The sequence below is a fragment of the Cyprinus carpio genome, chromosome B11 (assembly GCF_018340385.1).
Source record: "Cyprinus carpio isolate SPL01 chromosome B11, ASM1834038v1, whole genome shotgun sequence".
NCBI classification, from domain to species: domain Eukaryota; kingdom Metazoa; phylum Chordata; class Actinopteri; order Cypriniformes; family Cyprinidae; genus Cyprinus; species Cyprinus carpio.
This window is the reverse complement of record NC_056607.1, coordinates 14,345,180-14,404,776: the sequence shown is the minus strand read 5'-3', so window position 1 is coordinate 14,404,776 and position 59,597 is coordinate 14,345,180. Positions and strand designations below refer to the sequence as shown.

Genomic DNA, 59,597 nt, shown 5'->3' with positions numbered 1-59,597 from the left:
GGAATAAATGACTTTTTAAAACATTAAAATAGAAAAGAAAAAAAAAGTTTTTTAACAAACTTTAGAAATGCAGTGTATATGGATGACGTGTGTTGCATAAAGTTTAAAAAATGCCCTTAAAAATCAATTCCAACCGGTTGACATCATTGCCACAAATAAACCCTAATAAAGTTCTGCAGTCAGATTTGGTAAACCTTTGATTACCTACAGTACACTGTCTTGGCACACAATGAAAATGATTCATGTCTACAACTCTGAGCTTTCTGAAGCTCATCCAGCTCCTTGATTTCATTTCCATTCTTTTCTCTGAAGCACCATATATTGACATTAACAAGAAGCCTTAATGGTTTGCCATCTAAAATGATTCAGAAAAGTTCCAGTGGAGTGTCAAGATTAGGAGGGGGAGAATGAAAGACAGAGCAACAGCCTCAAGCTATGTTTGCTCCCTCTGCCTCCCATATGGCCAGAGATCTGCTTGTTCCTTTCTTAGCATAACATAACTTCCCTTCTGTGTTTTAGATGAATACTGATCCCAAGCTTTTCCTGAGGCCTTTTATGGCTTTAGATGTGATTTCGATCACAAATACCTTTTTTAACTACTAGTTTCAGTGTGTTGCCCCATTTAAAGGTAACTTGAAGAAAACGGGAGGCTTTTGAATGTAGTTAATGGCAATATTAAAATGTCACACCGAAGTGTACTGTTGACTGTATTATTAAATATGAGAGACTTTTTGTTTATGCCTGCTATGATGCCGGTAATAGATAATATGTCGTGAGGGAGGAGACACTGACCTCTGGGTTCGACTTTTACTGACATTTGAAACTATTTGGAAAGTTCTCCTTTTATGTTCTTTGTTATTTAGCAGGCGCTTCCTTCGATCAGAATGATTATGTAGTTGGTACCATACGGCTAAAACAGCACAGCTATAGAAGAGAAACCTTGAACTTTTTATGGAAAATAATAATCATGACATTTAAAGGTCTTTCTGAACCATACCTTCTAAGCTATACCTCTCACAGCAGATTTTGGGAAATGGAAGGAACTTTTTGCACATGGATCTTTTCACTCACAGTTTAGACTGAAAGTATCCATGCGTGAGATATAGAGCAGCTGGAAAGAGAATTACCTTAGTGCAGAGTGAGTGGCCTATAGATGAAGCATCACAGCAGACAATGCATCGCTGTAAGAGATGAAAGCAGCTGTTGTCAAAGAGAGAAGAGTGACAAAAGGTAATCATATAGGTGATTTATAAAGCTTTACAATTCAACTATAAAAACCATATATGGAAGTATCCTTGTGCTTATATGTTGATTTTTTTTATTTTTAAATAGAATAGAATTTTAATATCTGTTAAAATGCATGTTGATCACATTACACTGGATTATTCTTTAACTCTGACAAAGTCAGGAAGGCATATTCTTTTTATATTTTGAATGAATTTAAAGTTCAAATTCAAGCAGTTAGGGTTTGCCAACCACTGGGAAGTGATGGCAGGTTATCCTGATAATGAATCTGCATTTTTCATTTTTTTATAACAATAGAGATAAGTGATTATGTAGCAAGTCGCAATGACAATTCAGCTGGATCACAGATCTGCATTAGAAAGTCAGTGGGATTGTTGGCTGTCACCAGCTAACTGACAACAAAATCGCATCGTCTTCTTTGACACTTCATGCATGCCAGAAGCTTCCTTTTGGGAGAGCTGGATGTCACTGGTTTCTATAATATATTTGAAGATTAGCTAAAACTAACTTATTCTCTTAAAGGGCACCTATTATGCAAAATTCACTTATATGTTGTTTGAACATAAATGTGTGTTGGCAATGTGTGTACACAACCACCCTATAATGATAAAAATCCACCAGCCCCTTTAAATCACCATAAACCATAAGCAGTGTATCAGAACAAGCCATTTGCAGAATCTGCACCGCACACAGTCCAGCATGTTTATCTCCACACTAGAGCATTTAAAAGCAGCATTCAAATAAGAAACATCTTCTAATTAGAGCTAAATCATTCATTCAAGAGCAGTGAGCGATTTTCTGTTTTTATTTTATTGTTTGGGTCATATATCAGCATAGACAGAAGTATAGATAACATTACTGTATATCACGCTGCTGTCACTTAATACACCAATCTAATATGTAATTTCTTTCCCAGCTGTTTAGCTTCACAGACATAACCAACTGTTTTTGTAACTTGTGTGTGTAACATAAACGTATGTGTATTTGAGCATTTAAGTGCAATCAGACATGAAAGAGAACTTTAGTGTAGTACTCACATGCCTTGTGACATCCGCTTTCTCTGTGCGTGTTTGTAAGTCGCTTTGGATAAAAGCGTCTGCTAAATGAATAAATGTAAATAATCGTGTTTCGTATTTGTGATCAGAAAACTGTCTATCAGAAGTTTAAACTAATATGGTTGAAAATGCATGATTTCAGCGCGATAGTGATGATAATCAAATACAAACCTACGTTTTTTAGTAGCGTATCTGAGGTAAGAACTGTAAAGGCACAGCTCTGTTTTGAAAAAGGGGGCAGGGAGCAGCAGCTCATTTGCTTTTTGAAAAAGACATGCATGTGTTTCTGCTTCCATTCAAAACAGGCAATTTTAAAATAGTATAATAAATGATCCGTTGGGTATTTTAAGCAGAAACTTCAAAGACACATTCTGGGGACACCTTAAGACTTAAATTGCATCTTGTAAAAAGGGGCATAATAGATACCCTTTAAAGCTGCATTTGTTCAATTAACATTTCTACTACTCTGATACACAAGGGTTTTATTCATGTCATGATCCTAAATCACAGCACTAATAAACAATATAACTCAGATTTAGCAGTAGCTAATAAGCCGGCACTACAGTTTTTAGAATACAAATCTAACACATCCAATAACATGCAATATTACAGCAAAATGTATTGCTGTAATATTGCATGTTCAACCACTTATGAATATGCCCATAAAACAATTTCACTCACTTTATAACTTTTATGACACTGCATTGATTCATAGACAACAGACATTCCAAAATGTCATCTGACATCATTGCCTACCTGTTCTGAAGCAAAAGAGCTGCTGATTTCAAGTCTTGCATGATTTATACATGCTATCTGCATCTCACACTGCATTCCGACACATATATCCAAAACAAAACAATTCGCATGCTGAGAGCCCACAGGTAGAACATGAATATTTCATGAAATCAGGAGTTGATTAAGTAGGGGCCACAACATTCCTACTCAACGAACCATCCCTCACAAGCACAATTGGAATCTCTCCACAGGCATTAGTCAAAACATGAACGCAAGACATGACATTTGCCTCAGGCCTTCAGCTTGATGATCCTTCTGTTGCTTGCTAGTGTTAAAAACTGCACTTATTTTAAATATGAGTCTTAAACCACCTCTGACTGTCATTGCGACATAACAAAAGAACGCGCTTCATAGATACTCACATTATGAAAGCTGCAGCGATAAGGTGATTTCATCAGGTAGAAATTAATGAGCTGTCATAGCCTAAATGCAACAAACATCAAGATTTGCTAAATCGTTTCAGAATCTGATCGTATCGATACCTTAGATCAATGTAGCTGCTTTTTGTCACTTAATTATTCAGCCTCGTTTGTCTTTAGTGCGTGAGTTGGGAAAAAACACACACCCATGCGCTAATGTTAAAAACAAAGGTAAAGTAGTTTCTTTGTCAGATAAAATAAGAAACTCTTGCTTGTTGCAGAATTTCACCTCAAACCGGCTGGAGGCAACAGTGTTTACGTTTTATATTTCAAGTACATTCCTGTCACTCGAGGTCAATGTTAGCGGGAACGTACTTATAAAGACGTCAAGACCCTGAAACACATTTTGTGCACTCTGCTGTTGCAGAAGAAACATCAGAAGCTTTTTTAAACATCTCTCCTGAGATTCTGACCTTCAGCTTGTAATGCCATTAACAAAGCAGAGTAGAACATATATTTTCATGAAGTTCCCATGGTGAGTTAGACATGCTAGCTAACTAATCTTACCCTTCATAATTATACACAGATGAGTTTCTAGACTCTTACATGAAATCAACATGAAATCAAAATTAGGGTCAAATTAGAATCTTAATATATGGGTTGTGTTATGCATAATTCATCATTTTGAGTCATTTCAAAGTTTGTAACAGAGGTCACATTTATCGGTCATACAGTGTATGTCATCAACGATGCCTCAGTTCAGAAAAGTAGTTATTATACAATTGACTGTTATTCCCCAAATTACTGTAATTTCTTTCTTAGTTTGAAATGTAATGGTTACTTTTCTGAACTGAGGCAGCCTCAATGCATATGTGGCCAATAAATACAACCTTTAGGGCACGGCCTTTGAAAAGAGACACAGCTTTTGTCTGCCTAAATGTTTTGGCTGATATTAAGTGCTCAAGGTTTGGCACCTTAGCACCTGTGAGTAGATTCTGTAACTAAACCATCTGGGATAAAAAAAAAAAAAAAAAAAAAAAAAATATATATATATATATATATATATATATATATATATATATATATATATATATATATATATATATATATATATATATATATATATAAAATAAATCCATTGATAACCAAAATTAGAAGTGTTTAAACATGCATTTCAAAAAATCATTAATATTTAATGGAAGATTTTAGTCTTTTTCTACTTCCAAAGGCTTTTGCTAGCTGAGCAACTGAGATTGAGAATGCTTATCTTTCTTCAGGTAATTTAGACTTCCTCAAGCCACAAAGCACAATTTAGCTAAAATGAAGTCCAACCCTACATTTTTTCTACTTATTGAATATGCTGTTTTCATACGGTACATCACATTATGGAGGTAAAATAGTATGTTTATGTAACTCTAAGGTCACTAAGATTTTGTAATATTTTGAGAAAAAAAAAATCTCTTATGCTTACCAAGGCTGTATTTATTTGATCAAAAAATACAGTAATATTGTGAAATATTATTCTGCATTTTAATGTATTTTTAAATGTAATTAATTTCTGTGATGGCAAAGCTGAATTGTTGAAAGACTTTACTGTCACTTTTTAACAATTTAATGCATATAAATAAAAGTATTCATTTAAAAAAAAAACGATGGTATACTGGCCCTAAAAGTTTGAATGATCCCCATCTTATTGTGTGGCTTTATGTATAGAAAAGTCTGATTTTTACAGATTTTTGTCCCATGCTTTCTGTGTTTCTGAAAGACATCCAAGCCTTAGTAGCTCATTTGTTCAAATCATCATAATTGGCAAATAGAAGTGAGAAGATCAGAGGTCTGGCTGGAGTCCACTGCACCCCATGAACATACTGTACACTCATTCTTCTTTCTTTAGGTCTCTTTCTCCCTCTTTCATCATGTTTTGTCAAGCTGTGCTGCCCACCCAGGTCTCCCTCACCACTGTGTTGACAGATGCCTAGCTGGAGCAAGAAACTGGCTTCAAACATCCTCAGAAGTAGGTTAATAATTTACTGCTTATTAGTCATGTGCTGCTTATGTGTGCAGCTATTCAATTCTGTGGTATTGTGTTCGAATCACTCAAAACCCTGAATCAGAAAACTTTCTATTTAACTTTTCTGGGAGGGGGGTTAGGGGGTAACACTTTATGTTATGGTTTCATTTGTTAACATTAGTTGAATACATTAGTTAACATGACCTAACAACAACACTTCTACAGCATTTATTAATAAAAGTTAATGTCAATTCCAATGTTGTATCTGTTAACATTAGTCAATAGTTTCCTTAAGTTAAATATAAATGACATACACCTGGATTGCAGTGCTATTGAATTTGTGTTGGAATATTTCATGAAATGGGAACTTTCCACACTTTCCACACTTGCTAATGTGTGGTTTCACAGGATGTCCCCAGAGCCTACGGAATATCTTCCACAGTTATAATCGGCAAAGCATGTGCATTAACAGAGTGGAAAAAAATGTAATGGTTATCTGAGAGGTTCCTGTCAATGTGTGCGCTTAAAACACAGAATATGTTTTTGTTATTTTTACCCTTCCTCCCTGCTGTTGCAGTACATTCGGTTGCTTTTGTCAGGATCATGGTTACCTTTCACATTGCTAAGAGAAGCACTCTAAAAAACACTGCTCTATACAGATGTAATGTGGTGCTAATGAAGATTCCAGAACCTTCTGCTACACCCACTTTCTTTCTCTCTCCCTTTCCATTTCTCTCTGGGCTTTCTTGGTTTTTCCCACAATTTACAAGTCCTTTAACACCACAAAGATAACCCACTTGTTGCTAGGCCACACCAACATGTTCATCGCTGCAATGGGTGGTCCCCCTGTATTATGGGACCTTTGGGTGTCACCGTGTTTTTCCTGTAAGTTTTCATTAGAAAGAGATAAAGGGGCCAATAAGAGATCAGATTTTTAAGGGAGGCAACAGAAAACAGATAATTTATCATACATGAACAATATTTCATCTCTCTGCATTGAGTACATGGATTATACACAAAGAGTTCATCAAATTCACCTTTATCCACTGGTTATATCCTTTTTAATATGCATATTGTATTAGAAATGCAGAGAGAATCTACATGAAAAAAAAAAATGATTTCACGAGAGTTTAATGATTTTGTTTAGGTTTATGCATCTTAAATACGTTTTCATAAATTATATGCTATTATTGGAATTTGCGGTGAAAGCATTTGTGTGAATTACTGTAGAAAAATGCAAAATATATATATTTTTTGTATTCCACAACTTGCAAATGCTAAGTGAGTAATAATGATCATATCGAAATTAGCTTTATTTCGATGCAGACATCTCTGAAAAAAATGACAACTTTAATTTTAGTCTGTGTATCAAATGTTGATCCAGTAACCACTTTGTCTTCTTGACTTGGGGTACATGGCTCATACAGTATGAGTTGACTTAATAAAGTCAATTATTTGTGAATTAAACTACACTATAGTCACACTTTTACCTTTTTTGATTTTCACTATAAATAAACTCAGATTCATTAGTTTGAGAGTCAGACTAAATTTGTTACCGTGTATGTATTTGATTACTAAAGAATCGGCTCATTCGTTCTTGATTCGGACTTCATTACTTTTTTTTTTTTCTTCCACGTTCAGTCTGTGAGGACAGCTCAAAAGACAGACATATATAGCTTATCATTATATTTTATTTTTGCATCACATTAAATATAGACAGCAAACTCATATTCACAAGATTCAGCAGCATGGGGACACCACTGTTAAAAAGCATGTGGGAAATGGATAACCCATGCCTTTATGGACTAGATTTCACAATCAATAAATTGAGGGTAATGTTGTTATACCAATACATGTTTTTCTTAACACGGTATATCAGACCGGTCATAGCAGAGACCTCGACCTTATTTAAACTTTTATTATAAACATACAGAAATTGATTTTTTATCACAGTGGCTGCAAAATTGATTTGAAAACACTTTTATTCATTCTCTTCTCTTCCAGAGTTTTATGATCTGTAGGATATTGCATAAGTGGATTAATCCAGCCTCAGCAGTAGAAGTTTACAGCAGCCCTAATAGCAGTCCCAGATGCTGTCCTCCATGCTGAACAATTGGCTTTTATGCACATAATACACACGGGAATGACCCGTCATTTTTTGAGCAGTTTGCGGTGCTGAAAGGAATTTTATTTTTAAAATCAACCTAAAAGTCAAGGAGACTGCATGATTCAGATACATCTCTTCTAGACCAACTTCAAATGAAAGTGCCATGTGCCTCAGATTTACAGAAGCTCTCCATTTTCCAGGGGAGCAAGTGTGGTACAGTATGTATTGTATTTATATAAATCCTTTTCAACCCCCCCACCATGCTATCGCTTCTTGTTGACTTTTTGAAACTGTGTCTGATAAATCTTTTTGAGATCACACAGGGAATCCACAATTCTCACTAGTATGCCTGTAAGGATGGCTGTCAGAATAACATGGTCAGTTCCCACAAACACCCTTTTGATTGTTGCCCAAGTCAGTATCACCATAACTGTCTCTATAGGCCTTCTTTGACGATTTTACAAATCAATTGTAAGTTCAGTTTTATTTGCCAACAAAGCAAACTTGCACAATTTCTTGGTAAATGTCATTGCACTGAATGCCCTGAATTAACTGGCACACATAGGCTTTGTAGATGTTCATTACAGCTTTGCATTTCAGCACATTTGCTTCAAGAATTAATCCTGCGTTAATGCGCATTTAACTGTGGACCTTTTTTGCTCCAGTTGAGCAAATCTAAACAGAGCATCTAAATGCATTTGAAAGTGTGCTGATTTCACTGTCTCATCCGCCTGCTGAAGGAGTGTAGACCTGGAACGAGAAGTATCAATTACAAGGATCAGAGCAAAACTCATTTATCTTTGCAGCAGACAGCCTGCACTGCTCTCCTAAAGCCTGGTCATTAGAGGGGCCTCATCGGAGCCCTGGGTCAGAATCCTGATCAGGTCAATGCCTGAGCAACATCATTTAGATCCCTTCAAAGTCAAAATTCCACCACTGAAATTCCTACCAAGTGACAAATTTATGATACCCTGCAGATAAAAGGCATGGCTGTTTGAGTAAAATGTTGAGGGAAATGCTTTGCTTGGCGTCGATGGTGGAAATAATTTAAAAAAGTGTTTCCCAGACTTCCTATGCTTTATGTACCCCTAGCCCCATCAGTAAAGCTCAAGTACACCTTCAAAAGTACACCTTTTCTTTTATTTATTTTTGTATTTTTTAAAATACATAAATTGCAACAACTTATATAAAAAATAATAAAACCAATTGGTTTGTATATTCTGTAAAAAAAGGGAGCTGGAAATAATGTGATATTTATCATGATTAGTTACTTAAATTTATAACATGCCTAATATATTATGTTTTATAGGTTTAACAAAACTGAAAAAAAAACAAAACAATAAACACTAGATGATTTGAAGTGTACCCCATGTTAGGTTTAAATTATTTAAATTATTTACTTTATCAATTTTGCTTGTTTGTTTTCGTTTGCATGTAAATCCATAATTTTGAAATGAAATGTATGCAGGTAAATATATAATTTTTTTAATATATATCAGACTTTTCCATATAGAAAAACAATACTCACTTTGTGTTAAATGATCTCATTGAAATGGTTTTTGGATGTCTTGAAATAGTCAGGAAATAAAGTTTGTATATAGTTTCCATGATGTCAAATGTTTCCCTGTACTGCATTGTGTACTGGCCTGTAAACACTTGAAATTGGAAATATGGAGTCATATGTGCTATATTTGCTTGGAACAGTTTCTTCTTTTTGAATTTCATGGCAAAGCTGAAAATTAAATTAGAATTTTGTTGGATTTCTAAGAGGACTTTGTCGAGACTCAAGAGAAACACACAAAGTTCTCCTGGGGAATTTTTAATCAATGTGAATAATTTCACATTATTCCTTTGATGATGTCATGCAGTCTGATTGTTTTGGACAGGTCTCATATGAGTGCAACACCATAATACTTCTGAAGCCAGTTGAGTGACCCAGTGAGGTGACGACTAATGGGCGTATGCTGGTATAGAATAAATCATTGGAGGTTGCCAGGTCTGTGTCGTTCACTTCTTCATAACTGTTTCATGTGGCAAATAACAGTCTTCACTTCCACTGGTTGTTTTCACACTGCATCACTGCTCATTTGCATAATATCTCCTTAACTGGTGCATTGCTGTCACTCTTATCATTGGAAATCCCAGTTCTCGTTGATAATGAATGAATTCAGATCGCTTTGTTGCTGCAATTAGCTGACAGCGTGAATGCTCATTAAAAGCTGTGCTGCTCACCACTGAACGCTGATCAAACACACTGAACTGAGAAGTAGGATGCATATAGTGAGGGAATAATGCATGGCGACATACACATGTGTGTTTTAAATGGAAATGAATCAAGTTATCCGTAAAGGCAGATAAACTTGAGTGCCAACGTAGGTGTAAGGTCTTTGTTTGAACAAGAATGACTGCTGCTCCTAAGAAGTACATGTAAGGTCCCTTAAAACAGCATCTTGGACAGAAGACAAACTCGTCATGGTGTTGCTTTCCAAAAGCCCAAAGCAGGCTTGGCTTTGAAGTGAAAACTTGAGTGCAAAAGCAACAGTTTAACAAGGCAAATAAAACCAACTCCTATATGTAGTGAGGAACTCTCCTGAGTTTGGTTTGTTTGTGGTGTAAAGAATTTCACCCAAGTGTTTGAGAAACTCAACTGAGCTTTACAGACTTGAGCTGAATGTCTTTCATCTAAGATTATCAAGAGCTACAGCCTGTATCAAAGAATAATGGTGGCTGCTACTATTTACTTGTAAAAAACAATAAAACAAAGTCTTATAAATAACATTAAAAAGAATGAAATGACAAGGGGTATTTTAATTGATTTATTAAGAATGCAATGCATTTGTTTGTGCTGACAACATCATCATCATTTTTATTTTTGTATTTATTTATTTATTTATTGCAGTTTGGGAGTCCATCATGTAAAGCACTTTTTTTTTCCTGTGTATTCACGACTACATTAATTTATTGTGCAATTATTTCAATAAAATAACTGAAGCAATGTAAAATGTATTTTTGCTAGGAGGAACATTAATTCTAAATGTATATTAACATTGTCTAATTAATATTAAATTAATGCATTTTCATGTTTTCAGTAAATAACGTGGTAATTTTTGTCATATAATACTATCAACTGATTAATCGTTAATGGTCTTATGGTTAAGGTTGAATGAATGGGCTGCTCCAGAAAGTAGGTATCGTACGTTTGGAGGTCTCCAACTTTGTCCCTCCCCTTTACAATTCTCAGCGCTCTCTAAGCTGCACTGTGCAGGCTTGATAAGGCAAGTTAGTTGGCTGCAACTTCTAACCTATGGACGCACGCAAGAACATGACTCCAGCGAGGTAAAACCTCAGTTTTTAACGCTTTTTATTTTGTAACATCAGCAAAAGAGCGCTGCTCACGTGTATTATAAGACATATATGCTCTTAGACGACCAACAACATTGACTGCACATTGTTTTTAATGTTTATTTAGCTGGTTTTATCTTTGTGCAAAAAAGTTGAACCAAAATAGAGGGGGTGCTTTACCTATGGTACATGAGCGCGCGCTTGAGGTGTCTTTCATATCTATTAGTTATTCTCTGACAGCACTAAGTATAATTTACCATGATAACTGCGGATTTCGCCAAAATGTCCGTTATTGCTACTACTGTAAAACAATAAGAATTTATTTAGAATTGTCATATATTTCATTTATTTTCCTTTGATGACAGTGCTGTCTAGTTACCACTTTTCACCGGGTTTGTCGGAAATTGTTGTATTTTTTATAAAGACGCATCTGCAAAGTTTGTGAGGCAGATGCCATCTTCGTTGTAGTTAGTTTTAATTTAATTTGCTTCTTACCATTTTATATGTTTAAAATGATAAAATACACATATGGTGTCATTTCTATAAGGGATAGTATGCCCTAAATATAAAAAAATCTTTCATTATTTACTCACCCTCATTTCACTCCAAAGCGGACAGTGTTTCTTCTGTAGAAACACAAATATACACATTTTCAAGACTAAAAGATTCACCAGAAAAATGTAACTAAAGAGTGTGTAATGCACTATTTTTTGAGGTCATATGGTGCTTCTATTAGAAACAGAGCCTACATTTTTGTCTTTCAATAATCTTTCCAAACAGTAAGCTGTTAACCACAGCTTTGCACCATCGTTGTGAGTTGAACTTGAGAACAGATCAAACGGATTCATGAACAAATCACTCATTTATGAATCAGACATTGCCATTTTAATGAAAAAGATGAAGAGCTAGGTAGGGGAGATACCACATTTTGTAGTGTATAACAACTGTACTGTATTATGCAGACCACTTTAACTTTAGCTTTATGGTGAATTATCATCTTTTTAGAAGCTTGACATCTCTAGTCATCATTCATTAACATCCTTTAAATTTCACTTTTTGCAGAACAAAGAACATCAATCAGGGTTTAAAACAACTCTCCCTTTAACTGTTCATACAGGTTATAGAATCAGCCAGACCTATTTTTATAAATCAAAGGTAGACTAGACCTTGCAAATGGCATGTTGGCGTGTGTAGTAGAGACAAATACTTTGCCCAGACTTTAAGATATTAAGGTTAATGGTGTTTTTTGGAAACAATTAAATCAGTTCCTTTCATCTGCCATGAAATCTAAACGTTCAGGGCCTCAGGACTCCAATTGTTTTCCAAAGTAAACAGAACATGTTTCTCGGCTGCTGAATGGAAAGCAATTCAATACAAATGGCTTACAATGCTAGAAACAAGTCTTGTACTGCTGTAGTCTGCTGTAGTCATCGCTACTACAGAAAAACACAGCTTTACTAAATTATTTTAAATCCCCTCTATGTTTAACCCACACAACACCTCATCAACTACAAAAATGGCTTTGTGTCTGCACTGAATGCCTCAATTTGAGTCCTTTCAGTTGGCTTTGCTATTTGCAAATGAGAGTTCAGTATGACTTCCTTCATTACAGACCTGCATTAACTGAGGCAAATCACAGTGTCCCATAAATGTCAAACAAATCAGAAAAAGCCATCAAAAATAATAGAGAAATTGTATGGTGTGGTAAGGCTTTTAAGACCCATCAAATGGAATATTACAAATTTAATGCCACTGAATACACTGTTCGTGTGGCAGTCGTGTAGTGGTAATGAGCTTGAATGCTGGTACTTCATGATTAAGGGGAAACTTGCTCATGAGATCAGGCTTGGACAACCCTGTGATTTTAAAATGTGGGATGGTCTTAGAAGGGTGAGCTCGACTGTGAAGCCAGATGTTGGCTTTTACACACTGACTTTGGGCTGGCTGGGCTCAGAGTGCTCTCTAACTTGCATATATCTCTCTCAAGGTTTCACTGAGTGCTTGCAGTTCACAAGAGGAGAGCTGACTGTTTGGGATCTGGAGAGGTTGGACTGTACTGGAGATATTTATCAGCAGGTACCAAGTAAAAATGGCCCGTGGCCTCTTCAACTTGGTGTTTTTGCTAAGTATAACCGGCTGCCTTTGTCAAAGGGATTGCACCGGCGTGAATTGCCCTGAATTGCGCAATTGCATCGAAGAGGTTTTGGACACCGGAGAGTGTTGTGCTACCTGCATGCAGACGGGCTGCATGTGTGAGGGTTACCAGTATTATGACTGCGTCAGTGCTGGCTTCAGAACCGGCAAGGTTCCAGAAGGTGAGTCGTACTTTGTGGACTTTGGAAGTACTGAATGCTCCTGTCCTCAAGGAGGTGGACGGATCAGCTGCCATTTTATACCATGCCCTGAGCTTCCGACTAACTGTATAGCATTGTCGGAACCGTCTGATGGGTGCATTCAGTGCGAGCGAGTTGGATGCGTTCACGAGGAGCAGAAGTACGAAGCCGGACACTCATTCCAAATTGACCCTTGCCAAGTATGCCACTGTCCAAATGAAGGCGGAGACTTAATGTGTTATCCGGTTCCAAACTGCGACCCAAATCGTGCTTCAAAACCCATGCTAACCACAACAGCTGAGGACAGCACACCAGAGAGACGGTACCGAGACCCGATACAACACATTTTTAACCCTCAAGGCTCCAGAGGTCCCTTTAACAAACACTTTTCCTTACACAGCGACAGTAATCGTACTTTTAAGCTAAGTATGAGAAACGTAGATGAGAAGGAAGAGAATGAAGAAGACTATGATTATTCACCCACTGATTCATTAGCTCCATCTCTGCATGATTTTGCTGCTCCCACAGAGTCATCCATCATCTCTGTATCTCGTTCAGATAATTTTACCCCCCACCAGGGTGTGCACAGGGGAGCCAAGCAAGAACTGAGAGAGATGTTTGGTATTCGTAAGTCCACAACAGACAGGCCGCAGTTTCCTTTCCATAAGGACATTACTGACAGGATGAGAGTCGGCATTCATAACGACAAACCAAAAAACGAGCTATTCAGCCCTCTGAAATATAAAACAGACCAGGAACGATTCATCCTTCCTGTGGAAACTACAAACAGAGTTGGATTCGACACTCATAAAGATACCTCAGAGATCCAGAGCTTTAGTCTTTATAAAGACGACTCCAATCAAGAGGTCCTAACAGATGATGAACAGCTTGAATTTCCTTCTGAAACTACTGATGGGGATACATATACCTCACAGGAACACACCACATATAGTGAAATGGTTACTGACTCTCCGATGGCTGTTGAGCAAACTACATCTCTGTTTCGGGAAACCACAACTTCATCGCAGACTGTTTTGGATGGTGTATCCGAGAGTCAAATTCATTCACTTCACATTAACCCCAATACTTTGGAAACAGATGGCTCCAAACAAGAAGAAACTATATCAAGAGAGTCTAGTAAGGAAAAAACAGCTGTTTTGAATGAAACTACAACTAGCATTGATGGCATTCAGTATGAACATATCCTAAGCAGTCCAAGTCCTGTTCAGCAAAGTGTGACCATCCCTACCAAAACTTTGACAGAACATGGAAAATCAGAAGCAGAACTTGAAGAGGAACACAAAAGGCTCTCAGTGGACCACAGAGAACCTTCTGTACACCACAAACAACATCTTGTTGAACACGTAAAACCCCTTGGGCACCAAAAACCCGAAGCAGAACATGTGCAGACCCTAGGAGAACACAACACAGAGTTTGAGGGAAAACATCAGTGGCAGTTGTTCTCTCCAGTTGAGTTCAGTCCAACCAGCCCAACTTCAAACAAACAGTCCCACAGTCTGTTTAACTTCAGAGAGGAGGAGGAAGAGGCAGAGAACACCCTCAGAACACATTCTAGGTTGGAGAAGGGTGAGTTAACAAGCGATGCATGTCATTTTTTCAGTGTTTCGAGTGCTGAACTCTTATGCTGAAGAGTTTTAGTACATAATTAATGCTAATGTGATTTATAGTTGACATTCACCTGGTACCATAAACTCTTTGAGTGCTTGGCAATGTGCCATAGACAATCACAGCTGTGTAAAGATGACTGTAATACATTGCCGGGCCTTGCACCCTGCGGTACGACAAAACAAAACAAACAGGCCCCTCTCGAGATGTCTACGGTGGCATGTTTTCACAGATCACATGGCAGGGTACCAATTAAAGTATTTCTGGTATTATCTAGCGCTTAGGAAAACTGTTTGCTGTCATGTTTGATTTCAACATGTAAATGGTAAGGACTCTTGCTAGTCCCTGGAATTGTGAGCTGGAGCATAAATATTCAACTCAGGGGGGCCGTCTGGATTGTGAAGCCAAACACCGCACCCGCTGGGAACATCCTCCTGGCTCAGTCATCATATACACTCACTCACCACCTCACACCCTTGTGCCGTTTATCACGCTCAAAGCTTCAATTAACAGAAAACATTTCTAGCTATAAACACACCATTGACTGGAAAATGGCTTGTGACTTTGAACCAAAAGGTGTTTATAGGTTTTGCCTGCATAATTCGTCTTGACTTGTACTGGAGCAGAAATATTTAATCGGACCTTTGAATGAGGCACCAAGGTAATTCAATATGTTTCCAGTGCCTTCTAAAAATCACGTGACAAAATCCCTGGCTTTAGATTTTTTATAGGTTCAGATGGTGAGGCCAGACTATAATAGTGAACATTTTTTGGCTGTATAATATATTGTGCTATGACAGTAAATCAAATACAATGGGTGAATATGACAAGAACATGCCAAGGTCAAATTTCATTGCAAAATTAAAAGGAACAAATAATTTAGCCTTTATATTATATTACATATACATTATATAAATTGTAAAGTATTTCAACATTTTATCATAGTGGTATTTCTTTTAGTACCTTTAAATGCTGATGTTTCTCACTGCAAGACAGTAAAATAAATCATTGTATTATAATAATGAGAACCTGAAGCGAATCACTATTGAAATAAACTCAACTGTAAAACAAAACTCATATGGACTATAAACTCATCTGGAAGCATTACAGTAACGAGAATTTGGAGTATGAGTATGTTTAATTGTCATGAAAATAATGTCACAGTGCAAACATTCTTGATAGTAGGCTTTGTTTTCTTTTGGTACAACCATTTATTTGATTTGATTTTGGAGTGAAATATGACCTGGACATGTTTTAATGACATTCACCTGTGTGGGGTTTTCAGTTTTATTCCAGAAGTTTCTTTTTTCTCCTGTTTCTTGTTTTTCTAGAACTGTTGTTTGCATAACATTGATAGATGCAACCTTTTGAACAGCATCGAATAACTCAATCTGTTATCGTTTCTTATTGTTTAGTTACTGTTTGGCTGCCAAGATCAGACCGATTTGTCTTGTCTAGCTTTCATTATTTAGGCACGGACACAGCTTGTCTCCGTAAGATTAAGGAACTGCTATTTTTTTTTTTTTTTTGTGACCAAGACAAGAAGCTCTAAAGTAATGCTTGTAAAGCTCACCCACTCAGTCAAATGGATTCCCTGATAATAGTAAAGAGTTAAATCTTTGACTGGAAGGGTCAGTCCAGATCACTGTGACAAGGCTACTTAAACCAAAAGGCAACATTGCACAATTAGTTAGATAAGGAGAGGAATTAGTTATCTTGCAGGATGCCAGTTGGCCATTGCTCAAAATAAGCAGCTCTCACCGGATAGAAACACTTGGAGCTCTCAACAGTTTGCCTTTCTGCATTGCATGAGTATGATAATCAGGGAAAGTGGAGGCACACTGTACTGATAATATGTTTGGCAGGAAAGCGGTTTATCGTTTTGTGCATACCGGCATTACCAACATGTGCACTGAATTTAAAGTCAGAGGTTCAGAGCCTAGTAGCAGCCTAGACTGTTTGCATTGCATGATGCATCTCACCCGCCGATCATGAATCTATGCAATGGAGATAAGCATCGTCCAATGGGAAACTTTTTATTAGGAACCATGTTTTTTTTTTTTTTTTGTGAAAAAAAAAAAAAAAAAACCTGCTTAAGCCCGGTTAAGCCATGGCAAAATCCAAAGCATGACTATGTATAAGTTTTTAAAGTTAAAACACAGGAGAGGGGAGTTAAACATGCACTTAAGGGCTCATGGACTGTCTGCCATGAAGTTTTATTGATCAGCTTCTCCTTGAACCCAGACAGTTATTAAAGGAGTGTATTTGATGTAATTCCAGCTGGAATATGTGAACCACTTTTATTTTGAAAGTCAGAGCATCTGTGTTCTCTCACTCTAAGATTGAGCTCTATTATAAGCATAATATGCTAATTGCAAGAATGCACCATTTTAAACAGACTATCAGCAGTCAGAATGATCAAAAATGGAATTTGTGGAGGAAATCAAGAATATGGATCAAAATCAAACTACAAGACCAAACACTGGTCTCCTATTTGGTTGGGATGAAAAGATGCTAGTGCTAATATGTGTATGTGCATGTGTTGTCTTGCTATATTGAGAACTTAAGCACTTTGTTGATATCCTCTTTTACATCTGAATGTTTACTGCCAGCAGTAATGCAGTGATTTGTGATCCTGTCTTCTCCTCATTCAAATGCATCTAGGCTCTGTTCACATTTAAGAATTAAAGAGACTCAGAGCCATACAGAGATAACGATAAAGAGAGGGCTCTGGAGATTTATTTTTCCCCTCAAGGCTGACACTTACTAAAGGAAGTCAAGTCTACATTTAAGTTTGTACTCAGATTTGTAACACACTCTCATAAGGAAACATCACTTTAGTGGCTTTCATCCTGTACCATCAAAACATCATGCTTGTACTGCATTTAAAATCACTATGGTAGAGTATTCTACTTGTTTCCATTACTTTAACCAATGTTTAACTTCAAATTCAATTAGATTTCAACAGGAATAACTAAATTAAACACAACCTTTTTATTTTTTAAATTGCTGTTAATATGCATTTATCTGCCATTTACAGGTGCATCTCAATAAATTAGGATGTCGTGGAAAAGTTCATTTATTTCAGTAATTCAACTCAAATTGTGAAACTTGTGTATTAAATAAATTCAATGCACACAGACTGAAGTAGTTTAAGTCTTTAGTTCTTATAATTGTGATGACATTGTGGCTCACATTTAACAAAAACCTACCAATTCACAACAAATTAGAATACTTCATAAGACCAATAAAAAAAAAAAAAAAACATTTTAGTGGCCTTCTGGAAAGTATGTTCATTTACTGTACATGTACTCAGTACTTGGTAGGGGCTCTTTTTGCTTCAATTACTGCCTCAATTTGGCATGGCATGGAGGTGATCAGTTTGTGGCACTGCCCAGGTTTCTTTGACAGTGGCCTACAGCTCATCTGCATTTTTTGGTCTCTTGTTTCTCATTTTCCTCTTGACAATACCTCATTGATTCTGTATGGGGTTCAGGTCTGATGATGGTGAGTTTGCTGGCCAGTCAAGCACACCAACACCATGGTCATTTAACCAACTTTTGGTGCTTTTGGCAGTGTGGGCAGGTGCCAAATCCTGCTGGAAATGAAATCAGCATCTTCAAAAAGCTGGTCAGCAGAAGGAAGCATGAAGTGCTCCAAAATTACTTGGTAAACGGGTGAAGTGACTTTAGTTTTCAAAACACACAATGGTCCAACACCAGCAGATGACATCGCACCCCAAATCATCACAGACTGTGGAAACTTAACACTGGACTTAAAGCAACTTGGGCTATGAGCTTCTCCACCCTTCTTCAAGACTCTAGGACCTTGGTTTCCAAATAAATACAAAACTTGCTCTCATCTGAAAAGAGGACTTTGGACCACTGGGCAACAGTCCAGTTCTTCTTCTCATTAGCCCAGGAAAGATGCCTCTGATGTTATCTGTGGTTCAGGAGTGGCTTAACAAGAGGAATACGACAACTGTAGCCAAATTCCTTGACCTGCTGTGTGTGGTGGCTCTTGATGCCTTGACCCCAGCCTCAGTCCATTCCTTGTGAAGTTCACTCAAATTCTTGAATTGATTTTGCTTGACAATCATCATAAGGCTGCGGTTCTCTTGGTTGGTTGTGCATCTTTTTCTTCCAAACTTTTTCCTTCCACTCAACTTTCGGTTAACATGCTTGGATACAACACTCTGTGAACAGCCAACTTCTTTGGCAATGAATGTTTGTGGCTTACCCTCCTTGTGAAGGGTGTCAATGATTGTCTTCTGGACAACTGTTAGATCAGTAGTCTTCCCCATGATTGTGTTGCCTAGTGAACCAAACTGAGAGACCATTTTGAAGGTTCGGGAAACCTTTGCAGGTGTTTTGAGTTGATTAGCTGATTGGCATGTCACCATATTCTAATTTGTTGAGAGAGTGAATTGGTGCGTTTTTGTTAAATGTGAGCTAAAATCATCACAATTAAAAAAACCAAAGACTTAAACTACTTCATTCTGTGTGCACTGAATTTATTTAATACATAAGTTTCACAATTTGAGTTGAATTACTGAAATAAATTAACTTTTCCATGACGTTCTAATTTATTGAGATGCACCTGTACATATTTATAATCCTGTGAGAATGTCACAATAGCAACATTTTGGTGGTGCAGGATAAAAGTCACATTTCTAGCTTCAAAATCCCATCTTCTGAGTCTCACCTCTAACTCTGTTTATATCTGAAAAGATATATTGCTGAATCCATACTGATTTGATAATTTGATGTGTTTAATTAAGTCAAGATTTACAAATATAATGCACATAGACAAACCACTAAAGGCATATGGCAACACAATGCAACTCATCACCACTAATAATGTATTACTTGAGCATTAAAATTCCTGTTATTCCCTCTTAACAAATCAGCCATGTTTAAACTGGAAAGATGGATACTTCCTTTTAATAATGTTGGCTGGTTTTTCCAAAAGCTGATGCCAGAAAGATTTTGTGGAGAAACAGAGTATGTGTGAGACGCCAATAGATTTGGTGATTTCTGAGATGAATTGCCTCTGTGTTTTAGCCAGAGTCCAAAACATATGGAATTGAACAAACAGATCATTGTGGCTAATGTATTCTTTCTGCATCCTTGAAAATATGAGTTTCTGCTAAGATAAATGGCAGTGATCCTCATGCATAGTGGATTTTATGGTGTTGAAATGCACATTAATTTGAATCTTGCCCGTCAGCCTCAAAGCCTGTATTCTGCCCAATGTAAATTGCTGATGATTGGCTCTTACACTCGTCCATGAATAAGATATTTCTGTCCATAATACATGCAGATCCAGATTCAGAATATGACATGTCTTCATATTTTAGAGATAATAGTAGTTTTGTGTTTTGCAGCCAAAGGTTTCTGAATATGAAAAGACACTCAAAGTAAAATAAGCAAGATACACTTCATTATTGTGTATGCATTTTGTTTATCATATGTTTTATTCTTTGGTCAATGTTGTCCGTCTTTTTGTAACATTTTATTATTTTCCCCTGAAGTATGCTTATAATGTTAGCCTAGGTCATGGTTTCCATATATGGCTTCCACAGAAATTTTAAGCAGCAAGAAAAAAATGTTTCTTGCGCACCAAATTAGCATATTAGTACAAAAGATGAAGATGAAACATTTATATTAAACTGAAATAATATCACACAATTTTACTGTATTTTTTTTTTTACTTTTTTTACTGCAGGTTGCTGAATACTGAGTAACATTTAATATTTAAATAATATGTTGATATGGGGGTGGTCATATGCTAATGTGGTGACATCATAACTGTCACACCTTGTGAACTCATGTTTGCAGCCTAGTTTCCATGGGGGGAAAAAACATGGAAATTCACATTTTTATTGTGCTTATAGCTCAACTACTGCTGAATAATGTAGATGAGTTGAGGTAAACAATATGTCCACAGACACGAATGATCAATCATCTGACATCAAGGACACACACAAGGCCGTATATAGGTAGTGCTGTCTGATGGATGAGAGCTTGGAGAATAAATGTCCGACAGAGACTCCAACAAGCACAGCCCAGAATCACACAAAAGAAATCACTGTGAGAGTCAGTGGATGTCAATCTCAGGTTTAGTGCGATCACATTTTTCGCTTGTGATAAATATTACAGGAGTGTCAGAGTCTACTGTGGAGTAGGTTTTTCTCTCCAGTGTTTTTGGCCTGTCTATGAAAGATTGAACTGAATGTGAGCTCGCGTCATGGTGTTTTTTTGTTTTTTTTTTGTTCATGTTTGACAGGACTGGGCCCAGATTGTCATGCTTGTTACAGCTGAAAGAGCTGAAAAATGCTATTTGATCAAGGGTGTGTCACGTCCCCTGACAAAGTCTGTGTTCTAGACAGTGTATCTAGGCCATAAGAAAGAGCTGGATTGGCACATACTTTATGATTTAGAATTTTCACATCCTATAATTTATTCCTGTGATGGCAAAGCTGAATTTTCAGCAGCAATTATTCCAGTCTTCAGTGTTACAATATGCTGATTTGGTGCTTAAAAATATTTATTATTATTATCAACTTTAAAAACAGCTGTGCTGCTTTATAGTTTTGTGGAAACATTTTTGTCAGGATTTTTAAACAAATCTTTTGTAACATTATAAATGTCTTTAATGTCACTTTTGATCAATTTCATGAATCCTTGCTGTTTTTGGGTAGTATATCTGCTAAAAGTTCATTTTGTCAAGTACACAACTGTATAGCCTCAATGCTAACAGAAGTAAAAGAACTAAATGCTGTAACTCCACTTTAAGCCAATGAAAAACCTTCTGGCAAGCTGCAATCAGCCTATGACATTACAGCCCAGAGATTTTATCATACCAGAAAATTACAGGCTGCATAGTCTTTGTAATTGGCATGAATTTTCTATATCAGTATGGTATGAAATGAAGAAAAACCAAAAGTTCAGGGCCTTTTGAGTTAGGAGAAATATGAGATGCCCTATTAAACCCTGTCCTTATGCCTAGCGTGACAGGATGATTTGAAGTCACCGTGAGAATACATCATTTCACAGAAAGGTTGAAAAGGTCCAGTTATTGCTTCTAGAAGCCAGGAGACTGGGTGCAGCTCTCAGCAGAAGTGATTTCTCAAATACCTTGGGCCCACATTGTCCATACGTTCATAGCCCGTTCTTTCCTAACTGAAGGTCTCCATCCCGCATTTTTGCTTTAAGTGCACACTCATGTACCAGCACAAGAAAACTGACCAATCGTGTTTCTGCTCAAGTAGCCCTTGCTATAGGAAATATGAGTAGGTCTGTGTGTTTGGGTTTTTGCCAGTGTGTCTTAATGTTTTACTGTCCTTGAGAAATTGGCCTTTATTCTCTCTGCACCTTTGTTTCTTTTTGTTCCCCCTGAAATATGTGCGTAATTCTCAATCTGAGCTGACAGACAGAGTAGAAAAGCTGCCATGACTCTTTCTGAAAGAAACGTATTCAAGAAAGCCTCTGAAGCAGGGCATTTAAAATACCAGCCCCATATGAGATTTTTTTTGGGGGGAGTGAATAATGCTACATTTTTTTTGATGCCAATTTCATGCACATTCACACCAAAGTATGACTTGTTGGTCAGTTCTGCCTTTGCTTTATTAAAGTTTTTTTTTAGTTTATCTTGGAAAGGCAGTTGGACAAGCAGGCGTGCTTGGGGTTTTCCTCCTTTTGTTTTGTTTCTTTGTTGTGCATTATGTTTTCCATTTCACCTTATTATGCCCGTTCTGCATATTGCCAGCAAAAATCAGGCCATCGTGGGTATTTGCAACTATTTTGAGTTTGATATTGCTAAGTAAAAGGTCTGTTTTGGAAAATCACTCCTGAGCTGCTTTAATGCCATAAGAAATCAACATAGGGAGTTGATTGTATTTGAACAGCAATTAAGATAGCGATCTCTTGCAACAATGTGGAACAATGCCGCTCTTAGTAAGGATTTATCTTCCACGATCAATAACCTAACAAAGGGTTTGTTTATTATACAAGAGGTTAGACAAAAAATGGCTGATATTATAGTCTCAATATCTCAAAATAATGATGGAGTGTAATCGTGTGAGAAGTAGCTCACACAAGCCTTTCTTTATAAAGTAAGATTTCCTCTTACTTAGCTAGAAGTGCAGTTGTGGCTCAATGAGAAACAAAATTGTGCAATTTATAATGTTTGTCGCTATTTCATTACAAGTAAAACAGATCTTTTTCTCCTATTGAACACAATAGAAGATATTTTGAAGTAACCAAACAGTTGCTGGTAGCCATTGACTTCCATAGCATTTTCTTCCATACCAGCAGCTTGGTTACCAACATTCTTCAAAATAATTGTGTTCGGCAGAAGAAAGAACCTCATATTGCTATGTCTTTGCATACTGTACGTGTCTACAAACTATGGTAGCACATATTTTTGGGGGAGGTTTCATAGTTCTGAAATTATTTAGGGCTGTTGATTTGTCCAGATCAAATCATTTTATTGGATGTTGCATCTGTGGCAGGTGCAGCACTGTGGCAGACAGTATTAGTTCCCAGGAAATGAAAAGATTATTGGTTAAAGATTCAGATTATGACAGTAATGTAATTCCATCTGCTGAGTCATACTGCCGGTGTTGATGACTTTGTCTGCCTTTATTATAGAACTGAATATATGTCCTTGCTATTAGTATATGCTTGCTTTTTTTTTTAATATGTAGCATATATTATTTATATAATAAGTATTATCTATTATATTTGTTTTTTTATTATATATAAAAATGGTCATATTTTATTATAAAATTATACATTTACTTTTTATATTATATATTAAATATTTATATTTTAAATAATATGTATTGAGTTTGCCTATTGATAATATGCCAGTACGTCTTTGACTACCTACCGTATCACCTACAACACTAGCCATTCTGTTTAAGGGTTTTATATCTCAAATTCAGTTCAGTCTTTAAATCATTCAGTTTATTACTGCATAGTATGCAGAAACCATTTGTGTGACATTAGCAGTGATATAGCTTAGCAGAATAGGAAATTACTTGACCTGGAATGCAAGTGCTGGAATGCAGGACTCCAGACTAATTCCTCCTTGTGCTCTTTCATATTAGCAGAAACGCACAATTCTCTGACACATGCCAGCTACGCCTCAGCTTCTTTCCTGGATGTTCCTTTGTACACAAAATCGTGTTGACGTGTTCCTGAGAGTGATAGATTACCCGACGCGAACAACTCGATGGAGCGCCGAGAACCGGATGAGGATACAGGTCACTGCAAGAGATTAGACTTGTTAAACAAAGAGACTTTGTGTAGAATTTAACCAACAAAGCCCGGGAGTTCATTGTCCCGGGAAATGCATTATGCATCTGAAGGCTTTTAGTGCAATTATCAAAGGATGTCTTGAGTATTGTGTCATTTATAGAGGAATGACGAAAGAAAGAGATGCTGAATTTTATAAAGCTGGATACTCTTATATACATAAGTTTACACATTTTATAAGAGTTAACATGAGCAAAGATGACTTTCAAATAATGAGGTGTACTCAAATGCTTTTGAATACAAAAAAAGTGTTTTAATTAATATTTATATACATAAATGTTTTTTTTTCTTTTCTATTTGTTTTTTTTTCTATGATTTTTCTATGGTTTCTGTTTTTTTTAATCAATCAATTCATGTATTTTTGGTTAAAGGAGAATTTAGAAAGGGGATATTGCTTTTCATAGGTACGAGTAACAAAAATAACAAGGAAATTCATATGCGGCTCAGAGGTATAAGATAAAGTATGAAGCGCCGTTTGCCATTAAAAGTGCACCAGTTGTTATAATGACAGAATGGAAAGAGATGTCCAGAAGATATCATGGTATTGGTTTTGCATTATGGCCATGTCTAATTTCCATTCCACTGTTGTTATTTTTTTCTCAAACCTATTTGTGCAGTGCTTTTCCATTAGTTGATTTAGAAAAACAAAAAATGGAGACCACTCAACAGGGGTAATGTGAGAATAAGTCCACTAATTTAGAAGAAATCAATTTTCATTCATGAGCGGAGAGCGGCTCGGCATGCTCGCTTAAAATTTAAAAGCTTCAGGCACTTGTTCAAAGCGCTGAGTTCATAGATATTGTTTATTTAAAAAAAAAACAGTTGTGAGTATGCTGCACATTTAGAAGTACATGGGAAAATGTATGTTTGGGGCCCTGTGCTGAAATGCAGCCAGAAATAAAGCCAGTGTTCAACGCCCCTCCATTGCTTAATGTCAAAGTGATGTACTTTAGTTAGTGGCCCTGTGTCAGTGTTTGGGAGTGTATTTGTCACCGTTAAAACGGTCTGAGATGTCACACCCAAGCAGAGTGCTCAGATTTTAAATCCTGTCTCCTGTGAAGTGACATTTGTCATTAGTCTCAGAGTATGCAGTGAGGTTTTTAATCATTTTGAATACCTGTCATGTTTAATGTTAGGAAGTCCTGGAGATTTTATATATACTGATTTTACCATATTTAAATTCATTCCACAGAGCTCCACCGAAAGTGTCTGGGTCTAGTTAGAAGTGTTTAGTTCCTCAGTGTTGTGTTTGAAGAACAAACAACAGGGAAAATGTCAGTTTTCTTAAAACACCGGCTTGCTGATGATGTACAGTCTTTGTTTGTATATGGAATATATCACGATGCATGCACAATGTTGATGTTTCTTTGTTTTTTGTCTCTTCTAACTAACATAGAGGTTTTAATTGAAATTCCTGATTCAAACAGGAAAGGAAAGATTTGATTGGTGCCATTTGATAAAACAGTTTAAAACAGAATAAATATTTTGGTTGTTTAACATCTGTTTTTCTGTGGGAATGAACAATGGATCTCTCATTGTCTGCTTTGGGAGTAAATAACCAAAGTCAAGAGCTCTTCAACATGGTTGCCCAGAAAGATCCAAAAATTGCCACTAAGAGGTCAAAATGAGACTCTATGATTAGTCGAAGAGGCATATGGTTAACTGAAGTTCAACTTATGACCTCAAGTTCGTCATCACAGATATGTCATTGAACGCCAGTGGGCCTTGAACGCTTTTGAGAAGATTAAAAATGAGATAATTAGGGTGACTGAATCTGCAGTTTGTGGCTGATTATGGCATTTGTGAAACACAAAGGAGCATTTCAGCCTTGACGTCAATTTTAAGGTGGACCTAAGCTAATTTGCCACAAGTACCTTTGGGAATCGCTGATGGATTTTTTTTTTTTTTCTTTTTTTTTTTTTTTTAGAATGGCGGTTTTCAATTTATTGAATTGAATTTATTTGAACATAAGGTTTGTGGTTGACGTTTCTTGAAGAGCTGCTGTTGAACAAATGTGAACAAAACATTAAAGGCTTTTCAAATAATGTTAACCAGATTTTGTTTTACTTACATAAATACAATAATAAATATTTTTATTTATTAATTATATTCAAAATAAATGCTGGTTATTTATTTATATGTATATAAATAAAAATATAAATATTTTATAAATACATTCAAAGCTGAATTTACAAACTGAACTGCTGTATTTCAAAAATGTTGATTGATCAATGATTTTTTTAAGGAAAATACTGAAATGATGAAAACCCAGCTGTCAACCTACTGTTCACTGATTCGATCCAATGCTTTCACAAATCTCCCTTGTTTTGATCCTGCAGATGATCTGTAACCATCTGCGAAACAAAAATTGAAATCTGTCGAGCTCAGAGAGGACCTGTTTTGAAGAGCGCTTTGTATTGTATCCATCTGCTTTACAGATGACCTAATGATGATCTAACAGAGCAATGGCAACAGCTCGCATTTCTCTATGTGTTATCTATGGGATGAGTTACAGACAAGCTTCAAGAACTTCAAGATCAATACCGAGAATCAGCAGCCTTTTATGCTTTTGAAAACATACTTGAAGGAAATCCTTGAGATGTTTTAATGAAGTCAAAGTCTAAACATTAACTTTAACTTTCTGTGCAAGGCCTTCATGCAAAATAAGTCTGGGCTTAATGAGAGACACGTGTTACATTTTCTAAGCCTTTATTGAAAAGCGCATTTACAAATTTCACCATTCATTTGGCGCTACATATTCCACTGTTATGAATCATCATTTAAAGGGATAGTCACCCCATAAATAAAAAGTCTGTCATCATTTACTCACCCTCATGTCATTCCAAACCTTAATGATTTTCTTTCTTCTTCTGAACACAAAAGAAGATAAATTGAAAAATGCTGGTAAATAAACAGTTTCAGTTCTCATTGACTTCCACTGTATAGACAAAAAAAAAAAAAAATTAAATACACTGGATGTCAATGGAAGCCGAAACTGTTTAGCATGTGGGTGAGTAAATGGTGACCAAGTTTTCATTTTTGTGTTTACTATCCCTTTAAGCCCACCCGCTTTTATGGTGTAAAGGCGTCCATTGCAAAGAAGTACATACCCTTGTACAAATAAACAAACCCCAATACAATTCAAGGCTCAAAAAGGCATCACTCACGTTTTATGGCTGTGAAAGTTCAACAGGAAAGCAGAGAATTTTTTTTTTTAGCTGATTGCTGTGAGACTTGAGTTGTTTTGTCTTGAGGTCAGTTTTTGTTTTCTTTAATGCTCTTTGGGCTTATTTCAAGTCACTCTTTGTCTCTGGAGACACTTTGCAGTTTCTTCTGCTGTATTTAATATATTTAAAGACAAGCAGAAAGACTTTTTAAGTGTTAAACAATGTTCTAATAAATACTGTAGTATATACAGTGAAAATGCCACATGACTTATTGCACACACAATGCAAAGAAAACTAAGAACATATTGAGACCCATATTGAGACACAATTGAAACCTTATGTATACCTACAGTATATACCTTTTTTCTGCTTGTAATTTTATCTTGTTGGGCTTTGGAAACTGAGTTAGACTTTATACAATATAGTGACCTTTTTGTTGATGATTACTTGTCCGATTTAATCAGAATAATCAGCAATTCAGATGTTTTATCAATGCCAGAACTTCTTCTGCTCCATGCACATCAAATGCACTGTAGTAGACCCATGCATTTTTTTAAATGGCAAAGCAAAGCTGACAGTATTATGTGGTTGTTGGCACCTGCAAGCATAATCGAATTAGCCAAAATATTTCAAAAACAAACAGACAAGGGGTGTGAAGAACTGTGAATGACAAGTGTTTCAGTTGTTCAGGCTTTTTTTCTGTGACTTCTACAGACACATGTTGCACATTTGACTGAAGTAGTATGTTTTAGTTGTACTGTATATGAAAGCCAGTCAGACCTTCCACTCTGTTTACTTCTATGTCTGTCCACTGATTAGCTATAAATAGCTTAGGGGCCCTATTGTTTCCAAGATATTTAGTACAGATGGAAGTTTATCACAAAGTTCAAAAAGTCACCTGGAACAGCAGATTGTGACCCCTGTCAAGCATTCCAGGAATCCCAGAGCACTCTGGGCGTCATGTCACTGCTCAAGCGATTTTACAATCAGATCTTCTCCAAGTAAATTCATAGATTATGAATGTGTCTGGTTTTAGAGGAGATAGGGGCTAGTTGTCACAATTTTACTTTCAGTGACTATTTCTCAGGGTTCATATGTTTAAATTAAAACTTGGTAAAAAACTCAGTTTCTATATAAACACATACCTTAAAGCAGGAGGAGCGAGACCCCAAAATGGGACACATGTCCGTTCTAATTGGGTTGTAGACAGCAGGGGAAAATGAACATAATATATAATAAAAGTCTTAATTATTAATAAAAAATATTCTGTCTTGACGATAATGATGATGATTATAGATATTATTAATAACAATTAAAAGATACTGGCAAATTAATATTTAACTTATACATATTTAATGTTATTATTTTACGGAAAAATAGTTTTGTTTGTTTTTCTTTTGGAGTCACAGCTTGTTCAGTGTAAAATCTGGGTCCTGAAGCCGAACTATTTGAAATATATTCAATATTTTCACAGTTTTTACCCAGGATAAATATACTATTTATTTAAATATACTATATATTTCACTGAACACAACATGCCTCGCTATATGCATTATGATTAAATATATAATTATGACTCTAATTATAACTCCACGGGAATCCATTGTTTCTATTCAAAGTATAAGTCACACCAAACGTTTGCCCTGAATATTAGTGTTTTCTATTAAGGGGTCTTAAGACTTACACCAAGCTTTTTTATTCCCCTCTTATGGTCTGGTGGGAAATAACCTGTGTCAGACTTGTACTTAAGGTTATCAAGTCCCCTCTGCATTTTTATACTCTCTGCACTCAGAGAAGTAATGGGATTTAATCATATGAAATTCATTTAGCCGATTCACAGCATGTCTGACAAGAAAAGTATTTTTTGACTACATTTATATGGTTTTCATCCATCACTCTAGCGAGCTGATTTTATACACGAAATTTAATCACACTGAGGGATGAATAATTCAAAATGTCAAGTGTTGAAATGAGTCATTACTAAATTCTTGTTTCTTTGTATCACAATTTATTGAAAAGATCAGGCGGATATGCTCCTCGAACTCACTTTCAATAGCTGGCTTATTGAAATTGGTGCTTTTTAAAGTCAAATATTTGAAGGCTGAATGACGCCTGTGATGATGCACATACCATGACTGTGTCCCATCAGCTTTGAGTCAGTCCCTCTGTTTTCCTTTATACAAAGGCTGCATCTTTTATGCGTTTTCTATGAATCCAAGTTGGACTTCATGTCTGGCTCGCCTCTGGGGCTCTATCATTGCTGAATTTCTTGTCTGCCTGTCTACCCTTTTCTTGTCAGAAAAGCATTCACTGTAAACTCTCTATTCTTTTGGCTGGTTTATGTAAGCTAAAAAAGTGATGTGTGAGATGTTTGTCCTCTTGGCACTTTCACCTCCAGGATTGGTGGAGAGCTGTTGTGTGGCCGGGCAGAAATGGGCAGAGGAGAACCAGCCCTGTAACCATATGCCTGTCAAAACAGAAGACCTCAACTCTGTGTGTGGGTAAGTTGGCTGACCATTTCTATGCCTTGGTTATGCTCTTCACAACACCACAGAATCCAGTTTATTTGCAGTTATATGTCCTCTTACCAGTAAAGTATATGTTGGTGACCCAAAAACCACTGACCACAAAAATCAAAGGGATAATTCACCCAAAAAATAAAAAAAATACTGTCATCATTTACTTACCCTCCACTTGTTCCAAACCTGTATGAGGTTCTTTTCTTTGTTAAGCACAAAAGAAAATATTTTGAAGAATGTTGGTAACCAAACTGCTGGTGACCTCTGACTTCCTAGTGTTTTTTCTATATTATGCAAGTCGATGGCTACCATCAACAGTTTGGTTGCCAACATTCTTCAAAAAAATGTTTTCTTTTTGTGCTCAACAGAAGAAAGAAACTCATACAGTATTGGAACATCTTGAAGGTGAGTAAATGATAAAAGACTTAGCATTTTGGGTGAACTATCCCTTTAATAAAGTTATAGGATACAGGACCAGTTGTGTGTGGCTCATGAGCTTCAGTCAAGCAATAAGCAGGGCGACTGAGAATAGTTGTTTCTAATCTCCCCTTAAACCAAAGAAAATCAAAAATTCCACTGACAACTAACCATAAGCACCTAGTATTTTCCAAATCTGTGGTCTTTTTAAACCAGGGGTTTACTATAAAAAAGTAAATATTATTTTAAAGAATAAAAAATATTTATATAATATAATATAATATAATATAATATAATATAATATAATATAATATAATATAATATAATATAATATAATATAATATAATATAATAACTGTTCTTTTAGTCATCACTCTGCAGTGTCAAGTGATTCTTCAGAAATCATTCTATTATGATGATTTGGTGCTTTCTTCTTTAAAAAAAAAAAAAAAAAAAAAAAAAAAAACACGGTAATGAACTGTAATTTTATTTACACTATTTTTCATAAAAACTTTACACCTTTCTCTAGCACTCTTTTTTGCTGCCCCCTGGGGGTCCTCTGCTCTAAATAACAATAAATACAACTGATGAGACAGCCTTGGTTTGACAGCTTTAGTTTTAGAATCAGGTATTAAATTCTGTTCAAATGTCTGTTCAAGGTTGTCCAGAAGCAGTGCTGTTCAGGTGCTCTGAGAGGCATCAGGTGTCAGGCTGGCATGAATGCAGCAAGGGCCGGACATGCCTGTGAGGGAAACAGCCCACTCTGTGGGGAAGATTCCCAAATGGTAAGATCTTAAATAGTGGCATCAAACAGACTGCAAAATAATGACTGTTTATAACAGTCCACAGAGACCACAAAATAATGACAGAAAAATACTAATGACGTATAATCTCTGTGGGATTCTGCATGTTTGGAAACAGACATTATTTTGGCAATTCGAAATGATTTACTGAATTCTATCTGGTCATGTGAATGGCTGAAAATTACATGTCCAGGTTTGTTCCAAATTTCATTAACCCTTATGATTAAAAATAAAGTGTGACAAAAAAATTGTTTTGATTGGCTGTGATTGGCATGACATCACATGACATCAATTTGCACTTTTAGTGTGGAAAGCACTTGTTGCTAAGCAAATGACTTGTTGCTCAACAGTCACATCACATCTTTTTTGCTGTTTCATGCAGGATTGCTGTAACTGCTGTGCGCTGGGTCTGCGTTTGCGAAGGGAAGGTAAAGGTTGCGAAGTGCATCAGCACCTGAGCTACCCTGTGGACACGTCTTCCTCACCTGCTGCGAGGAGGGAGAGGAAGGTCTTGCTCCACCTACGATCAAGAAAAAACAGAGGCCTCAACCGACCGTTCTTCCTAAGAGAGGTGAAATACTTGTCTTTTTCTTACAGCAGAATGCATGGTTTGCAATGTGTAACCTGTAGTTTATGGCTGATTTCCAGTGGCTGAAGTCTGGGGTGAGTGAGAGTTCATATTTTATTTTGACAAACCAATCTAGACGTGCTGTCATGCCAAGAAAGCGTTGTGATGGAGACACACCATATGATGTGAAACCACAGGAGAATCTGGAATGTCTCGGTTTTGAGCTGCATTTTTAACACAATGTCCCAGTTATCTCTTCATCCCAGTGACTTTTGAGTTCATGTCTTCATATTAACATAAGAGCCTCAGTTGTGATTGTGCTTGTTTGTTTTTGAAGCCTGGATCATATTTGGAAGCATCTGAAGTCTGGCTGTGTCTTGGCATTCAGTTTCACATTCAAGTTCGTCACACTGCTGGCCGAGAGGTTGACATTGATGGATCAGAGGAAAGAAAGATGCCCTGAGCTGATTGGTCAGGTGTCACGTTACCGTTCAGAATAACGCACAAAGATGCTGGCAAGCTGGGCTGAATCAGAAGCAGATGGCAAAGCAGGCTGTTGTCTCTCTGCCCGTGCCAGCAAACTTTCCTTCTGTCTCAAATGTTTCAGCTGACTACTTTCACTAATTTTGGCAGGATTTGCATGGAAACATTGTTCTTTTTTTGGATTTCTATTCATCCTGTGAATTGTGCTATATGTTTACACTGGGACAAGAGCTGATATTAGCTTCAGGAATAGACTGTGTACCCTCCAAAAATTGATTTTTGCTGCCTTTTAAATTTAATTTATGAAAATGAGGTAATGCATCACAATTATTTTGTCTTAACCTGATTTCTTTGCATGAAATGTATTTAAATTTGGAAAATGGATGTCGACTTGATCCTTTTGTATTGGGAATATGTGAATAATGTTCACTGGAGAAAATCCAGATGAAATCCAGATCCAGACCCACACAAACACAGAACTGAGTCAAGCTTTATTTATTTATTTGTTTGTTTGTTTGTTCATTCTAACATCTGCCTGTGTAGTTTACTTAACTTACTAAATTTTAAAATATACATTTTTTCTTAACTTGTTAAATGGCATCTTATATAAAAATATTAAATATATAAAATAAAAGATATAACCCAAAGTCATGTTTGATGAAAAAGGCAAGAATTTAAAAAAATAATTAAATTGTGTAATGTAAGCTGCAATACTTGTAATACTTTTTGGATTTTATTAATCTAAAATGACCTGCCTGTGTCAACACCAATAGCCTCGTGGGCAGTACACTGTTGCACTAGTTCGAGTCTCTGCATTTGGACCTCTCTCTTCCACTTTAATTTCGTCCTTTTTTTAAAGGCAAAAACCCCTTTAGTAAAGATATATTTTTTTAAATTACCTGCCTGTTTAGTTTAATTTAATACTCTACTAAATTAAAATATTTTGTATTATTTATATTTAAAACATTTATTTCTCTTAACTTGTTAAATGACATCTAATAAAAAAATATTACATTTGTTAAAATATTTTTTATTAAAAAATATAACCCAAAGCCATGCTTAGTAAAAAGCCAAGAATTTAAAATAAAATGCATTAAAGTGTTTAATAAAATTAAGTTTCAAGACTGTTTTGAAACATTATCAGAGAAACATAAGCAGTGCTGGAAAAATTCTGTGGAAATTTCCCTCGGTTTAATTAAGTGCATTAAACCTGTTTGTGGCTTGCAGCTGAATAAAGTTTTCCAACGCTGTCCTGGCTTTTATTCTATCACCCTGAGAGCCATAGTGCCATATCAGTGTAATGACAGATGCTCATTGCTCAACTAGCACTCCCGCAGTTATCAGCAAAGCCCAAGTCAATAGACCCAGTTCACTATTCCTATGAATGAGACATAAAACCCAGACTTCACCTCTTGCTTTGTCTCAAGTGGCACATTCCTTTGGCCCAGTGCCTTGCTTCCCCTAAAGAGCCAACCTGATATCAAAACATAAGATGTAGAATACATGTGATAAAGTGGATGAAAAACCTAATTAAGTTGAAAAAAATTTATTAAGTAAAAAATATAGGTGTTATGATCCTTGGATTATACTGGAGGAAAAAAGTGCTTGATTTGAAAAATATATTATAAGTAATGTAAATAAAAAAATGAAGAAGTTTGATGTAAAATATTTCTGATATTTAAAGAAACTTTTCTGCAAATGACTTTCCCAAAAGCAACCCCCCCACCCACCCCACACTCAAAATAAAATCACAGAAAGGACCCCTGTAGACTCTAATGACTGTCATGCCATTTCAGATGGCATAAATGATAACTATTCAGGGCTTTTTGAAGGGAAAACAATCATAGCAGCTGTTAATGTAGTGTCTTTCCAGACAGAAGTGCTCAAAAATAACTGCTTCAAGGGGCCCTTCAAATCAAACGCTTTCTGTGAGTCAAAGCCTGTAAGGCTCTCAAAATAACAGTCAATTTATGCTTTTTTATGATATGAGAAGGTTAGTTCAGGTTCACATAAAATGGTAGCACTCCAATAAAAAAAAAATGAAATAATTTTTACTTTAAATGTTAGGTTAAGAAATAATGATTGAGGTGTGTACACATGCTGTCATGTTAGTTCATTAAATCAAACCTAAACTATCATCAAATACACATGAAACCATGTCAAATTAGCATTGCATTTGTTTTTCATTAAATCCTCATTTTGAAAGCCAATAGTAGAGATCTTCTTATTTATTTGTGTTGGCTAATATAAATATTTAATTCATTTACTTCCATTTTGTCAGACAAAGTTTAAAGGATTAGTTATAATTTGCTGAAAATGTTCTCATCCTCAGGCCATCCAAGAAGTAGATGAGTTTGTTTCTTCGTCAAAACAGATTTGGAGAAAGTTAGCATCACATCACTTGCTCACCAGTGAATCCTCTGCAGCGAATGGGTGCCATCAGAATGAGAGTCGAAGAAGCTGATAAAAACATCACAGTAATCCACATGTAATCCAAAAACAGCTTTTCACTTCACAACATTGCATGAAAAAATCTGTATAGGGACCAGTAAACTCCTGTACACACTGCAGATTTTCAGACAAATCTGGGAGTATTACTAACCAGACACAGAAATACCATGTGTCCATATTCTGCCAGATATGTACCAATTCGGATGTATGTTACTGAGGTATTCTTCCGTGCAACAGTCGTTTGTTGCCATGACAAATAATCCCCTGAATGAAGGGGGCGTTCACACCTTTGTACCACTGTGCCCTCCCCTTCTGGTCATTTATGTTAAACTGGTTGATTTGAAACTAAACCCACCTCTAAACCAGACAGCTATTGGGCCACTGAGCACACAGATGTTCCTCAAAAGTCATTTCATTGGTAAACTTATTTATCCCACTCAAAACAATTACAGAAAAGTGACTTTATTGTTACAATAGGCTTGTTTGACTTCATGCAGCACCACAAAGATCGTAATAGTAAATTAGTCAAATAGTAAATAGAATCCAAAACATAAAAACAGTCAGAAAACAATTTCAACAAAAAACAACGTTTAAAAATACAGCATCTACTTTGAATGAAAGATTTCAAGCAAATGCAGTAAATAACACATGAAATGATGTGTCCCAGCAGACTCCATTCCTCACTGTAGATCCTGTGTGCATCCACAACAACAACAGTATCTTCCTCATCTAACATTGAGCTCAACCATTTCTGTCCTCTGCAGCTCTCTTTCTGTGTTCGTCTCGGTTAACCTTGTCTCCAGCAACAGCAAAACAACAGTAATGTTGACAATAATCTTTACAGGCTAAAAAAGAAGTTACTTTATGTCAATTTCTAAACTTACAGTTGTCTCTCTGGCTTTTTATGCCACGACCTTGATTGAGAGTTTCAGCTGGGCCTGACCAAACATAACTATTGAACAGTTCCACTGTTGCCTAGGAAAAGATACACATCTTAACTCATAACACACACTGACTCTGACCCCACACTGGCGGGCATTAATCATGATTGGAAGAGATACTGCTAGAGAAACCACTTCTCCTGATACACCAGTAAAGAACCAGGTCATACTTTCTGAGAAATAATATGGAAAGAATGAAACTGGGGAGAGAGAATGCCTTCAAATTATAAAACATTCATAGATGATCTCTTACGGCAATGACAAAAATAATACAGCTAGCTACATTTGAGTTCAGTAATATTAAGACTAATTTGAGGCTGTTTTGTGAAACTTCCCTGGCTCACCCCCTCCCTCCACCTGGGAACACAGTAAGCACCTTAACTGCTGGTCATTAACATATGAAAGGTCTGACAGCCAGCAGTTCTCACAACCACCGGTGTTTCAGATGTATATATCCATGAAACTTGGGTATTTCTGGAAATGTACTGTTCTGTGTATATCTTGGCTTCACATACATCCAGCAAACCTGAAATTACACGGCAGTTTACCATGGCCAGATATGACCAGATTTGACTCTTTTCATTCAGAGCAAGACATTAATTGTTGGATTGAATTTGTGTTGATTGCTTGTGGATTACTGTGATGTTTTTATCAGCTGCTTGAACTCTCATTCTGACGGAACCCATTCACTGCAGAGGATTCGCTGGTAAGCGAATAATGTAAATAATGTATTTAGCAACTGTATTTAGTTAGACTTCCAGGGGAAGTTGTGGCCTAATGGTTAGAGAGTGTTTATAACCCACATCCTAAGGAATCTCGGGCCGGCAATACCACAACTGAGGTGCCCTTGAGCAAGGCACTGAACCCCCAACTGCTCCCCGGGTGCCGCAACATAAATGGCTGTCCACTGCTCTGGGTGTGTGTTCACTGCTGTGTGTGTGCACTTTGGATGGGTTAAATGCAGAGCATGAATTCTGAGTATGGGTCACCATACTTGGCTCTGTGTCACGTCACTAATACAGTCACATGCAAGAGATATACAGCCATATCAGCCTTTAAACCTACTATCTTTCCTCTTTCTCAGTATCGGAAAGTCAGTTTCCGAAGCAAGCGTTGTCGGTTGGGGATTTGGATCCAGCAGCTAATTCACTGGAGGATTTGGAGCATGATGACAGGTGCCAGAGATTCGCACCACTCTGCCATCACACCTGCATCAACACTCGTGACTCCTACCTGTGCGCCTGCCACCCTGGATACACACTCCTGCAGGACGGCCGCACCTGTGAGCCAGGTAAGAGCAGCTCCTCTTTGAGTTCTGATGACTCAGTATACAACAAAATCCCATGTTTGTGTTTCTTACTGTATATAGATAGAGTTTTGTATGTGTTAACCATTTTTATATTAAGCAGGTGTAGTTCAATGAAATATCCTATTTGGATATGCATAAAAGTTGTTGAGAACCTTCAGGGTTTATGTTATTTCATAGATTTTCACAACAGAGATCTGCTTCTGTATACAACATAGCATAGGCAAAGCTCATCTTTATGCACTCAAAACACACTCTATCAGCTCTGCATTAAATAGGGGGATTAATCTTAATACCTGCTCAACATCCTGTCTGCACTGTGTGTGTGTGTGTGTGTGATACTTAGATCTGATCTGGATTCAAAATGACTTCAGATAACTCTCTGTGTGCTGTGAGTGCTTTTAGATTCGTGCCTGTACATACAGCAGTCGAGTGAAGTTTTTTATGATGAGTCAGTGAATTAGACGTCCTGATATATTATTTTTCAAACCTTTGAACTCTAAGGAACAACATGAATAATATTCATTCATTATACACTATAGGATACATGATTTTACATAAAACTGAAATGAAGTAAAATTGCCATCAAACATTAGCCAAAAATGGAAATGTACTCACACCTCATGGTATCAGGGTTACAATAGTATTACATACTATTTGAAAATCTGGTATCTGAGGGTGCAAAAAAATCTAAATATTGAGAAAATTGCCATTAAAGTTGTCCAAATTAAGTCCTTAGCTATACATATTACTAATCAAAAATTATGTTTTGATATATTTACGGTAGGAAATTTACAAAATATCTTCATGGAACATGATCTTTACTTAATATCCTAATCATTTTTGGCATAAAAGAAAACTTGATAATTTTGACCCATACAGTGTATTGTTGGCTATTGCTACAAATACACCGGTGCTACTTATGACTGGTTTTGTGGTTATGGGTCACATTTTTCAACTAATATTTACATTTTGTTCCATCTTCATTTCAATTAACAAAAATGAGTTTTAGTAGTTTTAGTTTTTGCAAATAGTAACAAATAGTAGTTATTTTGAATCTATATGAAATTTATTTTAAAACACAAAACATGAATTTTTGAAAAATATCCTACAGTATTTTCAAAATTATAAAATTAAGGAGAACTGGAGCTGTCTTGCTAGAAAATGTTGAAAAAGCATCATAAAAGTATCTTAAAATATCTTTATATTCCAAGCCCATAAGTAAATAACGACAAGAGTTCATTTTTGGATGGACTATCCCTAGATAGTAGTGATAGGCTGATTGCCCGATTCACTGCAGTTTGTAATTATTTGTTTTGTTTCCCTGGTTATACGGCCAAACCCTAACAACGCCAAGGCATGATGGGATTGTCATCATGTGTCAATATTGTTTTAGAATCTCTGGTGACATGGATGAGTTTATAGAGATAGTGTTGTGCTGCTTCAGTGTGAAACATGACTCATGATCTTATGTCAGGAATGAACTAATGAGTAATAATACACCACAAATAACTTCTCTCCAGCAACCTTCAGCTGACTTTAGGAATTGTAGAAATTCTGATGACTAGATATATGTTGGCAAATGTCAGAAATCAAAGCACTTTCCATAATATCTCATCTGGTAAAGATTAAATGTTGGAGAGAATGTTGGCAGTTTCTCTACCAAAAATACCATCTGACATGATGCAGAATTGAAAAGAATGACTCACTGCTTTCTCTCGCTTTTTCCACAGAGAACAAGGAGGAAGACAACAGAGTTAGTGAGGAAGACAGGCTGATAACTGTACCTCCAGCAAGACAAGAAACTACTACTCAAACCCTGGTCTTACGTAACCCATGTGCTGGTGTGTGGTATACAATTTAGCAGTGCATTATGCACTCTCTTGGGGAAATAAAAAAAGACTTTTAGGCCCTGTTTACACATAGTATTTTAAACACAAACACACAAACACACAAAAAAAAACACAAAAACAGGTGTAAACACACACACACACACACACACACACACACACACACACACACACACACACACACATATTAGGGCTGGTAAGCGATTACATTTTTTAAATCTAATTAATTACATGATGTGGCGATTAATTAATTGAATTAATCGCAGATTAATCACACATCAAATCTGGCTGAGAAATGACTCCCAAAAGATAAAGATAAATAAAAGTCATTGTTGTGTAAAGCATCAACCAGACATAACAAAAGTAGCTTCAGCAAGAAATATTTTGTTTGATAAAATTTATTACATATACTCTTTTGGACTATGAGAGTGAGCAAATGATGACACAATTATCCTTTTTGAGTGAGGGAACTAAACCTTTAATAATTTATTTTATAAATTTTATTATTATTACTATGGAAATAGGAAATTATTTCCTTAATGAAATTATACTCTAAATAATCAACTAAAACTGCTAGTAGGTGGTGGTAAATGTCTTGATCACCATCGGTGATCGATCAGTGTGTGACAACCAGTACCGCAAGAGCTATAGAGAGAAGACGGCTCCTTGTGCTTTTGAATCGCTCTCGCGGTCCTTTGATGTCATACACCGATCGGTCTGTGCAGCGCCGTTTCAGATCCAACGTGCCTATGGCCACTGGTTCAGTGCGCCAAATGATTCACCCAGTTCATTCAAAATGTGCATTAAGAAATGAAATGCCACTATGTGTTGCTCGGAGACAAACAGCTCTGCTTTGTCTTCATATTTTCATTGGCAAAATTGAGCAAAACAGACAACATTGTGTCTAAAATAACACAATATTAACTTACTTACTTCCTGAACTGTTGTATAAGATCAGTATCACATTTGCACTTGTGTGATACTGCACTTAGCCTAATGCTTGTGTGATATTGCTTAACTGTATGATGTAAATATGAGACAAAAACTCAAACAGGGGCATTTTTGCCCCATATCTTGAATTTTAGGGACATTCTAACTACATTCTCCGGGCTCGATCACGCAGTGAGTTGTTGCCCTGCCTCAAATTTGTCCTCAGTCAACTGTATGAAATGTCAGATGACCCACTTAGGTCTGGGGCGGGGCAAGTGCAAGTTAAATGCGTTAATAATTTTAAGACGTTATTTTTCACCGTAATTAATTAATCTAATCAACGCATTAAATTACCAGCCCTAATATATATATCTTCTAATCAAGGTTGCATTTAACACAATTTATTTTATGCAATCATTCAGTACATATTAAATGTCATTTTCATTGTTTTTTACCTTATAAAGTATTGATGGAACATATATAACAATATGTATAACAATACTGATTTGTTTTCTTAGCTTTATTCATTATGGAAAAAAAAATATGCCAATGTTTTGTGGTTGGCAGAACTCAGAATCCTCTATTTGAAATGAAGTGGTTTTTGATCAGCAGCCAGTCTGTTAGTCACGTCTTGGCATAATGGGTTGTTTTGATGTGTGCATACTATTATTCTTTCAATCGTCATGAGACTGACACAATATTTCAATGATCTGTGAAATTCTGGCACCATGACAGGGAACTAAATTCCAGATCATGAACTGTAGCCTCACAGGTATGGTTGATCTGATGTTCTGCACTACATATGTTATCTTAATTGAAACATGCTTAACAGAGGAGAAAAAAAATCTTCACTGACTCCTTTCCTCCTCATTCAGCAGGCCATCCAGAAGATATAGCGCTTTACAAGATAAGTCCATATGCACAGGGTTTAATGTATATCTGGTTTGGTAATGATGGTAGACTTTCAAGGACTTAAGCATTTACTGGAAGTCTGTGTCTTGTCTGGGCCACTGTCGTGTTTCTGGAGTATCAATCAGTGCGATGATCTGGATGTATCTGGGCGACTCATTAAGTCATGCTGATTACAGTTTAATTTTTAACTAAATCTGTTAGTGCCATAAAGAAGGCACACACTCAGCCTGATATCTTGGCTCTTGCTTCTATAATTGAAACTAAAACTAAAACCATAAAATGTTTCACTACTTGAAAAAAATTAAATAAATGTAAACTGAAATAAAAAATATATATACAAAGTAACTAAAACCAATAACAAAATCTAAAGAAAAACTAAAAAAAATAAAATAACAAAAACAAATACAAAAAAACAACTAATGAAAAATTATTAGTAACTATATAGAAATATTGAAGAAAAAATAAGAAAAATGAAAGAAACACAACAAAATTAGTAAAACTTAAAGAATATATATATATAAAATTATAAAAAAAATAAAATATATAAAATTAAATTGAAAATATAAAAATAGAACTAATTTGAAATACTATTATAAACTATAATCGTATATCAATTTTATTTTATATATTATTTTATTATTTATTAATTTTTTCATGAAAATTTACCACTCTTTCACACATCCTGGAATAATCAGAAAAATTAACAAAATCACATTGCCACCCTTTTCTTTTCAGATTTGAGGTATCAATCATGTGTGTAGCACAAATTATGCAACTTTTAATAATTAGGCTTAGGGGGTTGTTGAAAAAAAGTCTAATTTTAAGTTTGAACAATAATAATAGTGATCCTTGGTGTAGTATAATGTAATGTATAAAAAAGAAATGTGAAAGATGCATTAACTGAATTTTGCTACGGTCTGGGTAATGGGCCTTGCTCTCAGCAGTGTTCTGTGGTTAGAGGATTGGCCCAATGTTCCTGTTTCCCAGGATTCTCTCTGATGGCTGATGGACACACTTGTGAAGGTAAAGTACTCTAAATTGGTCCAAAATGACACATACACAACCTCTTCTCAACGCAGCTGTCAGAAAACACTGATAAAACTGTCATACCACACTAACCAATCCCTTATTGCACTGAATCACTCATGTATAGCAGTTATACCCAAAGGATTATGACAAGAGATTTTTCATGGCCTGAACATCGCAGTCTTACCTGAGGATCTGCTTTCTTCAGCTTCACTGATCTACGACCAATTACTCTCCTTCAAACCTGACTACAATAATAAACAGTGACCTCAGCCCTGGGTTCAACAGCTCCGCTCTCTCACGATACATCTTTCTGTCTGATCTGACACTTTTACCACATGTTTATTTACAGTACTGATAGAGTTGCAGACGATATATTTCAAGGTCTTTCCATTCCATATACTAAACTTGTTATGGAGGGTGCTAATAAAATTACTATGTGCAGGTGTTACTATAAACCAGATCAGAAACACAATATTTAGTTTTGGAGAATTATTTAATTTACAGTATATAGTATATAGTATACAGTATATATATATATATATATATATATATATATATGTGTGTGTGTGTGTGTGTGTGTGTGTGTGTGTGTGTGTGTGTGTGTAACGTGTACTTAATTAATTAAATATAATAAAATACATAATTAAATACAATTTAGAAACATTCACTAAAAATAAGTCTTAATCAAAAACATTTTTATTCTCTTTTCAAGTTTATCAAATAAATGTTTCTTGTTTTAATGATGTTTAGATAGTTTTATTGTCTAGATTGTTTTAACTATTTTTTTTACTGTAAAATACTGATAAATACATTTTGATTAATTACTTTTTAAGGATTAATTACAATTACTTTTCTATGACACCCCTTTCCCCCATGTCTTTTATATTGTGCCATTTTAAATTCCAGTGAGGAAATCAAAATGTGACATGGGTTAATACAGTTAAATGGGCTGTCAGTTGTGACTAATATTAGCTGTGTATCATGTAGTCTGGCGTAAAATACTGTTTATGTTGCACTGTCTGCTTGGCCTTTACCCAAGATCTCACTGGGATCATATTCAAAATCTGAAGCAGCAGTCGTAAAGGACAGAAAAAAAATTCAACTTTTTACAGCAAATGTAGGAGTAACTAGCCATTTTCAGCTAATGTTGAATTACATTCAGCAGCAATTAATACTGTTTATTGGACTAAAACATGAACTGCCTAAAGGCACAACATGAATGTCAAATTTTGCTTTATGTTTACCTTGATTCAGGAGACATAAACTGTAAATCAGGGCAATTTTTGCACGTGAGAACAGTTTAAGGGATGATATAATCGAAATGGCTTCAGCCGAGAGGGCAGTTTTCACTGCTGAATTATCTCTGTATTTCAAGAGTTTATTTCTCTCTCTCTCTTTCCGTGTCTCACCGGTCAAAGCGTTCCCATATGCTGAATGCGGGTGGGCAGAGACCTTGATTTCATTTTGGCAGTAACAAAATCAAGCTTGACTGGAGCCAAAGACTTAAGTCAAACTCTACAGGAAACTGGATGGATTTTTTTAATGAAATGTTTTAGTGTTAACTTTCATCCAATTTATGATCAACATTTACACTTCCAAATGCACGCTCAAAATATGAGGCTGCCTATGTATATCCTCCCCGGAGTTTCTCTAGCATCTGTTTCTTTTCATAAGCCATATTCACGTGGTAAACATTAAGCATTATAGAACCATAAAGCCAGACACGCATGCGATTTCGACACAAATAAAACCAACTTCAAACAATAATAAAATGGTTTATTAATTGAGAGCAAACCTGACTATTAGAAACAAAACCTGATCTGATCTCACACCTCATAAAATGCTAGTATGACTTTATGATGGTGGAGGTGGCGTGTATGTGTTATGTGTGTGTTCTTTCTTCAACTAAACTGTTATGTGTATCATAGATGTGAATGAATGCACGAGCGGCAGACACAATTGCTCTCGGGACGAGGTGTGTGTAAACCGGGAGGGCTCCTACCAGTGTGTGCAGCTTAATGAGATGTGCGATGAGGGCTTTATTCTCAACCAGAATAGAGATTTTGTGGGTAAGAGGTTTCAACTGGCACTGTTAGACCGTTTCAGCTCACTGTTGGGGTTACGTTTGTCCGGTGCTTGCCCAGATAAACACTCACTAACACTCAAGGAGGAGATACAAAAGCTCATCGGCATGCTCTTACAACTAGCTCACATACATATGGTTGCATTATGGGTATTATGTTTACTCAGATTTCTCACCAGAAGTTCCGGGGCCCTGCCGAATTTGTGTTACTTTCCTCCAGACATAACCAAACATAGCAGGCATTAGTGGTAAGCATGTATTCTATTACAAAACAGTTTGATTCTTGAGGTGGTTAATGGGCATCTTGGATCGGCCCCTAAACCAAATTAGCAGCTAGACAGAGAAGTTTGGGTGTAGGCTTTGAAAATTATTTTTTACATTTTGACAGTTTTAATGGTGTTGTTAGGTTCAAAATGATTGATAACAATACAAATGAGCATGCATGTTAAACATGTGCTCTTAAAGGAACAGAGCAGAACAGAGCTCTCTAGAGCTCACCCTCCTTTTTTATGTTATTTATTTTTTATGTTATTTATTACTATTAGTGTTATAATTTAATATATAATCTATTGTTTAATACTTGAATGCATTTTTAATTAATTATTTTATATATAATATAATTTTATTTATTTATTACAAATGTGTGTGCATGACCATAATGTTGTTTTAGTATTATTTATATCATATTATAATATTTATTAACATTAGCTTTATCAGCTACATTAGTATTTTTAATAATTAGCTCTGTTTTTTAATTTTCAGTTTTCGTTTCAAATTGTTTATGGTTTAGTAATTTATTTTTACAAACCTTTGTTTTTCCTTTTAGGTTTTTAATTTCTTCTATTTAACTTTTATTTTTATTTCAATTTTAGTACTTAGACTTAATCTTATTTATTTCAGTTAATTACCAAGGCAACATTTCTAATTTTTAAGTTTTCTATATTTATATTTTACATTTACATGCTTTTATGCAAAGTGAACAAAAGCAATTTGTGAAAGAGGCCACAATATTTGTAATATACAATATATTATTTCAGCTTAAACTAACAAAAACAGTTTTAATAGTTTTAGTTAAAACAACAACACTGACTCATAAATAAAGGCAGGAATTTAGACAAAAGGTGAACCCAAGCTTGCAACTATCATCACCCTCTCATCTTAACCCCGATCAATCACGCCAGCACCACTGATGTAGAAATAATGTTGACCGACCATAATCCTGATAGCTTGCACTGCAGTCACATCCCTTTGCAATAGAACTAACCCACTCCCCTCTGCCTCCAGTCTACAGAAATGCATTATTCTTCCCATACATATCCTCTAATGCATTTCAGAGCACCACATTTAGAAGGCATTTCACCATATTATTATGATAAAGCAAATCTTTTGAATAGTGCCACTGCTCGTGTATGTTGATGAGACAGCTTGTTGACAATTTTGTCCTGGGTGCAAGACAGAGTGCAAGAGGGTGTCAGAGATGCTTTCTGTTTGACTTTTGGGGCTAAATATCATGCACATGAAACATAGAGATCTCACAGTGATCTCACTCACCTGGCAACTAAAGTGTGGACCTTCAAATGTGTGACCTTGATTGTCAACTCAAAAATGAAATTCTGTCATCATTTATTTACATTCATGTCATTCCAAGCCTGTATGACATTTTTTCCTGTATAACATAAAATAGATTTTTTTTAAAAAAAGAAAGAAAAACAACAGAGACATGACATAATGGTTAGTAAATGATGAGATAATTTTTAATTAAGGGTGAAGTGAACTATGTCCTCTTAACATGTAAACTGTAATGGTTGTAATTTTACTAAAAAAAAAAAAAAATGCTGCAGTAAAAACCTGTTAACTCCATAAACTGTAAAAACACTATATGATGAAAAATTATAAATGGTTTAACACTGCATTGTAATGTTACTGTAACTTAAAAAAAATATTTAAATGTATAAATTACTACATAATTTACTGTTTAGACATGTAATAATGAACAAGAACATACATTTACAGGAAATTATTTATTTGTAAAAAAAAACAAAAAAAAAAACATGTGCCACCCAATAATCTACAGTGAATCATCTCTCCTTTTTTCACCTTCTTATTTCTCTCAAAACAGCTCAACAGACTTTTACATATTCACATGTTTAACACATATTCAAGGCCATGTATTGTGATCTTGTTAAAGCTGTTTTAGACTACAACACAATTTGCAATATTAAATATTTTGAAATTACTTCAGCCTGAACTACTTGTAATATTTGCATACTTTGCGATTGGTTTTGTCTTCCTATATATATATATATATATATATATATATATATATATATATATATATATATATATATATATATATATATATATATATAAAAATTGTAGCTGCATTTATACTACACAGTGACTATTATTGGTTCACAATGTGTGGTCACTGTCATTACAACAACACTGTTCCTAACTGTACCTAAAACACTAGTTTTTGTTTCATCCTGGAAATGCAAGTCCAAAAAACTTTCAAACATTTAAATTCAGTGTTCTCTGGATGGTGTTACCAGCTGTTGTGTGGAACAGATAAGGTAGCATGTGCTCTTTTTCTCTCTCTTGTCTTAATGTGGCCAGGAGAAAGCACAAACATTTCCAGCCAGTCCCATGAAATTATTTATTCTGGCAATAACATGACAGATTGAATCCTTTTCTTGGCCCACAAATCACCCATTGTCTAAGCCTCAAGTAATTATTTTCTCCTCTCTCTGGGCCGTGCTTGCTTTCCAATCTTGTTTAGACTTTTTTTCAAATTAGTCTAGATTTATTGCCTTTAATAAATCTGGCCAACCGAAGATCTTGACAGTTCGCCACAGCGCCAGAACTAAAGAATGTGAAGCAAAATGCCTTATGTGTGTCACGGCTAATGGAAACACAAAATGGTCTTTGTGTTTTTTTTTTTTTTTTTTTTTTTTTTTTACACTGCTGTCTCACCTGCTTGCTTCTCCATCAGCTTCAGCTTCTTCATTCCAGGTTTTTTTGGATGTACTGTAACTCTCCATTTGTGGCCCTGGCTCTGTGTGAGGATGTTACACTTTGGAGCTCAGGAAAATAACGCTGTGATTTTGCTTTTTGCAGATGTGAACGAGTGTGTGACGAACACGCACACCTGCCAGGCCAACGAGCGCTGCGTGAACACGGTAGGAGGGTTTGTGTGCGAGAGGCAGATCTTATGTTCGAGCGGTTACCAGCTGAGTAATGGAGTATGTGAAGGTGGGTACAATATCAACAAATGCTCACATGTACACACACACACATGCAACATCATTTTGTTTTTCTAATTTACCTAAAATTTTTCTATTTTTAATTAATGACACTTTAAGTATTTTAAGGAATATATAAGGAATAACATTTAAACCTTTTTAGAAACTGCAACAGTCTGTTATACCAAATTATTAACAGATACAATAAATCAGAAATAAATTTAAAATAATTTGTGCAAAATTTTAACATGGTTTGAAAAAAGTATTTTATGCTCACCAGTGCTGCATTTATTTGATCAGTAATACTGTGAAACATTATTACAAAAAATTAATATTAATATAATATATATATATATATATATATATATATATATATATATATATATATATATATATATATATATATATATATATATATATATACATATATATATATATATATATATGTTTAGCAATATATGTTCAAGCATTATTGTGACTTTGGAGTTGTCACCAACGACAAACAGAGAAGTGGTCAGGAAAGCTGTTTGAAAACAGACGTTATTTGTATGTTCAGTAAGTGATGCAAAAATGATACACTTAAGCTTTCATTTCACAAAGTCCACAGAGCAGAGTTACATTTACGTGAACTTTGCTTTTACATGAGATCAAATCAGCAGAAACATGGCAGTGGTCCAACCCTCCCCCAGCTATTGGAGCTATCCGGTGATGCATATGGACAAAATCAATAACAAACAGTCTTCCGTCTTTGTCAGGGTCCTCTAGCCCACACTACTTCAGAGATCTTGGACCAGTGTCTAGACACATCTAGCCATTGCCTTTGAACAGGGAAAACTTTGCAAGAGTCTCTGATTCTTGTCAGGACTTGGCCTGGTGCATTCTAATAAGTGTGGAGAGATTATAATAATAATAAGTGACAGAATGGGAATAGTGGATTTTAACTAATTGCAGACTTTGGAGTGTTGAAAATGTATTCTCTGTTGCTATAGTGCAGATGTAGGATTTGGAAAGACCACCCTAAACTTGATATTAAGGGCTCACTAATAGCCACATGTGGATTTCATGTTGCTTAGGTAATGGTGCTAAGAAGTCATATTTTACCTGAGTTCTGAATATTAAATATAATGCAAAAAAAAATGTGTTCTGGACAATATCAAGAAGCATATTGGGCTGTATGCTAAAGCAACATACAACATGAGCAGTGCAGTCTGATAAACAAACAATGAGCTGGTTCAGTGCAGTCTGATTCCTGAACAAATGACTCATTTGAATCACTTGTTTTTAGTGAATCAGAAACATACAGAACACAACCATTTTCTGATTTCTGAAGGAATCATTCTTATTTGCTTGCTCTTTTTAGTGAATCAAAAATATACAGTGTGTCCAGTCTATGAGTGTGACCAGTACAGGCGATTCATGAAAATACTTTTTTAAAGTAAATTAAAAACATACAGCATGATCAGTACATGAACAAATGACTCAATATGAGCGGATTCTTTTTTGTGAATCAAAAAATCTCCATAACCATGGTAATCTAACTCCCGAACGAATCACTCTCATGAGCTGTTTTTTTTTTTTAGTGAATCAAAAACATACAGTGTGACTAGTACACTCCGATTCACAAACAAATGAATCATTATAAGCCAGTTCTTTTTACTGAATCAAAAACATACAGCATGACTGTTTGATTTATAAACAAATGACTCATTATGAGTTGACTCTTTTTTTGTGAATCAAAACATCAGCACGACCATGCTCTGATTCCGGAACATATTATTATTATGTGCTGAATCTTTTTAGTGAATCAAAAACATACAGTGTGACCAGTGCAGCCGATTCATGAACAAATGACTTATTATGAGCTGATGCTTTTTTGTAAAATTAAAAAATCTCCGTGAATCAAAAACATACAGCGCGACTAGTGCAGTCCGACTCACAAACAGATGAATCATTATAAGCCGGATGGTTCTTTTTAGTGAATCAAAAACACACTGAATGACCAGTGCAATGTGATTCATGAACAAATGAGTCTTATAAGCTGATTCTTTTTTAATGAATAAAATGATGAATGTATCAGACAATGGTAATTCCCAAATGACTGACTGTTATGATTCTTATGGTTATTTTAATGACTATGAGTTCAAAAAGACAAGATACCAGTATGAATCCTTCTTTGTACTTTCCATCATTTGACTCATTTACTGAACTGCAGATTATTATTGCTCTCAGTCATGTCTATATCAAAATGAAGAAAGTTTTAAGTCAGTACCATTAACAAGTTGCGAAATACAAAATCATTTAGTTTTTACTTTTAATAGCATGCATTTGTGGATGACTGAGGAGAAACTAGGGTTTGATCCTGTAAGATCTTCTGCCTTGAAGTGTGAGCATGCTTTCCCGGCCTGTTATTGAGCCACAGTGCCACCTACTGTGAAGTTCTTACTTGTAATTGAGTACTGTTGTGATATCTGTCCAAACCCATCTCCTCCATCAGATGTCTCAGATGAGCTCCGTCTATTCATTACGCTGCAATGCTTGCCAAATCTGGTGAGATTTACAGATTTTCCTGAAGGTTTTAAGAGAGGAAACTTCATTTGTTTGGACCTTATAACATCATCAGTCTCCAAAGCTAAACAAATCTATCAGAGCAGGAACCCGACTGGGTGGCGTCTTGCTGTCCGGTCCACTGGCCTGTTATGACATCTGGTGCACTCTTTCTTTTCTAGACATCGATGAGTGTGTTATGCGAACCCATAACTGCGGGATGGGCTTCCAGTGCCAGAATACTGATGGCTCGTTCACATGTAACCTGAAGCAGCGCTGCCTCACAGGCTTCACTCAGGACTCACATGGCAACTGCATTGGTAAGACAGGGAAGAGCCAGCTTCAGAGTCACTCAGTGCCCCCTAGTGGACAGATGCATGAAGAATACCAAATCAGCAAAGACACTTTTATGAACATTTTTAAAAGTTGCTTTTTTTGTCTCGTTTTCCTTCACCTTTTACGACTTTCATGCTGTCTCTCTCTTTGTTTTAGATATCGATGAATGCAGCAGTGTGAGTGAACCATGTTCCACCGGCTTTAACTGCATAAATACTGTGGGCTCTTACACCTGTCAGCGCAAGATTATCATGTGCAGTCGTGGTTACCATTCCAGCCCTGATGGAGCAAGATGTATTGGTGAGGATGCACATAAATATACACAACTATACCTTAACCCTGCAACTTCTTAAATTCAGACACCTTTTTAGTTTTTAATTAGCCATTATTATACAAGTTCGAAAGTTCGGGGTCAGTAAGAGTTTTTTAAGAAACCATTACAGTTATTTAGCAAGAATTCATTAAAGACTTTTTAATCTTACAAAAGTTTTATTTTTATTTTTTTTTAATAAATCCTGTTATTTTGAACATTCTATTCATTAAAGAATCCTGAATCTATGTATCACAGTTTCAACAAAAATATAAACAGCACAAATGTTTTCAACACTGATAATAAGACATGTTTACTGAGCTCCAAATTAGCATATTGGAATTATTTCTGAAGGATCATGTGACAATGAAGATTGAAGTAATGATGCTGAAAATTCAGCTTTGCCATCGCAGAAATTACATTTTTAAAATGTATTAAAGAAAAAATAATTTTATAATATTTCACATTATTGCTGTTTTTACTGTATCTTTGAATAAAATAAATAGTGAGCATGAGAGACTTCTTTCAAAAACATTCAAAAATATTACTGACCCCAAACATTTTAACAGTAGTGTACAGTATTATATAAAATATTATTTCTAGATATATTTGTATCTGTTATACATGTTATGTATGGAACTTTATATTTTATTATTTTACTGTATTTGAATGGTTCCCACAAACTTTTTACCTAACATTTCTTCTGAAATGTGGCTTGACAAAAGACAGTGCTACTTTTTATACAACATACCTAGTAAATACTGTGGCAATACCATGGTAAACGATGATAATACCGTGCTCAAAAAATCCCAAGCTACTATGATACATGTCCAAAAAAGCTGTTTGAACCATGTACAAAAAACACACTAGTAGCATGGTAGCTACGTTTTGTTACCATTTCTGTTAGCTTGTATGCTAACAGAGTCTGAAAGAACTATTAAGACTGTTGAATATGTCCTACAGATGTCGATGAATGTCAGATGGGCACCCACCGCTGTGGAGAGGGCCAAATCTGTCACAACCTGCCCGGCAGCTACCGCTGTGACTGCCAAACCGGCTACCAGTACGACGCCATTCGCCAGCTCTGTGTTGGTGTGTATCAACAGACACATCGACACACACAACAAATACACAGCCAAACCACACATAGCAATTTCACACAAAACGTCACTTCAAAAATGACCTTACAAAATACTATGCTATACAGGAGGAGGTTTTTCAACATTAGCATCTGTGACACAGGAAAACTGACTTCTGACCTTAAACACGTTCAAGTTTCAGCCATTTTTTGAAGTATCTTAAACCACAGCTGCAAAATAAAGTACTTGAAGGGCTTTAAAAAAGTTTGGATACTGTGACTGAACTACCCAAAGGATGTCGTCTTCTCTGTGGTTAGCCAGACTAACAGCATGCATATTGATGAAGCTGACAGCAGCTCATGCTCAATAGAGCGTGCAGATTATCCTAATCTCTTATCTCTTCTGCTCCTATAGCAGAGTGAAAGAAGACAGCAAGGCAGGGGGAAAGAGTAAAGAGATGCTCCCCAGACTACAGTATGTTTGTAAACTAATGCAGTTCTCTGCATCTTTTCTGCTGGCAGATGTAAATGAGTGTTGGCGGTACCCGGGCCGCCTGTGTGCCCAGACCTGTGATAACACGCCGGGCTCCTACCAGTGCTCCTGCACCACTGGCTTCTCCCTGGCCTTTGATGGCAAGAACTGTGAAGGTACATCCATCTGCACTAGCAGGATTGAACACGGATCGGTTCTGCCTGCAAAGAATGTGTTGTGTTCTGACAGTATGAATGTTCATTCTTTCCAATTAAAGTGAGACACGAATAGAGTGCAAAACAAAAATAGACAAGTGAGTTGTCAGCTGAAGAGTTTTCTAGGGGATTGAAGCACATTTTTTTTTTAATAGTTCCATCATGGCCAGATCCATTCATTTATTCAGAGTTTGTTTCAAGGACTTGGTGGCTGACATAGCCTGAGGAACTTTTCATGAGGTGACTTTTACTTTGGTTTCAGAGGGACAACAGTATGTGCCATTTTGCAGAATTAGTAGTTTTGTTTTTTTTACTCAGTTTGAGTGAAAAATGAAAACCAAATTGAATATGAAACCTGATGGTCATGTTCTCCAGCATGATCTGAGAATGATCCAGAAAGTGTCTTGTGCTTCAGTGGAGGAAGAACATCTGACCATTAGTTTACATACATGGTGTGTCAAAGTAATTTGATTAGTGACCTAGAAATAGTTCTAAATATTTCCTTTTTTATTATTTTAATTAATTAAATCTATTATTAATATTTAATTAAATTTAATCAGCCTAATTAGATTCTGAATCCCAAATTTTCAGTGTGGTTTCAGATTTTTAGACGCCACTGTATATTTGCACTGATATGACACATCACCAATGTGCACAGCACTGTGATGATTTATGCAAATATGTACAAACAAACAGTTTGTAATCCAAAAACTTGATGTTTACTGTGTTCTCTCATAGATGTTAATGAATGTGACAACAATCCCTGCGGTCAGGAGTGTGCAAACATTTATGGCTCTTACCAGTGTTATTGCCGAATGGGCTACTACCTGAAAGAAGACGGGCATACGTGTGAAGGTGAAGTGTTATCAATGTCCTCAAGACGGGAAATAGATTAAAATTGGTTTCCATCATTCCATTCGTAGCCATTAAGGGTTAAAACACAAGGACACATTTACATTATACAGTACATTGATTAAAGAGATGATGGAGAGTCTTTGAAGGGGATATGAGATCAATAATGTCTTGAATATTTTAATAAGGATGGATTTTTTTCAGCACAGTGTAGCAGTTAGTGTGTTGTTGCCACATTTTCTTAAACACTTATCTTTCTGGTTAATGGACAAATCCATCTCACAGTGGTTTGTTCTTTATAAATGGCTAGTTTTCTCAGTGATAAAGATGAAATGCTCTTATTTGTTCTCTAGATATCGACGAGTGCTCACAGAGCATTGGAAACCTCTGTGCATTCCAGTGTGTGAATGTCCCAGGTAGCTACAAATGTGCCTGTCCTCCACATGGTTACTCTATGTCACCTAATGGACGCACCTGTCAAGGTAACAAATGTGATATATGACTTTTCATATTACACATAAATCTTTCCTTCACCTTCTGTATAAATAAAAGCACATAGCATGAGACTAAATGTTTAGGATTTAGTTCTGGATAGTCCTCCCCAAAATGAAAATTCTGTCATCATTTACTTATCATAATATTGCTACAGACATGAAAGCATTTCTTTGTTCTGCTGAATACAAAAGAAGATACTCCGAAGTATGCTGATAACCCAACAGTTTTTGGTTACATTGACTTCCATTGTTATTTTGTGTTTTATGTTGTTATATGTTGTCTTATTATGTTACATTATCGTATTGTTTGATTTTTGGTTTTATGTTATTATTATTGTCGTTTTACATTCTATGCAGTGACCTAAGTATGTAAACAGGTATTTTTACATACTAGGAAAAATACAAAAATACAATTCAAAATGTTAATAATAAAATATAATTAACCATATAATCATGCACAGTTACGGTACTCTAATTGCTGGGGACAAAGGAGTGTAGATGAGGTGAGGATATATACCAGACTGAAGAACTGAAGAAATAAAATGCTAAAAATGAAGAAATGAGGAGCTAAACAAATACGACAATAATATAATATAATATAATGTAATTTTCCCCAATTGATGTCCCTGGTCTCTATTCTCTAAAACCAGATTGTGTTTTGCAAAAGAAAGAAATGCATACAGATTTGGAAAACACAAGGATGAAGATAACAGAATTTTTGGGTGAACAGTTCCTTTAAACTGTGGTTAATATTCTATTTAACACCTTTCTAAAGCCAAATGCTACAAACTCAATTTGGAGCCTTAATTTCTCTAATTGGCACATTGTGTTGCGAGGAGCTAACCTCAGGTTCAACACAGCGCTGCTCAGTGTCCTCCATCACTCTCTGAAAGATCACGAAATTGACGAAACTCCCTCAGGCTCTCAAGATAGGAAAGTCGATGAGAGGTGAAGAAGAGCCTGTACATGCTCCCGGAGGTTAGCGCTAGCCTGCACCAAACGAATTAGTCTGCGGATTGGAGCCGACGAGCTGTAACGAGGACTTTGCTTTTGTAAAATGAGATGCATAATTAATTACTTCTGGAGGGGCCAAAATGACTCCTACCAGAATGAAGCCTGGCGGTTATTCACCGCAGACATCAGTCGCCCCTGACAACCCTGCTAGCATTGATTTAACATGCGCTGCCATTTAGATATTTATTTATGTAATAAAGCCTCACAAAAGTCTAATAGTTTAATTTTGATTCACTATTGAATTTATGTAAGAAGTGAGAACTAAAAAAAGAATAAGGAATAATGAAATGAAAGTTTTAAGCAGTCTCAGACGTCTCAGTTTTCGATCGAATGGTTATATAACAATCCATTTAGCTGTTGTCTTCTCTTTTGTTCTCAGATATTGATGAATGTGCCATTGGATCGCACAACTGCTCTGCTTCCCAGACCTGCTTCAACATCCAAGGAGGCTTCCGTTGCTTGTCATTTGCATGTCCAGACAACTACAGGAGAGTGTCGGACACGTAAGTATGGCCTGTTGATTTTTTTCCCAATCACACAGAACACATGTGGGCTCCAACAGTGAACCTGCTAGTGTTGCTGGACCTTGTCCAACCTTACCACACTAATCAGAAGAAAAAAAAAAGAAAATTCTGTTATCATTTAAGACCCTTTCAATCCAAGAACAACTAGATGAGTAAAGTTCACAAAAAAGCATGTTGCTAGCATGATTTGCATGTTGTTACCATGCTGAAAACCTGTTTAGCATGTTGTTAACATGTTACTTGCATGTTTTAGCATAGTTAGTATGTTGTTAGCATATTTCTAGATTAATTACTATGTTGCTAGCATGTTTTAACATGATAAGCATGAAGAACACGTTATTATCATATTTCTAGCATGTTGTAAACATGATTAGCATATTGTGAGCATGTTTTTAGCATGATTAGCATGATTTTAATTAATTCTGTACCTCCATTGAAAATCCAGGTAACCAAAACACAAAACTGTCATAAAGATCATACATGCAACATAAAATCAATCCATATTAATCTAGTGGTTTAATCCCAGTCTTGTGAAGATAAATGATAGCTTTATGAAAATATTTAATTTAGGCTTTTATGCATATATACTGTACATAGATCATGTCACTTATGGTTAACACAGAAGCTTGTGTGTGTTTCAGGCCTACACAATAGGACAAACCTCAATGGTTCATGCACATGTTTACCATATGTAAACTATTTGTCTATTATTTTTTAGATGTTAATAAGAGCCTAAATTAAATCTGTTCATCAGTTATTTACAGTGATCGTATCTCTTCATAAGACTTGGATTAAACCATTCGATTTATATGGATTTTTTTAAAGACACCTTTATTACCTTTCTGGAGTGTCTTTGTTTTGGTTACCTTGACTTTCAATGGGAGGGCAGAAACCTCTCAGATTTCCTTAAAAATAAGTAAAAAATAAGTCTTAGGATGAGTTACTGATAACAAAATGTTTATGTTTGGATGAATTGCCCCTTAATGCAAGAAAATAAATGATCTTTCAGATTTTATCAAGAAATAAACTTTTATTGCAAAATTGTGAAACTGGAAACCATGCACATGCACACCTTCTGTACTGGTTCTGTACATCTTCACTGAGCATTCACTACAGCATTCTTGGGCCATCTGTATTGACGCTGGCTCTTTACAGAGCATGGTTCCTGGTAAGAAAAGGGAATGGAGGCAGATTGCTTTGATTAGGCAGTAGTTCAAACACACACGTCTGGCCAGTGTCAGCATGGAGTCTGATTGGTGGGAACTCCCACTGCTCACCATCAGCCCTCCTGAGATTCGCAGCTACTGTATATCAGAGATTTAACAGCACCTAGCAGTCAGTAGGTCCAAAAACACCTACGTTGACTATGATATGGTTGTTTTAGGAGACAGTATCACCGTATTACTCCAGTGTTAACTATGTTCTGTATGTCGTGCTGTACAACATATTTAGTTAATCTGTGGAACAAGACAATCAAGTGAGGGTGTTTCAGGTTGGTTGTCCTTATTGATCTAAATCAAAAGAGCCTCCCCCTAAGTGTCTATATGGCTCTTTCAATGTAAGTTGCTTGTTTTATCACCAACCAGGTAAAAATCACAAATCTGATCATTTAGAAAAGTAATAGCACACCGCAACCTTCAATCTGTACAATTTGAGGTACCATTCAGCACAAATGTTGTGGGATCAGTTACAGGATGAAGTTTTATTCTGTATATCAAATTAGTTTTGTTTTTGGAGCTGAAATGAATGCTTTGCTCAAAAATTAAAATTCTGCCCTATTTTCTTACCCTGTCATTCCAATAACTTTATTTTTTCTGTTTTATGATGTTGATGTTTATTATTGTGTTATTATTGTTTTATGCTCTATTTTTTTATTTTTTTTTATTTTTTGCTTTGTAGCAGTTACTCAAATGTGTTATACTGACAGAGGAGCCATTTTGAAGAATGTTTGATTTTGTTTCTTTTTTTTTTTTTAATAAAAGACAATGAAGTTTACAAATTAAGGTCAGTGCTACATTGGACCAGACTGACTTTGATTTTATGGAAAGAACAACATTGAGACATTTTTCAAATTATCATCTTTTATGTTCCACAGCAGAAAGTAAGTCAAACAATTTTGCAATTATGTGATATTTTGGGTGGAATTAGCTCTTTAAGAGAGTCTGTTAATGTCTTAAAGGGATACTCCATCCCAAAATGAAAATTTTGTCATTAATCAAAATGTCCAAATAGCGCTACACTGATTTGGAGAGACACAGAGGAGAGGAATTATTGAATAAAGTCATTATTTTTGTCTTCTTCGTCTACAAAAAGTATTGTCGTCGCTTCATAATGTTACGGTTGAATCACTGATGGCAGATGGAGTATTCTGACGATGCTTTTCATACTTTTATGGATCTTGACACTGTTATTTATTTGGCAGTCTATGGGACAGTCTCAAGCATCCATGTTTTCATCCAAAATATCTTAAATTGTGTTCTGAAGAAGAACAAAGTTTTTACGGGTTTGGAACAACATGGGGGTAAGTGAATAATGACAAAATTTTCATTTTGGGATGGAGTATGCCTTTAAGGTCCATTTTAGATGTTTGACTTTAAAAGGATTCATTCAGGATAAAAGGATTCATTCAGGATAAAAGGATTAATTCAGGATAATTTACTCACCTCCCTCGACCTCACGCATTACGTAGTCACGTTGGAAAGGTATGCCCAGTGTTTACAAAGTGAACATGCAAAGAAAGTCAAACGCCTTTACAAAAAAAAAGTAAAAACTACATTGGGTGATTTAGAAGTTGGAGGCAAAAATGAGATGGAATTTTACGCCAGATAGAAATGTGTTACCCATTCTCAATGGGAAAGTGCCCAAGAAACATTGTTCAAAAAAGTTGCCCAACAAAATTGCTCAAAAAGTTGCCGTGTATCATCAGCCTTGTACACTCTATTGACCAAAACTCTGACCTCTCCCATGCTTTTAGACGCTGCGAGCGAGTAAGTTGCCCCAACTTTCAACAATGCCAGACCATGCCATTACGGATCACGTACTACCAACTGAGCTTCCAGACCAACATCGTCATCCCAGCTCAGATCTTCCGCATCGGACCCTCGCCCGCCTACTCAGGTGACAACATCATCATCAGCATCCCGCGCGGAAACGAGGAAGGCTACTTCAGCACACGGAAGCTCAACAGCTTCACAGGCGCCGTGTACCTGCACCGGCAGGTGCGGGAGCCACGGGACTTCCTCATCGACGTGGAGATGAAGCTGCTGCGTCAAGGAACTTTCACAACTTTCCTGGCCCGCATCTACGTGTTCATCACAGCAAACTCCATGTGATATTACTCTTGTCTAACGACGCCTTTGATTCCGCATGGTGCTAAACTCTTCAAGCTTTTGCCTTGAAGTTGTTTGTCATCTGGCAGATCTTAGAGGCTTCTGTTTGCCTAACGGATTTTGCTCAGAGATACTTTGATGGGACTCTCCCACTGGGATCCAACCGCTTGTTTTTAGTAGAGAGAGAACAAACAGGATGGAGTACAGAGACTGACAGAAACATTTGGCTTTTAAAAGTCGTAGTTTTTTCTTCTTCAAAGTATTGAAAGTACTCTACACCCGATGCTATTTATACTGTACCAATTTATCTCGATTGCCTGAAACTGCTTTTTATAGCACTTCATTACTTTTCTAACAACACTATGTTTCTCCTCGGGGGTTGGCATAGTAGAGCTGAGGTAGAGTTACACATTTGTAATGGCTGTCACAATTCCTCCATAGGCCATGATAATTCACATGAGTACCTCAGATCACACCAGCCTGCGGAAGACAACATTGTGTGATCATGTCTGTAATCATTGCGTTAACCACTTGCGATTAAAAAGGTGTATGATTGTTATGTTTCTTTCAAATGCATTCGGTTTGTAGCTCTTGGTGCTAATATACGTTTTGGAAATGTTTGACACGCACGTGAAGAGTGTGTGAGCTCCAAAGCAGCACTGAGAACGTTTTCATTGTTATACTTCTTTTCATATGTCTGTACTTAGTAATACTGGACCTGTTTTGATGTATTACTGTCTTGAAAATCCATCTCAGGGTAAAAGCATAAAAATCATCTCGATATACTCTCACGCACAGCATATCTGAAATCATAACACAATTCTACTCATTACTGAGAAACATATTATGTATCAACATAAAAGCGTTTCATACTCATTAAATTCACGGAAGAACCAAACGCATTAGTATAATAATGCAGTACATATTATCTGCCTTACTGGATTCAATTCTTCAATAAAGCATCATTAATCGTTTTATTAGTATCTCTGTGATTACTTGAGATGTTTGTCACGTCATTAGTTTGTTCTGTTTGATTATTTTATTAAAAGTAAAAGATCACCTCCTAGTGGTGAGAAGAGGAACTGTTGCTTGTGTCCTGAGGTTCACTTTGCTTTCAACATGTTGCATTAGCTATAAACCACCATCAAATTTTATGATGATATAATTTCACTAGTAATGAAGCATTTTATTGTACTTTCAAATGCATTTAAAGTCAACATGGAATCAAAACTGAATCTTAGTGCATGTTATTAAAAAGAAAAAAAAATCTTGAAAACCTTTTAATCAAAAAGCAGTATCTTGTTCTTCCTCTGAAATGACTTTTCTGTGTGGGCTTTTGGGAATGTTAGTCAATAACTTATGGAAGCTTGTTTCTGCCACAGAATAAAAAAGGGATAAAAAATGTAATTCTGTATATCTCACAATGTTGACTTTTTATCTCACTATTCAGACTTTTCTTCTAAGAATTGAGATACTAACTCAACTCAGAAACGTCAATTGTGAGATAAAAATTACCCTTGCTTTTATTAAAAA

General features: G+C 35.9%; 1 protein-coding gene across 1 annotated transcript; it reads left to right on the top strand.

The window, feature by feature from the left end:
• The first annotated feature begins 10,810 nt into the window (after positions 1 to 10,810).
• On the top strand, positions 10,811 to 59,039 carry fbln2 (fibulin 2). Its single transcript, XM_042734052.1, is given in 19 exon segments — positions 10,811 to 10,908; positions 12,902 to 14,834; positions 29,762 to 29,868; positions 30,958 to 31,083; positions 31,484 to 31,559; positions 31,562 to 31,672; positions 36,629 to 36,835; positions 38,584 to 38,694; positions 41,464 to 41,565; positions 43,500 to 43,640; positions 46,772 to 46,906; positions 49,623 to 49,760; positions 49,933 to 50,076; positions 51,050 to 51,178; positions 51,687 to 51,812; positions 52,590 to 52,706; positions 53,057 to 53,185; positions 54,591 to 54,714; positions 57,710 to 59,039. Coding segments are annotated over 18 exon segments (4,212 nt in total). The 5' UTR covers positions 10,811 to 10,908; positions 12,902 to 13,003; the 3' UTR covers positions 58,068 to 59,039.
• Positions 59,040 to 59,597: the final 558 nt, after the last annotated feature.